General features: G+C 44.6%; 5 protein-coding genes and 1 non-coding gene across 9 annotated transcripts in view; 1 reads left to right on the top strand and 5 right to left on the bottom strand.

Moving 5' to 3' along the window:
- The window catches only part of LOC112885565 (6,7-dimethyl-8-ribityllumazine synthase, chloroplastic-like), a 7290-nt gene extending 1924 nt beyond the window's left edge, over positions 1-5366 (bottom strand). The window contains exons 1-3 of the mRNA XM_025951153.1: positions 5265-5366; positions 2381-2569; positions 160-255 (exon numbers count right to left, since the gene is read on the bottom strand). Coding sequence (XP_025806938.1) covers positions 160-255; positions 2381-2569; positions 5265-5366 — 387 coding nt within the window. The remainder of the gene's footprint in view (positions 1-159; positions 256-2380; positions 2570-5264) is intronic.
- Positions 5351-9204, bottom strand: LOC112886371. 2 transcript variants are annotated; one of them, XM_025952264.1, is made up of 2 exons: positions 7377-9204; positions 5351-5380 (listed from the first exon to the last, which is right to left on the bottom strand). In XM_025952264.1, exons 1-2 carry the CDS (start codon positions 8916-8918, stop codon positions 5372-5374), a joined length of 1551 nt encoding a protein of 516 aa, XP_025808049.1. In that variant the 5' UTR covers positions 8919-9204; the 3' UTR covers positions 5351-5371. The 2 variants fall into 2 exon arrangements, with proteins under 2 accessions (XP_025808049.1, XP_025808048.1); XM_025952263.1 differs by lacking the exon at positions 5351-5380 and adding an exon at positions 7173-7275.
- Positions 9205-21721: 12517 nt separating this feature from the next.
- LOC112887389 lies at positions 21722-23625 on the bottom strand. Of its 2 annotated transcripts, none has more exons than XM_025953547.1 (5): positions 23210-23625; positions 23076-23124; positions 22664-22778; positions 22446-22566; positions 21722-22224 (listed from the first exon to the last, which is right to left on the bottom strand). In XM_025953547.1, exons 1-5 carry the CDS (start codon positions 23308-23310, stop codon positions 22044-22046), a joined length of 567 nt encoding a protein of 188 aa, XP_025809332.1. In that variant the 5' UTR covers positions 23311-23625; the 3' UTR covers positions 21722-22043. The 2 variants fall into 2 exon arrangements, with proteins under 2 accessions (XP_025809332.1, XP_025809333.1); XM_025953548.1 differs by having other exon boundaries at positions 22446-22563.
- Positions 23626-24473: 848 nt separating this feature from the next.
- Positions 24474-31706, bottom strand: LOC112884175. 2 transcript variants are annotated; one of them, XM_025949532.1, is made up of 12 exons: positions 31501-31706; positions 28909-29197; positions 28564-28825; positions 28172-28409; positions 27915-28065; positions 27574-27798; positions 26407-26468; positions 25717-26201; positions 25445-25605; positions 25140-25337; positions 24902-25061; positions 24474-24829 (listed from the first exon to the last, which is right to left on the bottom strand). In XM_025949532.1, exons 2-12 carry the CDS (start codon positions 29095-29097, stop codon positions 24720-24722), a joined length of 2241 nt encoding a protein of 746 aa, XP_025805317.1. In that variant the 5' UTR covers positions 29098-29197; positions 31501-31706; the 3' UTR covers positions 24474-24719. The 2 variants fall into 2 exon arrangements, with proteins under 2 accessions (XP_025805317.1, XP_025805318.1); XM_025949533.1 differs by having other exon boundaries at positions 24902-25040.
- Positions 31707-42093: 10387 nt separating this feature from the next.
- LOC112885941 (DNA-directed RNA polymerase III subunit 2-like) lies at positions 42094-62590 on the bottom strand. The gene is made up of 37 exons (XM_025951656.1): positions 62117-62590; positions 61503-61785; positions 61301-61393; positions 61061-61127; positions 60888-60978; positions 60736-60788; positions 60510-60574; positions 60030-60135; positions 59134-59244; positions 58906-58965; positions 57936-57965; positions 57619-57669; positions 57445-57543; positions 55658-55717; positions 55501-55590; positions 54176-54277; positions 53973-54083; positions 53666-53782; positions 53450-53566; positions 53293-53373; positions 52202-52306; positions 52036-52116; positions 51804-51950; positions 51685-51729; positions 46656-46733; positions 46451-46586; positions 46254-46357; positions 45592-45713; positions 45335-45470; positions 45124-45254; positions 44614-44739; positions 44481-44536; positions 44083-44153; positions 43225-43309; positions 43030-43133; positions 42570-42698; positions 42094-42461 (listed from the first exon to the last, which is right to left on the bottom strand). Exons 2-37 carry the CDS (start codon positions 61745-61747, stop codon positions 42411-42413), a joined length of 3456 nt encoding a protein of 1151 aa, XP_025807441.1. The 5' UTR covers positions 61748-61785; positions 62117-62590; the 3' UTR covers positions 42094-42410.
- Positions 62591-63453: 863 nt separating this feature from the next.
- On the top strand, positions 63454-63525 carry TRNAD-GUC. Its single transcript has one exon. It is a non-coding gene; the product is annotated as a tRNA-Asp (tRNA).
- Positions 63526-70126: the final 6601 nt, after the last annotated feature.

Raw genomic sequence — 70126 nt, 5'->3', positions numbered from 1 at the left:
TAGAGGGGATTACAAGTGATTTTTACAGTATTTAGAAAATAACCCTTAGCCCATCAACACTATTTTACTACCTTGGCAACATGCTTGTTGAACATCAAAAGAAAAACGGATAAATTTCAAGTGCGTAATATGGAAATGATATGAAATTGATCAACTCACCACAGCTCCAATGCACAGAATTGCATCAAATTTTCCAGACTTCCCAAGCTTTTGTGCTGTTATAGGAACTTCAAAGCTTCCAGGAACACTAGCAACCTAAACAATGATTTGAATCTGAGTAAAAATGTGTTCTCCAAAAGTTTCTGAAACTTTTTAGAAGCATACATAACTATGCAGCTCATGATTAACACTGTATAAAATCATGGTGCAGGTGAAGCCTAAATTTTTTATATGCTATGGCTTTATATGTGCTATTTATGACAAAGATTCTATTTGGGGAGCCGCACTCCTATGCAAGTGCATATCACTCTAGATTTGAAAACATTTTTCTGTATAACAATTCAAATTAATTAGTAATACTGATCATCTACTATTAAGCATACAGCATGCTACATGACATTCATCAAATGTAGACGAATAATTCACAGAGACAAGACCATAAATGAACTAGCTATCTATCAGTTATATTGCCATAGTGGTGATTAGGATTAAGGTTGGTCCAGAGGAAACTGAAAAAGATAACTTTTGGGCCTTAAAAAACTACATTACCCTGCTATTCACGAATATTAACTGTGACAATCAAATAAACAAATGGTAGGATTTTAGAAATTAAAATGTTGACCCGATCAAGTACATTAGCCATCGAAAGTAGTTCTTTGTAAAGCTCACGTCTCCCTAATGACAAAAGCTGAAAACCATCTCTATGCCAACACTAAAGAGGGAGGGTGATTTGCATCCCAGATGTCGTGGGACATTTATACTGCTATAATTAGAACAAAGATGGTTTTGGATCCAGCGATACCCGATTGGTTAACGGTTCCTGAGGGGAAGAAAGAAGCGATGTGGGGACTGTTGAGGCAAACATTTATTTTGCCAAGACAAACTCAGAAAAAAATAAAGCATTATGCTAAGAAGATGTTGGGTGAAACTTTCCGCAGATGGAAGAGTGATCTGAATACCAATTATGTCCAGAAGGGCCGAGAGCCATTTGCAGATTATGAGGAAATCACACGGGCGCAATGGGAGAAATTTGTTCAGCAAAAGACCTCTGAGGAAGCTCTAGCCCTAAGCCAAAGGAATAGAGAACTTGCACTAAGCAACATACATAGAGTTCATCTTGGGCCGAGTGGATACCAAAGGCAGGCTGAGAAGTGGCGGCGTTAAAGAGAGGCGGCAATAGCCACCGGGCAACCCGACCCTTTTGGAGGCCTTAACGAACGTGGCTATTTCTAGCTTCAAGCAAGGAAGCCTAAGATAGTGGATGGCAAGCCTAAATTTGACCAACCCGAGAACGAATCGGTGGCACAAAAAATGTACGAACTCACCGAGCTTCAGAAGCAAGGAAAGTTCAAAGCCAAGAGGGAGAAAGATGTGCTCAGTACAACCATTGGGTCTAAAGAGCATGGAGACCGCGTCAGAGGCTTATCCTATAAGTTGACCATCAAGGATGGGTTCCAGCAAGACCAGGCTAGCTACAGGAAACATGATTGCTACAAGGAAATGAAAGAAGCGGCAGAAAAAGCACTAGAAAGTAAGTTTAGGGAATATTTCCGGGCAGTTCAAGAGGAGCAGGAGTCCGGGCTAATACTGATTAACCCGTCGCAAGAGGTGGCGCAAAAACAGATGGTGAGGATGCCCCCTCCTGTATTGGGCCAAGCTCAGAGCAGTGTCGCATCTACCACAGCACAATCATATCCGGTAGATTGCATATCCGTTACTACTCCCTACTTGTTGCTGTATCCGATCGGTAGAGTTGGGAAGACAAAGGAAGTTGCCAAGGCTCAGGTGTATCCAGATGGGGCTTTGTTTGAGGGAAAACCGATCCTGCCCCTGTATGCATGCGTACAAGTGGAGCAACTCCTGAAATCAAGCTATGAGGATAACGAGATAGATATCCCCACTGCAGATGGGAAGAATTGCCATGGAGAATGCGTCGGCAGTACCATTCTATGGCATAAACGAGATATTGTACTGCTTGTTCCACAACCTATTGCTGCTCCGGATCTTACCTCGCCAGGACCACCGCAACAACAATAGGGGGCGGCACCAGAGCATACTCCACCGACTCTACCATCTCTATCGGCCCCGCCATCATCACAACGAGCACAACAAGATGGGGCAACAGCAGAGCATACTCTACCGGCCCCACCATTACCACCACCATGAGAGTCATCACCCCCCCCCCCCCCGATATCTCCACCGGCTTAGGTTGCCCGATCACAAGAGCCATCACCACCAACCCCGCTATCACCGCCGGCTCAGGTTGCCCGATCATGAGAGCATACTCCACCACCTCTGCCAGCGGCTCCATCAAAGGCTCCGCCGACGGCTCCGCAGTTGCATGTTCCGCGAGTGATATGGGCTTACGGGAACAATCCGGAAGGGAAAGAGATTGCAGATTTATGGCATGCTGCAAACCAAAAGGACAAGTCAAAATCTAAGTCGAAGGATGATGCCAATTCTGGTGCCAGCAGAAAAATGGGCCGTTCCATGCCCCGCACTGGCACGGACTTCAAACACGATGTTGGGGTCCATGCACTTCCAGATTTACCGGATTGTCCTAAAAATTTGAGTACGGTAAACAATTTCTACTAGAGTGGGCTATCACAGATGTTCCAAGTGAAATGCAGAGGATGCATAATTGGTACATGAGGGCATGTAGACTTGGGCTCCGTACCCTATGCGCTCTGTACCATCCGTAAGTATTTGGACTTCAAGGTAATGGCATCATGGATGTCATGTTTGATTTTAAAGACATCCACAATATTTTCCATCTCGGTGAACTAGACATCGAAATGGTTAGACTCTGGTGCATGTAAGTGCCTCATCAAGACTAATATCATGTATGTTATGGCATTAATTATGATATATGCATATCTAATTAATTGACATACATTCAATTCTACAGGATGCAAACAAATAATGCCATTACCTTACAAAACAAGACGAGGTATCTTGATCCTACAGCTATTTGCGAGACAAGGCATATCGCGCCAAGTAAGTGGAAGGACAACGATGATATGCTAGCTGACTGTGAAACGCCCTAGGAGAAGAAAGAGAAACGAATGTCATATCACAAAGATGCCATGAAGAAGGTTGTGGTCTACATAGAGATTATGATGGCAAAATCGCAAGATGAGGCCAATACCATATATGCACCATACCATATTGGGTAAGTCTAATCTCAATCTTTTATTACAATATACACTTGCTCCGATCCATGGCTAAAAATCGTATATAATATTTTTTGCAGAGGTTACTGGATTGCTTTTGTGATACAGCCAACGCAAGAAAGAGTGCTCATATTGGACTCCTTAGATTGGCCGAAGAAGAGATACTCGGAATTCTTATCCATCCTCGGAATGTTAGCGAATTTCTTATCTTCCATACGTACATTGTGTCAGACCCAGGTGTCGGTGTTTTACCGCCACGCCCACCGAGGGATACCCCCGAGATGGTGAGTTTGTAGGTAGGGTGTCGCCGAGATCAGGAACTCGAAGGTGCAAGGAACACAAGGTTTAGATAGGTTCGGACCGTCGAGAGCGTAATACCCTACGTCCCGTGTGGTTTGTATTGCCTTTGATGGTGATCATGTTATCTCCTGGGTGATTCCCTTGGAGGGGGTCCTGTCCGCCCTTATATAGTCTGGGGGGACAGGTTTACATGAAAGTTCTAGTTGGATAGATGCCTTAGAGTCCTACTTGAGTACTTTTCTGGTAGTTCCCTACTGTATCCGACTAGTTTTACTACTATAAAAGCAGTTATACTAGGCTACGAGTAGTTACAACAGATGTAGGGCGTAGGCCATATCCCATCCCTTATCCTAGGAAAAGTACACCACGTGCACCATCCCGTGTACCCGGGTCTGACAAGCCTCCGAGCTCTTCGTAGTCGAGTACTGCATGCGTCCGAGTACTTCTGGAGGCGTCTTCGAATTCTCCCAAAATTCATCCTGAAGGTGTCCTCCGAGTACTTTCTTGACTGCGTCGAGGCTGTGAGGTGCTCATGCCCCGAGTAGTTGTCTAGTCTTCTTTATATTGGGTGCGATTAAACTCGCACTCCATATGGAGTAGCCTCCGAGCCTTAGGTTGACTCGTAGAATCAGGCTGAGGGTCAATTTAATCTTGAGTCTCCTATCCTTATCTTCCAGCAGATTTGAAAAATAAGTCGCTGATGACACGTGTCCCGCAGCCCCGAGCTTTGAATCCAAATCCCCAAGTTTTGGAATAAAGGATCCACGAATTAGCAATGGACCCTAAATACATTAGTCTTCGTAAGTGGGGGAACCCGCAACACCTTGCCACCTCAATTAGCGTTGGAAACTAGGAAAAAATATGTATTCAAGCAGCACTTTTAATGATACATTGTAATGATATATGTACATGTATGCTTTATTTCTATATGATTTAACTTTGTACGTGCAATTATTTATATTCATGAAACATATTCCATATTGATCACTTGACATTCGATCGCGCACTAGCTTGATAGGTCAAAATTGGAGAGAATTTTTTTAAAAAGGTAGCGAGAAATAGAGTTGAAAATTTTAAATTCAAATAAGTAAAATTTTAAGCGGGAAGGATATTTCTACATGCGGGTGACTGCCTAACCCACTCCTGGAAATAGATTTTCAGGGGAGGATCAACCCATCCTTGGATATCGATTTTCAGTGGCGGGTTAGGAGGTGACCCGCCCCTGAAAATGGGTTTTCAAGGGCAGGTAACGTACCCGTACCTGCAAACAGCTATTTTTAGCTGCGAGAAGCAGAGATGGGTACCGCACCCACCCCTACAAATACCGTTTTATCCGTTCCTAAAAATATTTTATGTAGTAGTGGTTTGGTGGCCAAAGTGAGTTGCGGGGAGCGACTTAGACCAGTCTCAGTGCACAATTTCACTGCACAGTTACCAAAACTGAGAACTTAACTGTGCCTGCTGGATTTTATGGAGATAAAACTCCTCTCTCATCTCATGAAACTCTCACATCTCTCATCGTAATTACACTGCCAAATTAGTAAAAATGCTGATATGATAATACTATTTAATTCTCATGAAACTTCTGATCAAACTTCCAGTAAAACGGGGCAAGGAGGAGCCCCCACCTACTGGTTTCGCTTCATCCTCTTGATGCTGCTGCTTACCAATCAGACCAGACATGACCTGCTTCAGTGTTTCCTCCACAACCGCAGAACCGACCATCTCCGCCATTACTATCAGGATTCCTGCGCAGAGAGGAAATTGCAGCATTCACGTCTCATTCCATTTTTGACCGCTGGAATTTCCAAATTTTTCACTACACTGATCAATAATATATAATTAGTGAACACTACTGACCGAGGGAAGTGAGGAACGGAAGTCAATCACCAAGTCTTCGATGTGTCGTCATCAAGCCCATCGATGACGAATGAGTCAGTGGATCGACAACTAAGGGAGGCGAGGCGACCAATATCCAATAATGTACCGTCACATATGGATACACTTAAGAGAAAAAGGTCGAAGAGAAGTTTGGTAGAAAGTGCCGTGAAGATGCCACATATATACACGCACAGTAGTGTTCTTTGGAACCAGGAAGAAGTGTGTGGACTTTTCTGTATGACTGTCAGTCAGCAATATTGAAAGTAATTAATGAAGAGAGAGTGTTGACTGACTCTACGATTTAGACGGGGCAAAAGAGAGTCATTTCTAGGTCATCTCATACTTTTCTCTCTTCCATCTCCGTCATCCTAAAAAATCGAGAAGATAAACAAGTTCTATATAGCGATTATATGTGTATTCTTCTTTAATTTCTCACTTCCTCCTTTCCTTAGTCATTGTAATTTTAGCATAAATCAAACTTCTCTAACATTAACCAAATTATACTAATATCTACAGTATCAAATCAATATTATTGAATCCACTATGAAAATATGTATCTCATTTATCTCTTTCTGATTCTTTTAGGAAATAACCCTCCCACCAGGCAAAAACCTCGTAATATATGGTGCTATATATCATTGTATTTTCTTTTTTGAGAAATTTTACAGTGCTTGGAAATTTTAAGAGCCGTTGAAGGGTCCAAAATCAATGGTTAAAAAGTAAGAGCAAACTGTTACGAACCTGTTACAAAGAACCTCAAAAGTTGACCAGAACCTATTATTTTGTGGGTCAAAGAACCACTCGTAATAATAATGATATGGGTATTTTGGTATTTTTATTTATGGTTAATCTCAAAAGTTGACCAGAACCTATTATTTTGTGGGTTAAGGAACCACTCATAATAATAATGATATGGGTATTTTGGTTTTTTTATTTATGGTTTCAGTCAATAATACGATCGATCATCATCTCCCCCGTATCATCTCTGTCCCTGGCGCCACCTCATAGGCAGGCCGCCGCCGCCGGGGAAGAGCCGCACGTGGATGGCCGGTCGAGGGAGGGCCGCGTGCAGGCTTCCGCCGCCGGGGAAGAGCTGCGTGAGGTGGCCGGTCGAGGGAGGGCCATGCGCTGCTCGCCGCTGTTGCCGGAGAAAGGCCGCGCGCATAGCCTGCCACCGCCTGTGAAGAGCTGCGCGGGTGGTCGGCGGGAACGGCCACGCGCAGGCTGCTGCCGCTGGGCAAGAGCCGCACGCATGCCGCCGATGGATAAGATTAAAGCAGTCAATGATGGTCTAACCGGTCATTGGATGATCAGGATGAATTGGTGTTGAGGATAAATTGACTAAACTGCTCTCGATTAGAATAAAACACCCTCAGTAAAAAATCAACGGTCCAGAAGATTTAGAGGGGGTGGTTCCTCCAAAGCACCATAACAAACCCTTCTTTTATGAAACAGGAGAGGTAGATTCTCTACTGGTTATATATTAAAAAAGCAATCAAACAAAATATGGTCCAACAGTCTTCAGGAGAAAAAAAGAAACAAAAAAGATAAAAAAGTATTAGAGACTTGATTTAATAGAAGTACATTATTATCTCATTTATCCGTTTCTTATTCTTTTAGGAAATTAACCTCCCACCAGGCAAGGGCCTCGTAATATATGGTGCTAAATATCATTGTATTTTCTTTTTTATGAAATAGGAGGGGTAGATCCCCTGCTGATTATATATTAAAAAAGCAAACAAACAAAACAGGGTCCAACAGTCTTCAGGAGACAAAAAAAAGAAACAAAAAAGATAAAAAATATTAGAGACTTGATTTAATAGAAGACATTATTATCATGGGCTAGTTCGCCTGGCACGCTACCTGCTTTTCATCCACCTTTTGAATCCATTCCACGATCGAGCTCTGAAGCTTACGAGGAGCATGCGCAGCCCACAGATCCAGGAAGTCTTTGACAAGCTGAACCCATTTCTCTAGCTTGGGGTCCCGGCGTCGCTGGATCATGAACCTCCTGTCCCCGACCCCTGTGACGTGTCTCGGTGGTATCTTCATCAGGCCCGTCTTCCCCACCTGAAGGAAAGCGGCGCCATGCTTGGACCTCCAGAACATCTGGTACACCGTCAGTTCGGCCTTCTGGCGGAGGCAGTCGATCGCCTTGGGCAGCATGAACTCGTCCAGCTGCTCGAGGCTAATGTTCGTGTGCGCACCACTCTGCTCCGCGCCGTCGATCACCTCGATCGCCGAGCTCTCCACGGAGGGGAGCAGCCCTTCGGAGGAGCCATGGGGGGCGAAGAGGAGCCCGATCTTTAGATGCGGCACGTTCTTGAGGCAACTGGTGTCGCCTTCAGCAGCTTTGCTCCTGTGCTTGTTGCACTCGGACAGTGGGATGTGGCGCTGCAGGGACACTTCGATGACTGGTTCTAGATCAGCCACATCTGACAGTTTCATTGTGCTGCTGCTGCTGCTTCCGCCATAGGAGAGCATGGGCTCATGCTGCTTGCAGCACAGCGGGTCTGGGCGAAACCACTGGGTCATGCTGCTGTGGATGCTGTTCCAGTGCTTCTTGTGGCTGGAGTCAACATACGGTACCCACCAGAAGTCCTGCGTCGGCAGCTGGGCGAGCTCCTTGCTGACAGACTCAGCTGTGGACTTGAAATGAGGAGCCACCAGCAGGTCCAAGAACTTGATGATGGTGCCAACTATGTCCGTGCTCTCGGAGAGCCGCAGTATGGAACCCAGGCACAGGTTCTTCTCCGGCGCCTCGTCGTCCTCGTACATGAAGAGGAGCTTGGCCTCCATCCCACGGTCCTCCTCCAGGCGAATCGGACGCACACAGAACAGATGGTACTGGCCTCTCCGGACGAGTCTGTATCGCAGCTCTTGGCCGGCGAGGAGGTGCCCGATGAGCGGGTCGGCGAACATGTACCGCCGCGGCGTGCCGCCGAGCTCCGCGAACCTCAGGAACTCGCCGGCGCTGTCGGCGAGCCTCTCGAACCTTCGAACAGCGGCGGAGCTACTCGAGGCATAGCTGTTGTCACGGCTCAGGAGAGCCGTGACGATTGACTTGGTAGCACGAGCCCAGCGCCTGGGGAAGGAGGAGCCCCTCGCCTCTTGCTCTCTGGCTTCGTCTTCGGCGGCACGCTGTTTGAAGCCGCGCAGCGTGTCGTCGCACTCCCGAGCTGCGCGCTTCAGCTTCTTGCGCCAGCGTACCAGCGACGCGTCCTTGATTTGCCATCTGCAAGATGTCTCAACCGCGGCCTCCAGCTTGATCTGCGCCATCTCCAGCCTCTCCATGTGATGCTCCTTCTCATCTCTTCCCTCTTCGTGCTGCTGCTTGCCAATCAGACCTGCAAAGGCCTGCTTTAGTATCTCCTCCGCAGCCGCAGAACCGACCATCTCCGCCATGGCTAAGGATCTACCGATTCCTGTGCAGGAAGAAAGCCGCAGTATGTCTATATACACACATAAAATTAAATAGTAAAAATGAAATCCTAAGTTGATGATACAAACTAAGCTACATATATATGTAATTCGAGGAAACTGCGACCACAAGCAAAGACTAAGTGAAGTGGTGGTAAGATAGTAAGCTACATATACAATCCTGAGTAAGTGAAGTGCACATATATTTCGTACGAGGTGCAACTACAATGCTCAAGAGGTCTGCTGATCGGTCCCAAAAGTAATTAAAGAGTCGAGATGTATATATGTTTGTCCCTGCCGCTTTGTAGAGCTTTCAGGGAGAGCAGCTATTTCTATTGCCATCGCTATCAGAAAACAAAAATTTTCGTCGCGTCAAATTCGTGAGGGTTAATGCATGACAGTCGGCCAGCACGGAACTTTTTTTGGTGAGAATCGTAGTTTTCGTAACGGTTTTTCACTTTCACAAAATTTTCGCTTTCTGGTAGGGCATGTCTATGCCTATATATCTGAGGACCAATGGGGGTCACTGTCAGCACCACAGGAAGGGGGTCCCTCCAGCCCTAGGCAAATCAAGAATAAGTGGGTTAAAAGGCGCTCCTGGCCCGTTAGCAGTAATGGCCAAACTGAGACGCCTCATAGAGGACCCGAGACCGTGGGAGGCTAAGCGCCTCCCTAGGATGGGCCAGTTCCTTCGAGGGGAAGGGATCGCCTGATGGCGCATTTAATGCGTCCGCCCTGTTACAACCGGGTGTGGCCCATGGGCGGCGCGCCTTCCCCATAAAACCACGTGATTACGAGGAAGCGTGCTCTCGGATGGCGCGGCGACCGGAACAGGGGGCCTCCCCGCCCCGGTCACGTCCCGTCGTCTGGCAATGGATGGTGGGGGGAGCCCCGCCACTTATGCCGCCTGTCACATTGGACAGGCATGGAGAAGAGCGCCGATGACCCCGAGCGGTGCACAAGAAAGACCCTAGGCAATGCACAGAGTCCGGGAGAGACCTCGGGGCGTCCCGGGGTCTCTCGAGGTGGATCCCGGGTCCCGACAGTCCTGGCCCACGACGCAGGATCCCGTCTGGCGAGCGGGCACCACTTGCAGCCCCGGGCGATGCGCAGAGCCCGGGAGAGACCTCAGGGTATCCCGGGATCCCTCGAGGAGGACCCCGGGCAACGACAGTCCTAGCCCACGGCGCAGGTAGGTTTAGAGATTCGAGCGCAGGCACACCCCTAGCCGAATCTCTACACATTGGGGTCGCATGGCGGCCAAGGCAGGTTTTCTGATTTTGGCCTCAAAACTGGAGGTGCGTCTGGTGCGGTCCGATGGCGGTGAGGGAGGGCACGTGGCTTCATCGCGAAGTTTGCGTCGAGACGAAGTGAAGTCGTGATGACGGCGTGGCTGTCCGATGTTTCTAAGAAAGGTAGACCATTTTGCCCCTGCGTGGGTATGTATCGTAGCTATTAGTGTAGGGATATTTCTATCTTTTGCCATGGACCATATGTACAAGGAGGGCACCTCTTGAAACCCTAATTTTATTTAGTCTAGTGTATAGGAGACTAGGAGAGAGCTTCATGAGAGGGGAAGAGAAAGAGGGTGATTGCTCTTGATTTCTAGTCCCAACCAAAAGTGGGAGGTTGAGGGAGGTTCCTAGCTAGATTCTTTTAATGTCCGATTCCTCAGTTGATTGAAAATCCCGTGCCTCTTTATCTCTCCGGAGCTTCTTTCTTTTTCTCCGTTTTCGGATGAGTTTCGGATGATTTTTCGTTTGTGATATATATTTGATCTTTTTGTAATCTTTTTCATGGATCTATTTGATCTTGTGTCCGTGCATCTGTGGTTCAAATTTGCTTTGGATCAGTCGAGATTTGAGTGAGTAATTTTGATTCAAAGATCTGGTCGTGGGCTTGTTCCTCCCCTTTCTCTTTTCTGCTTGGTTGTTTTCTGCAGTGCACGGAGGAACGGGACGCGGGGAGGCTTGCGCGGCGGTGCGTGAAGGCTGGCGCTGCAGCACGCAGCGCAGGGGCAGGCGCACCTGCCAGCGGCGGCGGCGCTAGCAGTGCGCGGCAGCCAAGCGCGCCGACAGTTAGTCAAATCGGAACATTATTTTATATTATTGGAATAATTGTTTCAGATTAAAAAAATTATTTCGCATAAAAGAAATATCTAAAAAAATCCAAGTGTGATCTTATTTAAAATTTTTTATAAAAGAATATAGTAGTGCAGTCGAATTTTAATTTGAATATACGATTTTGGAAAATATAACTGCCCCCTGTTGCGGGGCACACGGCCAGCAGGCCGGCCAGCGTGCGGCCCAGTACGTGGTGCAGCCAGCAGGAGGCTGGCAGGCAGCCATCAGACCGGCTCCAGGGCACGTGGCCCGACCAGCTGCTGGAGCAGCCCAGCCCGGCTCCAGCGCACGCGGCCCAAGCATGGCAAGCAGGCAGCCTGCACAGCAACAGCAAGAGCACCGTGGGCCTGTTTTTCTTTTCTTCTCACATTTGTTTATTTCCTGATTTCCTGCTTAAGCTAGTTAATTAGTATGAGCTTGGTCTCTAATGCTTGTTAGCCTTTGCATGCTTTAGCTTTTGTTAATTAATTTTGTTCTTGCTAATCTTTGTTAGTTCTTGCATGCTTAATTAAGACTTCTTTAGCATGTTTAGCTAGTGTTTTGAAGCTTGTTCTTGCTAATCTATATTAGTTCTTCCAGTTCTTCGCGCGCTGGTTAATAGAAGCTTTTGGTGGTAGTTTTGCTTGTGTCGATTGTTGTCTACTACTTCTGCTTCGTTTCAAGCTTTGCCTTTCGGTTGCTTCTGCTTTGCGCCGATCTCTTCGGAACCGTTCCTAGAGTGAGCTTGTCATCAGTTGACTTGCGTCATCTTAGCATGTGGTGTTGGGGTGAAAAGATGTAGGCTTTGTTCTCTCGGAGAATTTTTGAAGGCTCCCATTCAACCCCCTTCTGGTGGCCGTTTCGGTCCTACAATATCAAGGTAAGGAGTTGAAAAGTGCTTCATTTCAGAATAATGTAATCCTAATACATTGTATCATTGCACTCGTTTGAAAGCAGACATGTCCAACAAATGCAAATATATACAGCTCAATCAATGGATACTGGACAGTATCATGACATTGTTTCTTAGAAACCCAAAATACATGATAGCTCATCACTTGGTAGAACAAATGATTCTTCTCTCCATAGCGCATACCACGATAGCTCAGGAAGTTCATGATAAGGATGGGCGATGATGCTCATGGTGCGATTCTTGATGGGCCGGCCATAATGGTCGCACTTTGTTTGAGCCCTGGTACCAACTCATGCACTTGCGCGTGTCATCTGCAACAAAACTTATTAGATGATAATAAAATAATTATAGAGAGTTGATACAGAGCATATATACATGGAGACAGCCGAATGGAATTGAAGGGTAGCATGATCTTGCCAAATGGAATTGATGGAAACAATAATCTAAATAAGACATTGGATCGAAATCAGGTTTTTCAACCCTATATAAACAGAAATGAACAAACAAGAAATCCGATGAAATAAACCGCATAGAATTGGTAGATATGTACATGGAGTTGAACAGAACACACACATAAAAAAAAAAGACTTTTTATCACCGTTAGAAACTTAGAATTGAAGAATATATGATTTTGATTTTTGAAGACTTAGGTCGGAGAGATTGGATTTAGAGGAACAATATGAATTCACAAAGTTGAGATGAGTTTGTAAACTGTAGGATCATAGTAGCATAGTATAGTCAAGCGATGATGGGGTTAGTATGATTGTTGTAAACAGGCACTACTAGACAAATGTTCATATCGGAGCACTTGTTTGTTATGGGTCACTTAAGACCATAAATGATACTATTTTATGACGGCTTCTAACACTACTAGATGTGCGAGATATATAATGAATTTGTCATGGATTTATTTTCCCGGAATTATCTTTGGTAGTTGGTAATTCCATGCACGATAAGAAAAAACTATCTGTCACGGTTATTGTCTAGAGCTATGCAAGAAAGCAAAGCTTCGATTAAAGTTGCAGTCCTTTGGAAACAAACCTTTCGAATCGTATCCACCATGCTTTATCCATCTTCTCGTGTGGCTGTTTAATGCTTTGCGGCCATTCCATCAGGTCTCAAGCTCTCCTGATAAAGGGCCCCACTCGCCAGCCATGCCTTGCCGTCCTGGCCATGGATGGCCGCTCTTTGCTGCCCTCGTCTCTGATTAGTTAGTTCTTTTTCCTGTACATACATGCCTCATATCCTCATATAGCCCGTATGTGTGGATCGGAATTCATAATCCAGTGCACAGTAAGCCCAGTCCACAGGATGTTTGTTTGTTTTAGTTTTGTTCCAAATCAAATTTCTCTAATTATGACCAAATTTACAGAAAACATATTAATATCGGTGTACCAAATAAACATCGATATGAATGCGCCAACGCATGAGATCCATTGTAGAAGGTTGAACAATCATTTTTAAAGTTCCTTAAATTTTTGCTACTTTGTGGAGAAGGGGAAAAAGGAGATGGCATGAATTGGAAGGCCCAATAACACCCGCTCTGCCATCATCGGACTTTTGTTTACATGGGCCATTTTCTTTCTGTGCGGGCCGAGTCGAGCACTGTGAGGCCCATATGAATTTGTCTTTTCAAAAGAAAACTGTTGAAATTAAAAAGGGGTCATCTCACCCAATTGTTTAAACAATTGATGACCGAACCACTCCCGCGCGATGGCGCACGGCAAAGACCCACGCCCGTCCCCGCGACGTGGGCAACGAGCCACGATCTCGCGTTCGTGCGGCGTGGAGAGTTTGAGCGGGAAGAGAAGAAGTTTTGAACACTGATTGTAACCTATAAATAGCCTCCAAGATCAATGAAAGAAGGCTGCCAATTCACTGTTTATTACTTTGCAATCTCGTTTTACAACACGTTATCAGCACTGGCTCCGACCAACTGAGAAGAAGGAGGAGAAGAACACCGGTGACAGCAAGGGTAAGATGCCGAGACGCTCATCCAAGATGCTTGAACTTCGTCGTCTTCTCCATCAGCAGCTTCTGGAGGCACTACGAGCTCCAGTACACCGCACTAGCTGTCGTGGACGCCGTGGTGGAGGCTCTGTTGGTGCAGCTCGCCACGCGGACGACCTCGAAGCTCGCTGTGCTGACGTCCTCGCAGCTCGCCAGGGGCCTCCTGCTCCGCCGGAGTCCTGCTTCGCGGAGGGGCGCATCAGCCACTGTCTGTCCCATGGAAGGATGACCACGGAGAAAGACGTGCGCGGGGGCCACCGGCGCCACCGGAGGTTACCGGCTTCTGTCCCGTCCACGGATGGACCTCGTACTTCCACGATGAAGGCAGGCCATCGGCAGCAGTACCGCACGCCTATGGCATCGCCTTGCCACGCCAATCTCCCTCGCTGACGTACTCGCCGATCCGCTCCTCCTCGACGTCGTACTCGCCGGAGACGCCTCCCTACACGCCGACGCCTGCCGAATAGCGCGGCAGCCGCACGGTGCCTCAGGAGCCACTGGGCTTCGAGCCTCGGCGCACCATGGCCGCATGCCGTAGTGTCCCGCCGTACTACAACGACGTGATGAGCTCCGGCGCGGCGGCACCAGTGGACTACTCCGAGCCAGTACTCGTCCCTACCCCCACCACCTCCGGCTCCCACTCGGGCATGCCCCAACGTCTCGGCTGTGGCCAACTGCTTTCCAGGGCTATGCCGGCCGAACATGATCCCTATGGACATGTCCCGACCGGGGAGCCCTTGCGCGGCTCCGGGCCTCACCCCACTCGCTCCAGCGAGGGGGAGGCATAGGCGCGGCCGAGAGGACCAAGGAGAAGGGGTGGAGGGGGGAGATCCGGCCACGCCATGGCCGGATCTGGGAGCGGCGGCGATGGATCTGTAGGAGCGGCGGCGGAATCCAAGGCGGCAGCTGGGAGCTGAAAGGTCGGGGGTGAGCGGTTAGTGTTTCCCCAACCCTAACCGCCCACCCGCCAGGCTTTTATACCGGGAGGAGGTGCTTTGGGCCGGGTCAGGCCGCGTCCTGGCGCTCCACGCGACCACTGCTGGGCTCTGGCTGACCAAGTGCGCACCCCCCCCCTCCGTTCTGGGCCGTGGTGGGCTGAGTGGCGGCCAAAATCGGACCGACCACGTGCCCGCCCGCCCGCGCCTCCCACCTTCCACTGCTGGGCCGAAGCAATAGCGGCCCACCAGAAACTTTGAAGTTCTTGTCGATTCAGTCACATTAGCCGGCGGACTGTCCGCCCTCCAGAGCCGGACCGTCCGCCGTTGAAATCTTTAGCTCAACCAGACAACTCAAATTTTGGCTAAGTTATGGAACAGTCCGCCATACAAATGGCAGACCGTCCGCCTTTCAAGCGTAGTTAGCCATTTCCAACAAGTGTTTCCTCTCCGATCTTTCCACTTTTTCAAACACGATTTTCCTATATGCATGCAATGCAATTATTTGAGCAGAGTGGCACTATATAATCATCAAGCAAATGAAATTGACCCCTCTTGATAGTACGGCTATCTAGCCTATTAATCCGGTCAAATATCATCCGCTAATCACCTCTTGACCGATAAAATGGAAAAGCCCTATCTTATACCTTTGCCTTGAGCCATCCATCATGCATTCAAAAAGAATATCTCCATAGCACATATAGAGGCTCAAATCATCTCCGGGACTAACCTATACTCAATTCTCAAATAAAATTGTTAGTCCACAACCGTTGTCATTAATACCAAAATCCAAATTAGGGACCTAGATGCTTTCACAGGGTCATTGGTAGGTGGGCCTCTAGTCCATGGTGGGTAAGAGGGCACTGCCTTAAGTCAGTTGCATGTGTTGTGAGCCTTTTGATCCATGTGAGGCTGAACGGTGCATTCTGATTGGTTGATGTCTTTTGCCTTGGATTGAGGTCTATGTTTCCTTACTCTTGAGGTGTATTTAGGCTGTCATGTGGGTCCTTCAATCCTCGTGCTTGCTCGTGATTGGTAGGGAGTTTGTCACTTGGATTATACTTGCTCTTTTCATGCATTTTCAGTCCAAATTCACCTGCACATAAATTTGTTAGTAATAACCCCTACCACTAATGTTGATGCTTATCTTTCATGTGTTTATGCAGGAGTTGATGGCATATATTTGGCACCTTAATAGCCGTCAACACTGAGGCTGAAAAGATAGAGAAGACATTATCAACAATGCTTCCATCTGAAAGAATTCTCACACTCTTGTACCGTGAGAAGAACTTCAAAGACTATGCTTTATTGATTCAGACATTACTCTAGGCAGAGAAAAATCATGAGTTGACCATCTGGAACTCTCAGCAGTGCCCTCTGGGAACTGCACCTCTGCCTGAAGTACATACGAACATGAAGAAATCTGTTTAGAATGGAACACCCAGTCTGGAGGTTCAACTGGCAAAGGCAAGCGCAAGAGAACCAGCAAGCCATGTGACAAATTCCAAAAGGGCAAAGAGATTTATAAGCCAAAATCTGATAAAAACAACAGAAGCACTTGTTACAAGTGTGGTTGTTATAATCATGTGGCAAAGAAGTGTCAGACCCCAAAACATCTGGTGGATCTCTACATGAAGTCCGCAGGCCGTGCACAGAACAACCAAAAGTTTGAAGCACACTTCGCCTCTCACAAGCTGGAGACGGGCACTTCGGACCGAGTTCCACATGGAGCGGGACCAAACAACGCCATGACTTCGCTACCTGCTGGGGAAGAACCTCTAAAAGTTGACGACATGCTCGTGGACTACTCTACTGATGTGTATGGAGACCTCATTTAGGCTCCTTACCACTTAGTCATTTCCATTATTTGCAAGAAGTATCGCAATTCGAACATGCTGTTGCTACCTTTCATTTGCTTTGCTGGATTGTATTAAGTACTATTTTAATCAATATTATCGGTGTGTTCTATATTTTTTATGAGTTCTTATTTAAATTCGGAATTATATAGATTTCTACGGGAGTCCATCTAATGGAGGAAGAGATGTGCCTAGTGGATAGTTGTACCACTAACACTATACTTAGGAAAGTGAGATATTTCCAAACTTTTACAAAAAGAGAAGGAATGGTTCTGACCATCGCTGGACGCGATGCAATGATAGTAGGCTCTAGAAAGGACACTGTCACACTTCCAATGGGTACACAAATAAATATTGAGGAGGCTTTATTGTTTTCCAATTCAACTTGTACCCTACTAAGTTATAGAGATATCCGAAAAAATGGGATTCATATGGAAACACATGAAGAAAATAAAGAAGAATTTATTTTTTTTTCACAAAGGATATTGGACAAGGCAAAGAGACACTTGAAAAGGTGCCCTCTCTCCCATCTGGATTGTACTACATGAAACCTGTACCATATGTTGCATACAAAGTGATTTTTTTAGAGTGTTGACACATTCCAAACTTGGCATGATCACTTTGGCCATCCTAGAGTCGGGATGATGAGAAAAATCATTGGCAATTCAATTGGTCACAGTGTGAGTGATAAGAAATTCCCACAATCCTCAGATTTCATGTGCACTTTATGGAAGTGGAAAATTTATTTTGAGACCCTCACCTCTCAAAATACAAGCTGAACCACTAAAGTTCCTTGAACGCATTCAGGGAGATATATGTGGACCTATTCAACCTTTATCTGGACCGTTCAGATATTTCATGGTCTTAATCGACGCATCCACAAGGTGGTCACATGTGTGCCTCTTGTCGACGTGAAACCATGCATTCGCAAAGTTGATTGCACAAGTTATCAGACTTAGAGCAAGCCAACCTGAACATCGGATCAAGTCGATCAGAATGGACAATGCGGCTGAATTCTCTTCCCAAGCTTTCAACGATTATTGTATGGCATTAGGAATTAAGGTTCAACACTCAGTGCTGTAAGTTCACACACAGAACGGTTTAGCAGAATCTCTCATCAAGAGAATAAAACTCATTGCTAGACCATTATTGTAAAATTGTAATCTACCAACAACTTCTTGGGGTCATGCAGTCTTACACGCTGCAGACTTGATACAATTGTGCCCAATTGCATACCATTCAGCCTCCCCACTGCAGTTGGTTCATGGTGATCCTCCAAGTAATTCCCATCTGCGAAAATTCGATTGCGTTGTATACGTACCGATATCACCACCAAAGCATAGCTCTATGGCCCCCCACAAGAAAATGGGGGATCTACATGGGGTATTTGTCTCCGTCAATCATTAAATACCTAGAGCCTCTCATAGAGGACTTACTCACTGCCCGGTACGCAGATTGTATCTTCAATGAAGATCATTTCCCAGCATTAGGGGGAGAATTCAAGTACCATACTGAATACCAGGAAATCAATTGGGATGCCATTGACACCCTAAAGGAGGATCCATGTACCAAAGAGACTGACTGGAAGTTCAGAGAATCATTGAGTTGCAAAACATTGCAAACAATCTGCCAGACGCATTTACCAACACCAAAGGTGTCACAAAATCATCGTTCCTTGCAAGGAATGTGCCGGAAAGAATAGAGGTACCAAATAAAACTATTCATCTACCATCTCAACAAGAGAAGGATAGAAGTACGGCTAATTCTGAAGTTGCGGCTTCTCGTAAGCGCACTAGGAAACAAAGGAACGAACCCTCTGAACCGGTAAATGCAACTCAACCTCAAGTTGAGAGACACCCGGTGGACATACCAAATCCACCTTCCACATCAACAGTGCACTCAAATCCTAATGATGGGATATCAGAACATCCCGACAATGTTGTATTGGGAAATACTGAACAGTCGGAAGGGGTGAAAGAAATTTCCACCAACTATGTTGATTATGGAGAATTATATGATAGAAAGACTACAATTATCGACGTATATTTCGCGACATCGATTGCCAACAACCTTCAAAAAGATCCAGATCCTAAATCCATGGCAGAGTGCAAGAAGCGCTCGGACTGGAACAAATGGAAGAAGGCAACTGAGGCGGAATTGGCCTTGCTCACTAAAAGAGAGGTATTCTCATCAGTAATACCTACACCTCCAAAAACCTTTCCTATGGGTTTCAAATGGGTTTTCGTCAGGAAGTGGAATGAGAACAATGAGGTACTGAGATACAAGGCGAGATTTGTAGCATAAGGGTTCACGCAGAGACGTGGCATTGATTTCAATAAAACTTACTCTCCAGTAATGAGTGGAATTACTTTCTGATATTTAATATCTCTGGCAATACATAAGCCTCTATCCATGCAGTTGATGGATGTTGTGACTGCATATCTTTATGGGATGCTAGATTCGGATATATACATGAAGGTCCTCGATGGAATCCCTATACCGAATGCGAGCGCAAATCGCAACATGTATTGTGTAGAGCTTAAAAGATCGTTATACGGTCTTAAACAGTCGGGAAGAATGTGGTACAACCGGCTGAGTGAGTACCTTATTTAGAAAGGTTATTCCAACAATGATGATTGCCCGCGCGTCTTCATCAAAAGATATCCTACGGGATTTTGCATTATATCTGTGTATGTAGATGATTTAAATATCATTGGCAACACTCAAGATATTGATGAAGCCTGCGATCATCTAAAGACGGAATTCGAGATGAAGGATTTAGGTAAAACCAAATTTTTCTTAGGTTTGGAAATCGAGCACCTTCAATCTGGGATGTTAGTGCATCAATCAGTCTATGTCCAAAAAATATTGGAAAATTTCAATATGGACAAATCATACCCAACTAAAACCCCCATGGTTGTTAAGTCATTGGACTTAGAGAAAGATGCTTTCCAACCATGGGAGGGAGAAAAGATACTGGGTCCTGAATATCCTTATCTCAGTCTTATTGGAGCATTAATGTATCATGAAAATAGCACCAGACCAGACATTGCTTTTGTAGTGAATCTATTAGCAAGGCATAGTGCTGCTCCAACAAAGCGCCACTGGACTGGGGGAAAATAGATCATCAGATACTTAAATAGCACAAAGGATGTTGGGTTGTTCTTTCAGAAAACCCAAGATCCTAATTTAGTTGGATATACCGATGCTGGCTCCATGTCCGATCCCCAGAATGCCAGATCACAGACAGGGTTCATCTTCCTTCACGGAGGAACGGCCATTTCATGGAAATCGTCTAAGCAAACACTTGTGGCGACATCCACTAATCATTTTGAGATCATTGCACTATATGAAGCTTCACGCGAATGTGTTTGGCTACGCAGGATGATTAACTACATAGAGTAATCATGTGGCATTGGTCCCATGAAAACACCTACCATTATCTATAAGGATAATGCTGCTTGTGTTACACAGATGCGGACCGGTTATATCAAGAGCAACGTGACTAAACACATCACTCCCAAGTTATTTTTCCCACACGAGCTACAACAGAGCAGAGAAATAAACATCTTATAGATAAAGTCTTGCGACAACTTAGCCGATCTTTTCACCAAATCTCTACCAGCCTCCTCATTTGAAAAATATGTTCGAGGGATCGGTATGAGGTGGCTTCGAGGTTTGCAGGATTCAGGGGGAGTATCTCTTGAAAATTGACCGTGTTAACATCACATTGAACTCTTTTCTTTCATGAGTTTTTCCCTTAAGGGTTTTCTCATATAAAATTTTTAATGAGATAATGTTAGCATAAGCGTATGTCTTATCTCTTATTTTCCCCATCAGGGTTTTTCTGGAGATATCAAAAGGGCATAAAATACTCCTTAAACTCCATACGTTTATGATAGAGTATTTGTTTTCAAAAAAAATTTCCCCACGGGGTTTTTATATGCTAAACGCAGATTCATCTGATGTCAAGACTTGGATTCGATCAAGGTGGAGTGTTGGAATTAAAAAGGGGTGAAATCACCCGATCGTTCAAACAATCGAAGACCAAACCGCTCCCGCGATGGCTCGCGGCAAAGACCCACGTGGGCAACGAGCCACGTGCGGCGTGGAGAGTTTGAACATTGATTGTAATCTATAAATAGCCCCCAAGATCAATGAAAGAAGGCTGCCAAGTCACTGTTTATTACTTTGCAATCTCGTTTTACAACAGAAACAACACAGCACAGTTTCTTCCAACAATCATGAGTGCTCAAAAATAAACTTCAAACACAGAAATATGCAACTTTCGTGTATTCTTTTTCATTTGATCTGTTTGTCCAGTTGTCCTCTTCTAAGGTCATCATTCCTTTATTCTTCTTGCTCTTCATCCTCCTAGCTCTTCACATTTCGTCACCCTTTGTCGACGTGGCAGGATTCTTCTGGAAGGAATCTAAAGTCGGTGCAGTGGTGAATCCTAACATGTTGAGGATGTGATACGTTGCACCGTGCCAATCGTTAGAGTGACCTGTTCCAGCGCATGTTCCATGTTTACCAGACGGAAACATCCTTTGTTGAGGATGTGGATGTTCCATGTTGAGGATCTGATACGCTGCACCGTGCCAATCCTAAAAGGGAGTTTGCAACAGTACCAAGCGGAAACCATGTTTACCAATTACCATGCGAGGATTACTGAAAATCCCCTTCCGGCCTCTCCCACGACACCAACAAACTTATTACTGGAAACTGCCTTGGTAATCATGTGTTTTGTGATGATCAGGAACAGAGGTTCTGGGACCAGGATCATTCTTTGCAGTGGCCCATGACGACTCAATCTGTGCTTGGCTGAAGTATTCACTCTTCAACTGCAGGAATACCTCAAACTGAAAGAAAATTCTCCTGTCTTAGGATGTTGTATATATCTAAGTGCATACACTAGGGGCCTACGGGGAGTAACAATCTTTGCTCAAAGTATGAAATTAATGTGCTTGTACTAAAAGAGGAGCCATACAGATAAAAAAACAGAAGCAATCAGTTTTTCTGGAGTTTCCACCTAAAATGTACATCACAGTTACACACCCACTGACATACAGACGCTATCATGTTACCAGAATATTTACAGGCACTAAGTATTCGGATCAACTTCATAGCAGCACTTAACCTTAAGCTGCATCACACCCTGCAAATCTACATCACCCACAACAAGAGAGAAGGGCACACAAACCGAATCACATTCTGAGCTAAGCTTCACTGTTGCTTTTGCTGCTGCTTACTTCGTCCTGGAACGCAGACGAGCTTCCTAGACCTAGCAATGTTCAGGATTGGTAAGCTGCACCGTGTCCATCTTCAATTAGAAAGACCCATACGAGGGCATGTTTTCTTGGCTTGGTGGAAGGCTGCCATGAGCAGAGGCCGATGCCTGCGAGGCAGTATTGCTGGGGTGCGAGGGCGCTTGCACCTGCCTCTCCATGCTCGCCTGATCTGACCCTGGAGCACCTGTATCAGACAAAACCAGCAAGAGGCTTAGCTGCTCTGACCTCCAAGAATACGGGAAGTCACAATCAATACCATGTGCATTTTCGTCTCTTTTTCAATATTCTTCATTATTTTCACAATATTAACCCCCTTCGGATCCCCACCCTCAAACTGACAAACTTATACCTGGAGCTGCTCTGGTTTGTTGAGATTGAGAGAGGTGTCCAAGAAGATAAACATACCAGTGATTGTAAGTTGCCGTGGCGTTAAATGTCATATTGATGTGAGCTGAAGTTGATTCATCTAAGGGGCCATTGCCTGGCCAGAAGGGCATCTCAATTCCTGCATCATTTAAACCTGCTGCTGCAATACAAGAGGGAAATGAAGCATAGGGATGATCAGCTGGTATACAATTCTGAGCCAAGTGTTTGCCCAAGATAATTGCACAAAATAGGCACACCGCAGTTGTTAGTGTCAGCTTGATGCCGGAGACATGCATCTTCGGGCGAGACATATTGACACATGTCACTTGGCCCAGTTGTCCCTAAAGAAAAGTTATAACCTCCAAGGGGGTCCTGACAGACAAAGGTCGAGAGTAATACCATAGTGTAGGATTGTCACAAGGCTCATATTCATAGTGTAGGATTGTCACAAGGCTCATATTCCTGATGAGTAGTCGTCACCGGACCATGTCAAATCAAACGACCAAAAGGATCCCCATCAAATGGAGAATACTACCACCTACAGTATATTCCAATAATTTTAGTCTAGGGGGTTTCAGAGTTCAAATCCCAATTAAGCTAAGCTACTCCCCAAGTGGTCCAGGTAGTCTGTTTTTAATGGGGTCTGGCGACGGCGGCCTCGAGGCTGACCTTGACAGCGGCGGCGAGCTCCTGCAGGTGCCTGCACCCCCTGATCTCCCTGCAGGTTCCCAATTCTATTTTTCAGCTCAATGAAGAAGATCGAGGGGAGATGAAAGGACGGAGCTAGCAAGCGAGACGCTCACAGGTCGAAGGACCGGCAGCGCTTCTTCAGCGCCGGCGCCTGCGACGACGGCGTGCCGCCGCTGGAGCCGCCCTCCTCCAGCTCCCGCTTCTTCGGCGGCATGGCTATTTCAAGCTGCAGGTCGATCTCGATCGACACCAGCTAGGCAGAACACTGGCGGTAGGCTCTGGAGTCTGGACGCTTGCTTGCCCGCGATTACTTGGCGCCTATCGGAGGAGGAAGAAGAGGTCGGGAAGTCAATGGAAGAAGTCGGGAACCTAGAGGTGGTATTTTTTAGTCTTTTTTAGTTCCTTTTCTTGTAAACTGCTACTCTTTTTTTAATTTAAGCCTTTTCTGTGCTAGTTCACGTTCCAAATTTCATTACGGAGAAAACATGTCAAAGATATTGAAGAAAGTCAAATATCTTCAGGCCCATAATTTGACAGTGGAAACTTAGTTCTAACATAGAACTATGTATTAAAAAAGTCACTACTAAGTTGAAAAACACTGTGTTAGATGATCTGAACAAAAAGAGTCTCAATTATTGGAAAAGATACTTGATCAATATTATCTTTCTGCTTGTAGAAGGTCCGGAATATTTTCACTCCAACGCAAAAGGAGGTCAAAATTGAATTCTCTGGCATCCTCACTGAGAACAACTCATCTAACTCGGTTGAGAAATGCACTGATCTTCAGAAGAAAATGGGATTAGGGGATTGGGTTGATAAGATGACTATTGGTGACGAGTGACGACCACTTTGAGAACTCTAATTCCATTCTACAGCTGGAGCCTGACACAGCACAGCTTCCAACTTCTTTCGATCAAAGATACAGTTCAGTCCAACAAAATTGTAGAGCTGAATCACTACGATCAGAGGGCCTATACACCTTTGATTCTGCTACTAGCTGTTCCAACCATGAAATGGCCACATCAACTATGGGCCACCGGGCCAAAATACCACCCGGTACTAAATGGTGTCACCATTTAGTAGTGGCCGGTGTCTTGACCCGGTATCCTTCACGGGATACTTAAAAAAGAATGCCTCTCCCAGCCACCATTTAGTAGCGGCCGGTGTCTTGACCCGGTATCCTTCACGGGATACTTAAAAAAGAATGCCTCTCCCAGCCAGTCACATGTGATGCATAGGTAGGATGGTACAAAAGCTACGCGCGAAGCCGGAGGTCGTGGATTCGAATCCTCATGACCGCGCACGCACATTTACACGTGAAATTCGCGTGACTTGTGGATGGCGCGTGACCCGTAGTCTGTCTAGCAGTGTAGTGGCTTGACAATCAATTATGCTATCAGTTCAACATACGAGAGCATCTACTTCAACATCATCATAGAGTATAACAATCAGATGGATCTTTGATCCGGAGTTAGCTCTTTTACCACCTCTGTTCAAACTTCTTAGAAGGCTGTTATAAAAAAAAATCTTCTTAGAAGGCTCATATTGCTGGTACAAGCCTTGGTCTTGACGCGGGGCAGCGCAGACCCCTCCTTGAGGTCCAGTACAGCCTCAACACAGATGCTAGCTTACATTACTGGATCCTTGGGACGTGCTAAAATTCTCTCTTGAATGATTTGACCTAAATCCTTGACTAGTTGAAAAAGTCTCTCCCAAATATGAACCGTGTTGACCTGCCAAAAAAAATCATCAATGACCAAAGATCCCAAGTTATGGTACAGATGATTCGCAGAACAGGATGTTACCATAGTTCAGTATCTGCTGGTTTGGAAGAACAGGACTCATCAGGGAAGTGCCCTGAGCAGGGAACGTGTGGAGTACAGGATAGTTGTTCACCATCTTGTAGTTAGACTGAATGCCATCTATATTCTGATAGGCCATTAGCTTCAGGAAGTCCACCAAATTCTTGTTATGAGAAACACACAAATTATTAAAACATCAATGAGAAATACTCCCATTTCAAAGCAAGGGAGGAGACTGCACCTTATCTATTTGGTCAAGCTGATGAATGGGCTTGTAACAATCACCAAACTTCACCCCAACAAGCTGATATATCTCATCAAAGTAGAGACCTGCATCGCTTTCCTTAGCTTCATAAAGATAAAGACTGTCGCCAAATTTGCATGTCATGGCATGCTCTATGATGGATTTCCATGTTGACTGTGGCATCTTGTTGAAAATCTAGAGGTAAAGCCAAAGATCTTGTATTAGTCCACCATCATGAAAATACATGTCTAGAGGAATATCAAGTGGTATTTGTTACCAGAAGAGATTTGTTGAGCCTTTACCTTTACAAGCTTCTGCTCATCCTTCATATAAGCCTGTAAGAACTTCTTCACGGAATCGATTCCATTATCTGACAAGGCCTGGTGGTAAGCACCAGTTTTGCCTATCCCTTTCAAACGCCATACTTCATCGTCCAGCACCGGAGGGTAGTGCTTTTCAAATCCTACAAGAAAAAAGGTTGGATGAACATGATTGGTGTCAACTCTGAGCTCCAAACCAAGATTGTAAATTCTGAAAATATTGAAAAATCTGAATGTTTGGCAAAAAGGGATACCTTCTACCCTGCGTTCCTTCACACGAAAAGGCTTAGTGACTCCTTCAAGAACTCTCTCACCAGAAGGTTGCACAAGCCTCAACCCCAGCCTGAACGTCATGGTGCTAGTGAAGCTGGAGTTATCAGTGAAAATTGCATTTTCAAGCAGAGCCTCCCCACCATTGAGCTTCAGTGTCAGATTGCCTGTGAGAAGTTGCGCCCTCTTCTCTCGGCCGAATACTATATGCTTGTTAAACTCTTCTGGGCTCCAGCATTCCTCACTTTTAGCATTGAAATTGCCATGGAGGGCCACAACCTCAACCCTAACAGAAGAAAGAGGACCGAACCTGACGATGTTCGTCCGGTTGTTTTCAAGTCTTTCAATTATTGCCACCTTAATTGCAGTTCCATCGTCTGCTTCTAATCTTGTCATTGTGTAAACTGGTTTTAGACCATTCAGGAATACGAGGTGGTACCTCGGGCGCTGATTCCAGTCTACTAGTAATCTACAAATGAATAAGTATAGTTGGATTGAGTGCGTTAGTTAAATATGCGCTTTAATATGTATCAACAAACACATGAAAAGTATATTGATGCTCTTCAGTATCTACATTAGGAGCAGTAATGCAGTATGGCGTTTCTGATCGTCAGATATCATTCAGACTTTTTGAACGGATTATATTCATAAAAAGAGGAAACTAAATGTCTGACCTTGGAGGTGCTGCGGGTGCACTTAACTGTCTGAACCTTTCTTTCTCTGCCTCCTCTGAAACCTGAAATATGCAGAGGTCAGATTTCAGAACAGGGGAAGAGTTCTAGTGTCTAGAACAGAAACAAGATTACCACTCAGGTAACGCTACAGTGCAGGAGCCGGAGGCGGCTGGAGCTGCACCAAACAGGCTCTTAGTTACACCAATTCTACCAGGAAATTACACCAGAGGATCTATCACTTTAACTCTAATATAACTTAAATATAAACCCAATATAAGCTGATAGTAACTGGAAATTCAAGCACCAGAGACCTTAAATACACCTAAATTTTGCTTCCTTCCCTTTTCCTGTGCATGCTACCTAGGAAAAAGAAATGGGAGAGAGTAAAGGGAAAAATTCAGGAGTTGACATGAAGGCCTAACTCCCGGGTGTCATATACTCATATAGCAATCCCGGAAAGAAATATTACTGGAAATGGGTCTATTAATACAAATTTCTATAAGTAATGGACATATAATTACAGAAAGTTGTGAACCAAGGTTAAAATAGATTGACCAGATGCCATTTTTTATCCAGATGGTTTTTTGAAATGGAGCAATTGGATTAAAATCACTTGCAGTTGGCTCAAATCGGAATTTTTGTCCAGCCAAAATCATGGTAAGCCAACATCATGGCTTGCCAAAATCAGGGCAAGAAGTTTAGGTATTCACTTGTTTTAGTACCAAAATATGGCAACAAATACTTTTTCCATTAAAAAGGTAACTTACCATGGTTTTGGCCATAAATATTGAAGTGCTATTTTTTAGACATGAACAAATTGATAGCCAAACTTTATAGGCATGCATTCATTTTGGTTAGGTAAAAATTGGAAGCCAACCAAACTGACTATAATTCCTACAAAACTCGATATCAAAGTCCAATCACCTTTTTAGATAATAACGGAAAAAAGTTCTAGCTTCATACATCTCCTTCCGAAGATGCATGGACCACAACTTTTTTTTTGAAAGGAAGGCAGGAGCACTGCCATGCATAGACCGCAACTATTACAAAGAGGTGGCTACCTCTACAAGGTGAGGCATTATGTCCCGTCATCTACAAAATAAATGCCATACTTGATTCATTTCATCACTGCTGTGGTGCAATGAAATAATAGTCAAACACACTTACTTTTTTGATAATCCTAATTATCTTTACTTTTTTGACAATCCTCATTCTCCCCCTCGTGCTGCATAGCATCTCGATAATTTGTCGTGTTGTTGGCCTTAACGCCCGATCAAGTTTCACGCAGAGTAGACCAATATCAATGCACTTTCTTATTTGTTGGCAATCAAATTCTCGGGATGTACATGTACCATGCACTTCTTCGAGCTTATTTTTCCAGTTCGTAAGTACCTTGAAGCCAGATCACAAACCTAGAATGTTAGTACTAGTATGCAGAGGGAAAAATTAATAGCATTTCCTTGCAAAAGGGGGCATCCTCCCTGAAAGTTGAAACATATTTTACTTACAAGCTCAATGAATTCCTGGGATGATGTTTCAACATTATCAGGGTAGTGCTTGTCTCCAGTAATTATCTCTATAATTATTACGCCCAAACTGAATATATCTAACTCCTTTGTGATTATGCCTCTGTTTAAGTATTCCGGTGACATGTAACCCCTTTATTGCAACATGAGTGGGTCAACTCCGAAGCCTTGTGAGAAATATAATTAAAAAAGGCACTTGGTTATGACAAAAGATTGAATCTGAGAGGCATCTGACTTACAATGTTCCCCAATGATTTTTTGTGATGGTTCGAGTTTGTAGCTCACCGAAAAGCCTCGCCAAACCAAAGTCAGCGATTTTTGGCACCATATTATCGTCGAGCAATATGTTTGCTGGTTTAAGGTCCCTATGAATAATAGGGGTACCAGCTTGCCACTCCTCATGAAGATAATGTAAACCATAGCAAATACCCTTAATAATTTTGTAGCGTGTGTCCCAATCAAGTCCAGAAGATGCATCTGTAATTATAATACACATCTGAAGTTATATCTGAAATGAAGTATAGTTGTTCTCTGGATAGTATGTAAATAGGAACTATAAATTTTAAATCGATGTTCAAACTTCAAATAAAGGGAAAAAAAAAGATTCACCCATGATGTTGGATTGCCGTACCTGAAAGATGCATGCGAAGGCTTCCTTTAGGCAGGTACTCCAAGCAAAGTAACCTTTCTGGCTTCTCAGCATAAACGTATTTCCCATTGTGCTGTACAAGTTCCTTCTCTGTTTCAGAACAGTATCCTACAAGTTGCACTATGTTTGGATGTCTAAGCCTCATCAGATGACGGGCTTCATTCTCATATTGCTTATCCTGAATTCCTGTCAGTGTCCACGTAAGCTTCTTCACAGCAATCATATCCCCATTTCGTAGTACTCCCTATTTAAACTCTGTTATTGATACTGACAGGGTTTTTGAATAAAGTCTGGTTATGGATCGGAAAAGATATTATTTAATCTTACCTTGTACACCTTACCAAAACCACCTTGGCCAAGTAGCCGCTCATCAGAAAAATCATTTGTTATCTCTTTCAAATCTTTTAGTGATAGATTGTGGGGTTCTGGACTTTGATCTTGTAATATCCCCTTCAGTTTGTTGCGTCTGCTTGAGTTAGACTCATCGTCCATATTATTTAATCTTTTGTGAGGCATTGTATATGTTTGTCGCTTTGTCTTCCGCGGATTGAATTGTGCCTTCAACGAGTCTTCTTGTCATAACTTGTGAACTGAAGATTTCATCAAAACTGGATAACTGTACAGCAGAACAAAACGAGAATTGTGAACATCTACACATTGTCCTTCTGCCTAGTACTTCCAAAGAAAGAAAAACATGTATAAATCGGGCAAGAAGAAGTCAAATTCTTAGATGTTTGCATTTAAGGTCAGAAATAATTTACGCCCAAACCTTTCTTCTGGCATTGCGAGAGGAATTGTTACGACCTTTTTCTTGGGTTTGATACTTGATACTTGATAGCACTCTAACTAAGAGCAACAGGAAAGCAAGAGTGCTCCAAGAAACGGAGCAACCTACGCTCAGTTCGCAAGAAACGGAGCAACCTAGGTGTCCGCCCACCACCCCTGCTGTCAATCAACGCCAGTGTAGGACCCTTTCGAGAAGACGACCATAGTGGATTTGCATGAATCAGAACTATGTTAATCTTTTCTCTTCGAAAATATACCTTTAGTGCTTACTGTGAGCCAAAAATTTTTTACTCATATTTTCGTAATCACTGGCTACTGCTGTTCAGACACATTTCTGAAGTGGACCCCATACCACAAAGAATCGCTGCTTGTGCCCAGGGTTTCAATAAAATGGCCGACGGTGTCCAGTTATTTTTATCTACTAATCTTTATCTCGTCGGTCAGTCGGTGTTTCTTGGTGGGCAAATATTCGACGGTGACTCCCACGTTTACACTCAGCAAATGCTCCAGCTAAACTTAATCACCATCGGCCATTAGACCAAACGAATTACTGATTGTGCGTCCCCGTCGCCCACTCACCCAAAATTCTTGGTAATTTTTGTAAATCTGGTGCCAAACTGAAAATCTGTGCCGATATGCCTGGTTCTTCTCCTACGGCTGGCCTCTATGGAGATGAAGATGCAAGATCACAAATTGTTGGAAATTTTCCATTAGGGAAGTGATCTTCACAGTTAAGCAATCAAAACAGTAAGGAAACATTTTGAAACCACACAAAATGCAATTAGGAAGGTTAATGACAGGATTAATGGGCTGCTAGCCCATTAAACCCCGTTCCAAAATCAGAGGCTTGGCCCTGCCCCCATAGTGCTATAAATCTAAGGTCGTGGCTAGCAATTGAATCACGTTCTTGAAACCCTAGCCACTTCAACTCTGGTCAATCAGGAGCACTGGAGGAGTGCAGAAGACCAAGTGCTCGAGGGCAGTGTCGTTGGCGTCCCGAGGGCCATCGCTACCCTACTACACCTACACCAACACATACGACTACTTCCTCTACGGCTAAGGTATCGATGTCTGCTGCTACTGCTAACGCTGGAATAACGATCTACCAATCTTTTCCGCATTAGATTGATCTGTCATGAACTAGGTTATGTAAGATCCTATGTTTACGTGCTGCTAATGTTGATTAGGCAAAACTAACACAAATAACATCAGAGATATGATATCCGTTGACAAGGTTAAGCCGAAATATACATTCAGGACATGCATAGTGATACTCCTCCCCAGTACCACGACACCCGCCGCTTTGAGATCTCGATAACGTGCCGCCTCTCCTTACGAACCTGTCGTCATAGTTCCAACATCAACTCTTCTCTCATGTTTATGAGGAGAACCGTGTTACATAGTTTAACACGAACTCTAATCTAAGACCGCTAATAGAAACTCAAGTCTAATTGTAATTGGACTCATACATAATATTGAACACAAACTCTAATAGATCAACATTCGGCGTAGTTGATAGGGTAGGTTAGTGGCTGGCTTTGTTTGTAGTTGCAGTATGAGTCTCCGGGTGGTTGCCTTCATGGTGAATATATCCATGCCGGCTTTTGCTTGTCATGGTGGTCTCGGGTGAGGTTGACGTGCGCTGCGTCATCTCCGGCGACAACCATAACAGATATGTGTAAGTGAACGATGGGGATATCCCCTGTGTGATGTGGATGTTTGATTGCTCGTCCGGTGACGGCGGACTCCGTTAAGTTTCTGGGCCTCCATCGATGACGAGTTCCATGGTGGTGGCGCAGGGTTCCATTTTCTGGGCGGTTGAGTTCGGTTGAAGTTGAAGGTGGCTCATTTCTGAGAGATAATTCCATCTTCCTACACCAGATAGTCCTCTGCTTCTACCGTAGATCTTAACACTTATATTGGCCGAGATTCACCATGAACCCGAAACATAGAACTGTTATATCGATATCTCGGCGGATCCGAGGGGAAAAACAGATACACTTAGTGGAAAAACTAGCTGAGAAGGTTGAAGGTGTCATTGTCGCAATCCAGAGATCCAACGCAAGATGCAGCAGGCTGCTAGAGTAGAACACTAGGAGAATGAAGACTTCAAAGGCAAGTCCGAATACTAACCTGGTTTTCCTCCGATCGAGACGCTGCTTCTGAGAAAAGGCTCCTGATGGGATCAACCTCCTGAACCTGATGGAGGCCGGCTACCCACCTTCCTGGACCCTTGAGAGTGTTGAGACGCACCAAAAAGGAGCGAGACGCGGTTTCGTAGCTTAGTGGGGTGTGGGTCCGCTTGACGCAGGAAACGGAGGTCTGGTCGGCAGCTGAAAGAGCCCACTGTATGGGTGGTGTTCGTCGCTTTTTCTGAACTTTTCAAGAGGTAGCGAGAACAATAATCTAACTTACTTTCCATAAAGATGAGTGCGTGTGCGTGTTTGTGAGTCTGTGCTGCGTCCCTCTATGTCTGTACTGTGTTTCTAAAAAATTAGCAGATATATTCCCATCAATATTTTCCAAATCCCAATATATCAAGTTAAATTTATCCTTATTATTTCCGAACCATAAATAGTGCAATTATAGATTGAGTTAATGAATGAGGGTTTTGCTATGGTACTCTAAAATAGTAATGGACCGTTCATCTAGTTAGACTAGCAAATATGCAAGTATGTACAGGCGAAAGCTGCATATATATTTTAGAATCCAGTAAAAGCGTGATGCTATTTTTTTAATATTGCATTTATCAGTACGCATATTTAACTATTCATTACTTAAATTGTGACATTGGAGGATGATTTATGATGGGACTATATACATTTATTTCTTTTCAGTATGCCATCACGCTTTGAACCAAAAGCTACAGAAAAAAGACAATTCCAAATGTGATTGTTGGTTAAAAAAAACTTATAAGCTTACTTGAGTCTAGACTCGAAATACCAAATTATGCTGCAAATCATCCATATAGCCTACAAAAAATGGAACACTTTTGCTTTAGGAAAGTGTTTCAAAAATTTAGTGGACCTATAGCGTAGGAGTAATTTTTTCTGTCCATGAGCAACAGAATTAGAGAAATCCTTAGAAATAAAATAGTGGCAAATCAGCGTGAGTCCATAAATGGTCAAAATTATAACTGTTTATAACTTTTGGTTATAGCAACAAAACCAGTGAGTCCAAGTACATGTTGCTGAAGATGTGAGTACACTTTTGTACATATCATGGAATCATATAAAAGATTACTTGCATAAGCCTAGAGCCCAAAGCGACCAAAATGGTGCTACCTGACTCATTCAATATTTCATTTTTTTTAACTTTCAGTTGCTTCCAATATTGAATCCAGAAATTACCACAGTACCTTCATATAATAGACTAAAATTAATGTATGCACTAATCCGTGATAGAGAAAGTGATTGGATGGGAAAAAAAACAACAGATACTACAATGGATTTAGCCTTACCTTTGAAAAGTAAGTGTATATCAAGAAGTGATAGCAAGGGTGGTATTTTAGCCTTAAATATTAGTTGGATCCTGAATATATTTCAACCATAGCAACACACAATTGGGACTTATTGTTCGGTGCATTTTCTTATGATCCAAAACTATTTTTAGTTAACGAATTAAAATTTTAGTTTAATATTATATTAGAATATTACATAGGCAAATCAAGACATGCATTCCTTCCACTCATAATGATCATGCCAGGCAAATAGAAAGATCATCAAAAATAGAACTATAAATAGTACATCAGTCAAAATAAAAAACATATGGAAAGATATTTGATGCTATGATCGCAAGAGTGCGAGAATTGTTAAAAATAGAGTTAAAACGTGAAAGATACCACTCTAAATGTTATAGAGTCTTAAATATAAATATAAAGTATGTTTCAGTGGGTTATGGGATGTTCCTAGAAATAAAAGGACTGCATGCTAATTCACATAAAGACTAGGGATTTCTTTAAAACATTTGCACGACGTGGCTGGCAATGCAAAAGAGGACTGCGGGTTTATTCACATAAATCACAGGGGTGTTTATGGAAAACGTCCGCGACATGGCTGTTGACCGGTTTTCCATGGGTTTTTTGCTCGGGTCGCTGATTTTCCTAGGTTTTGTTTGGTTCGTGTGCGTGGGGCGTGGTTATTAGGGTGTGTTTGGTTGTGTTTTACATCTGGTTTTGCTTTTGCAAAAACTAGAAGTCAATTAAAGGGCTTAAACGCTTTAGGTGTTTTTCCCAAAAGCAGCTTTCACCGTAGTACAAATGCAAAAGTACCTCCCCCTGCTTTCAGTGGCTTTTGGGGTAAAAATTACCCACCTGCCACTGATTATGAAAAAAACGGTTCGTTCTATCACACATCCCATCCCTATCCGCTCTAGGCGTTCCCATCCAGCCCCACACTCCCCACCTCCGCCCCCCACCCCACCCCGCCGCCAGCCCGGCGCCGCCCCAGCGCCCCGCCCTGACGCCGCGCCGCCTGCCGCCCCGACCGTCCCGACGTGAGTATTTCACATAAATCTATGATTAAGAGTTTTCAGTATTCTTATGGCCAATCTTATCGGTTGTCTGGTTATGAAATTAAGAGTTTAGATATGATATCATATTTGAACAATCATTTGAGCAAGTATATTTTATCTGTATCAATTCCAACTTAATCATGCTGCATGCAAATTGATTGGAAATTTTTTGAAGAGTTTCATATTTGAAGAGTTTGGAACCAACAAAGTTTATTAATGTGGTAGTACAAACTTTATAGATTCAAATTTTAAAGTTTTTGGAACTACAAAGTTTATTAATATTGTAGTATAAAGTTTATAGGTTTAGATTTGAAAGTTTTTTATCTACAAAGTTTATTAATGTGGTAGTACAAAGTTTATATTTTTTTTAGATTTAAAAGTTTTGCAACTACAAAGTTTTTTTTGATCTAAATGTATAATGTTTTTTTCTGGAATACGAGCAAGCACCTTAATTTAATTTAAGTATAATGTTATATACATAGAAACTACAATGTTTGGAATGGGTCGGTATGAAAGCATGCAGCACGGGACCAAATCAAATTTGTATTCGCTGGTACATATTACGAGTGCGCGTGCGCTGTTACATGCTGATGACGCTCGTTTGTTACAATAACCCCGCAGCGAACGATCGCCAACCAACGGCCCCGTTTATCAAAATGGTTGTATAAGACTATCAAGCAATGCTCCTAACCTCCTACATTTCCAAAAGAAAAGGAGAGCAACAACCACCCGAAAAGCTACATGGATTGTTGGAAGTTGACTATTGTGGCTGAGCATGCTGAGTGTTCAGCCTACTGTTTCCCTTCAAAAATATAATTTCGGAGGACCCCTAGACTGAAAGAAATTTCAGACGAATTTTTCAACTTTTGAGAAACTGATTGAAAATTTAAAATTTGAACGGCTTTTATCCGAATGAAACCGAAATTGATGGTGGATGCAACTATTAGATTATAAGATGGAACTTATGAATTTTACACGGATCGAGTGATGTAGAATTCTGGATACATGGAAAGTTAAATCACCCATATAAACTTAGGGTCTAATTGAAGCATTAGGATTTAATAAATATTTATGGGCCTTTTGAGTATCCATGGATGTACAGTTCAATTGTACCTCCCAAGGAACTTAAAACTTATATTAATCGCTAGCAAATATGCACGTGCGTTTCTACGAGCAAAATTATACAGATATATTTGATGGTTAAGACTCATGTTCCTTAGTCTAGTTTTAGTCTTTGTCTTGGTAGACAAGTTAGTGCCTTAGTGGTCAAGTCTATGACTTGGTAGTCAATTTAGATTTGTACTCTAGCTTAGCTTATCTTGGTAGACAAGTTAGTGCCTTAGTGGTTAAGTATATGACTTGGTAGTCAAGTTAGTTTTGTACTCTAGCTTAGCTTTGTACTCTATATAAAGGGAGGAATACCAAGTGCTCAAGCACTGCTAATTACCCACAGAAATTCCAGCCTCTACGTTGTGTTTGTGTGTGTCCCTTCTAACATTTGGTATCAGAGCTAGCTTACGATCCCGAGGATGTCCACCTCGTCCACCCGCCGGAGGGCTGCCGAGGCAGCAGCAGCCGAAGCCGAGCGCCAGGCGCGCGAGGAGCGCATCGCTGCAGCCGAGGCGGCGGCGGCGCAGGCGGCCGAGACGGCCAAGGCGGCGGTCGCTGCGGCAGAGGCCGCAACAGCGGCGGCCGCAGCCCTGCGCGACGAGGAAGACGACCACAACCGGCGGAACATGAGCCGCGGCCCTAACAGGCAGCGCCAGCTCTCGCCGTCACCCCTGCGCCGTGGCCGACGCCATCGCCACCGCCGGGACTCGCCGGTTGTCCAGCGCGTCATCAAGGAGTCGGGGGGAAGCACGCCATGGCCGATGTTGTCCAAGACGAACTACAACGAGTGGAGCTTGCTGATGAAGGTAAAGTTGCAGGCCCGACAGCTCTGGGAGGCTGTCGCGTACGCCGACGCCGAGTACCATGAGGACCGGCTGGCCCTCGACGCCATCCTTGCCTCGGTGCCGTCGGAGATGGTGATCTCCTTGGCGGACAAGCCGACCGCCAAGGCCGCGTGGGACTCCATCGCCGCGTCACGCATCGGCATCGACCGCGCGCGGAAGGCCACGGTGCAGAAGCTGCGCCAAGACTGGGACCGCCTTGCGTTTCGGCCTGGGGAGGACGTCGATGACTTCGCTCTCCGCCTCTCGACGCTGATGCAGCAGCTGGCACGCCACGGCGACACCGACATTGACGAGGAGAAGGCCGTGGAGAAGTTTCTCCGCGTCGTCCCCAAGAAGTACTCCCAAATCGCGTTGTCAATGGAGACGCTACTAGACCTCTCCACGCTGTCCATCGAGGATGTGACAGGGAGGCTCAGAGCGGTGGATGACCGCGAGGAGAACGCCGGCGACCCGGTTTCCATCGGCGGCAAGCTGCTGTACACTGAGGAGCAGTGGCTTGCCCGCCAGAAGGAGAAGAAGAAGCGGGAGGCATCGTCTTCGAAGGGGAATCGCCGGCAGCCGCGCAAGAAGGAGAAGACCGGCGGCGCGACCGATGACAAGTCGGGCGGCGGCGACACGGGAAAAGGAGGTACTGGCGGCGGCGGGGGACGTAAGGCGACCCGGGCCGACACCTGCCTGAACTGCGGACGCCGTGGTCATTGGGCCCGCGACTGCCGCCAGCCCAAGCGCGATGGAGCGGCCCACATGGCCCAGGCCGAGGAAGCTGAGGAGGAGCCCGCCTTGTTTATGGCTCACGTCGGCCCGGTGGTCCGACTCACAGGTGGGGAGGGTGGAACCCTAATCCCCACTCGCTCCGCCTCTGCGTCCGACACTGCGCCACCGCCGGCGACTGCTCTGCTCCAACTCGACGAACCGCGAGTTCAAGCTTTCCTCGGCGACGACTCCGACGGCGACAAGCTTGAGGGATGGTACCTCGACAGCGGCGCCACGCACCACATGACCGGGCGCGCCGGGTACTTCGCCGACCTGGACCGCGACGTCCGGGGCCTCGTCAAGTTCGGCGACGAGTCAGCCGTGGAGATCCGCGGCGTCGGCACCGTCATATTCGTGGCCAAGACGGGGGAGCACAAGGTGCTTCATGGCGTCTACTACATCCCGGCGCTTCGCAACTCCATCATTAGCCTTGGCCAACTCGATGAGGACGGCGCCAAGGTGCAGATCGCCGGCGGGGTGCTCCAAGTCTGGGACCGGAGTGGGCGCCTCGTGGCCAAGGTCGAGCGCGGGCGCAACCGCCTGTACGTGTTGCACGTCGAGGTGGTTCAGCCCCTCTGCCTCACTGCTCGCCGCGACGACGAGGCCTGGCGCTGGCATGAGCGGTTCGGGCACCTCCATTTCGATGCACTGCGGCGGCTCGAACGCGAGGAGATGGTGCGCGGGATGCCCAAGATCGACCACGTCGAGCAGCTGTGCGACACCTGCGTGCTGACAAAGCACAAGCGGCGCCCTTTCCCGCAGCAGGCCAAGTATCGCGCGCAGGAGGCGCTCGAGCTCGTCCACGGTGACCTCTGCGGCCCTGTCACACCAGCGACACCGGGAGGACGGCGCTTCTTCCTGCTCCTGGTGGATGACGCCTCCCGGTTCATGTGGATCGGCCTTCTCACAACGAAGACGAACGCAGCGGACGCCATCAAGCACGTTCAGGCCGCCGCGGAGAAGGAGTGCGGCAACAAGCTGCGGGTTTTGCGCACCGACAACGGCGGCGAGTTCACCTCGGCTGAGTTCGCCGCCTACTGCGCGGACGAGGGCATCCAGCGGCACTACTCCGCGCCGTACACGCCGCAGCAGAACGGCGTGGTCGAGCGCCGCAACCAGACGGTGGTGGCAACTGCGCGCGCGCTCCTCAAGCAGCGGGGCATGCCGGCGGAGTACTGGGGCGAGGCGGTGGTGACCGCTGTCCACCTGCTCAACAGGTCGCCGACCAAGAGTTTGGAGGGGAAGACCCCGTACGAGGCATGGCACGGGCGTACACCGGCAGTCGGTCATCTTCGCACCTTCGGCTGCTTGGCGTACGTGAAGGAGCTGAACCACGTCGGCAAGCTGGACGACCGGAGCACGCCGGGCGTGTTCATCGGCTACGCGGAAGGCACCAAGGCGTACCGCATCCTGGACCCAAAGACACGGCGCGTGCGCGTCGCGCGCGACGTCGTGTTCGACGAGGGGCGCGGCTGGGACTGGTCGAAGGCGACCACCAGCGGCACGGTGACAACCCAAGGGGAGTTCACTGTTGAGTACATGCAGGTCGGCCCACCTCCGCCGGACAACCCACCATCGCCGACGCCGCCTCTCCGAACGCCATCACCGCCGGCAGCCGCACCAGCTCAGGATCAGCTGGGCACACTGCACACTCCACCAAGTCAAGGCCAGCAGGGCTCGCCTTGCACACCGGTGGGGGTCCCTGCCCCGGCAGCTGCGCCGGCACCGGTCTTCATCACGCCGCTGGTAAACGATGATGACCGCATCGACGCAGCGCACAACAACACGCCTCTACGCTACCGCCCCATCGCCGACCTCCTCGGCGACGACCAGGGGGAGCCTGGGTATGTGCAACGGAACGTCGACGCCGAGCTTCATCTCACGCACACAGGAGAGCCCTGCTCCTATGCTGAGGCAGAGGGTGACAAGGCTTGGCGTGCTGCGATGCGGGAGGAGATGGACTCCATCGAGCACAACGGCACTTGGGAGCTCACCGACTTACCAAGTGGCCACCGCCCCATCACTTTGAAGTGGGTGTTCAAGCTCAAGAAGAATGAGGCCGGGGAGGTGATCAAGCACAAAGCAAGGCTCGTCGCAAGGGGTTTCATCCAGCAGGAGGGCATCGACTTCGACGACACCTACGCACCGGTGGCGCGCATCGAGTCCATTCGCGTGCTGCTCGCGCTGGCTGCTCAGAAGGGGTGGTGCGTCCACCACATGGATGTGAAGTCGGCGTTCCTCAACGGCGACTTGAAGGAGGAGGTGTACGTGCGGCAGCCCCCCGGCCATGTCATCGCCGGCAAGGAGAACAAGGTGCTGCGCCTTTGGAAAGCGCTGTACGGACTCCGGCAAGCACCGCGCGCCTGGAACGCCAAACTCGACGACACGCTCAAGGAGATGGGTTTCCACCAGAGCGCGTACGAGGCGGCGGTGTACACACGAGGCAAGGACGACTCCATCCTGCTGGTCGGCGTCTACGTCGACGACTTGGTCATCACCGGCGTGGACGAGAGCGAGGTAAACGCCTTCAAGGCTCAGATGATGGACACATTCCAGATGAGTGACCTTGGGCTGCTCAGCTTCTATCTCGGTATTGAGGTCCGGCAGCACGACGCCGGCATCACACTTCGCCAAGCCCACTACGCCAAGCGCATCGTCGAGTTGGGTGGCATGGAGGGCTGCAACCCCGCCCACACTCCGATGGAGGAGCGGTTGAAGCTGAGCCGCTACAGCGAGGCAGAGGAGGTCGACGCAACGCACTACCGGCGCATCGTCGGTAGCCTGCGCTACTTGGTGCACACCCGGCCGGACTTGGCGTTCGCCGTCGGGTACGTGAGCCGGTTCATGGAGCGGCCAACGGTGGAGCACCAGCAGGCCATCAAGAGGATCCTGCGCTACGTTTCAGGCACGATCGACTACGGGCTACACTACGGAAGGCACTCCGATGCGGCACACTTCGTCGGATACTGCGACAGCGACCTCGCCGGCGACATTGACACAAGCAAGAGCACGAGCGGTGCTCTGTTCTTCCTTGGCGACTGTCCAGTTAGTTGGCAGTCAGTCAAGCAACGGGTGGTGGCACTCTCTAGCTGCGAAGCTGAGTACATCGCCGCCACCACGGCCGCAACTCAAGCATTGTGGCTGGCTCGGCTGCTGGGGGAGCTTCTTGGAAGGAGGACCGAAGCAGTGGAGCTCCGGGTGGACAGCAAGTCTGCCCTTGCACTTGCAAAGAACCCCGTCTTCCATGAACGCAGCAAGCACATTCGGATCAAATATCATTTCATTCGGAGCTGCATTGAAGATGGGAGTGTGAAGGCCAGCTACATCAACGCGGCGGATCAACTCGCGGACATCCTAACCAAGTCACTTGGGCGAGTGAAGTTCCAGGAACTAAGAACTCGAATCGGGCTGGCCGAGATCGAGACAAAGAAGGGCACATGAGGCTTAGGGGGAGAATTGATGGTTAAGACTCATGTTCCTTAGTCTAGTTTTAGTCTTTGTCTTGGTAGACAAGTTAGTGCCTTAGTGGTCAAGTCTATGACTTGGTAGTCAATTTAGATTTGTACTCTAGCTTAGCTTATCTTGGTAGACAAGTTAGTGCCTTAGTGGTTAAGTATATGACTTGGTAGTCAAGTTAGTTTTGTACTCTAGCTTAGCTTTGTACTCTATATAAAGGGAGGAATACCAAGTGCTCAAGCACTGCTAATTACCCACAGAAATTCCAGCCTCTACGTTGTGTTTGTGTGTGTCCCTTCTAACAATATTACTGATCATGCATATAAGCCATTGCACTACTTCCACAAGCAGCTGGGATGAGAACTCAACCTTGATTGATAGTAATAGAGCATAATAAAGTATATATGCTTTCAATATTTGTATATTTAGTATCTTCATCACCAACACGTACGTACGACAAGATAAAACATGTATGTGTTATTACATGCATGTCAGGCAACATTATTATTCATACCATATATATATATATATATATATAGCTAGCAGTAGTAGGGGTAACCGACTGAAATCGCTGTGCAACGCAAGCAGCATTCGCACGCGTGATCGATCATGGCGAGTAGCTCACGCAATCGACGCGGCCGAGTGGGTTCAGGGTGTTTTCAAGGTAGCACACGCAGGTGTTCCGGGCGACGACGACGCCGGGGAGGCCGCTGCTGGGAGGGTACAGGCTCAAGCTCAGGAAGACGCCCATCGCCTCGTACTTCGGGACTGCGAACAGGTACGCGAGCACGTTGCTGAAGCCGGAAGGGCACGCGGCTTGGGACGGCGCCGGCGCCGGTGCCGGCGCCGGTGGCCGTGCTTGGGCCTGGTTAGCAGAAGCCGCGAGCACGAGCGCCGCGGCGGCGAGGAACAGGGCGGCTGGAAGGGAAGCTGGGGACTTGGACGACGCCATTGCTGGCTCCTGTGGATGCTCAAGCCTGCTACTCGTCGAGTTACCGATCGATCTTGCCGAGTGTTTATAGGCCGGCCGATCGTCAATCAACTCAACATGCGTACGAAATCCAACCGGCGAGTTTTCGCACTGGCCGTGGTGCGGACAGGAGGTACCGTGGAAATTAATCCGACGACGCGCGGCGCGGCGGCCGTCGTCTTGGCGTCCTTGCCGGCCGGCACACCCCAAGCTTGTAGAGCTAGCTTTCCACCTATGGAACGTGCCCCAATGGACATTCGAGCGAGGACAGCAGGGTTACGCATGTCCGTGGAAGAAAAGAATATACAGACGGCCGCAAGAGTAGACGTGCGTTGCAAATCATATTCATGTACACCCAGTAGGGTAGCCGACTGTCGCCATTCATGTTTCGAATTCTGGGCCATGTGTAACTTGACAACCAAATGGATGGAAGTGTCATGAAAGGCGTCTATAAAAGATAAACTCGATGTCAAATAACTAAGGAAGACAAATTGTTGGGTGTCATATAGGGAAGTGATATTTTTCCCTAGTGTCATGTAAAGAATTTTCTCACCTTATTATCCCACAGTACTATTGGTACTACTTAGCTTACTCCATGTCAGAAGCTTCTTTTATTTTCCGGTAACAGCATGCTTGCTTGTTTTTGTATGTATGAAACTAATAAGATACTGGTAGTAAGCAACTCAAAAGAGGTCAAGAGTCTCTACTTAAAATCCTAGTAGCTGCTTGAGCATATGTCCAGTGATCGAAACCATTCTTCTGGAATCATTCATTGGCAATCCAAACAATATATATAGCAGGTGATCGATACTCTAATAAAAGCAAGCAAGCTGCATCATTGAAGGATGAGTAAAGCTAGATGCAAATTAGAAACCCAGTGCCCTAAGAAAGGTTAGACTGACTGTTGGCGACTAGCAGGAGACCCTTGCACATGGTATTGACGGCTCAGAATGCATGCTCAATCACATCTAGTCCATCAGCCTGAAAAAGATGGTGGACGAGATACCTGCAAGCCTCCATGACATTAACATCATCTGTCTTGTCTTGTATATATTAACAAGTTGCAATACGAAGGCACAGGCAAATAATCTCCATTACTGTACAGTGTTCATGTGGTGATGCTAATTGCTATATTCTCCGGCCTCACGTTTCTCGCTTTACAATATGGGGATTATGACACGTCACGTATACTCTATGAATATACCAGACAGGAGCAATCCCTAGAGCCTTGCATGCTCCTGATAATAAAGGCACAAGGATGCATTATGCAGCCTGCCTTGTTGCTGCGAAATCTTACATGCACGCTGCAGCAATCCACTCCGCCAAGAGAATGGACATCAACCAAGCCTTTAACTACCCAGCTTTACAATCAGCAATCATCGGTTCACAATCTTGAGTTAACCTTCGGTTAGCTTTAATCGTGGAACGACATTCATTGCTTGCAATTCCTGGAACCAAACAACAGAACCACATGAGATTAACTGTAAATGGCCTATGAACCATTTACAATAGCTCATACTATTAGTACAAAGAACCCCAAGAAAGTTGCACGCTACCTGGAACAAAAGCTTGCAGGCATATGGCAGCCTCATCTTGGCCATGTTTTCTCCGTTCTTGCACATTGAACAGTACGAAGTCTTCAGTTTATAGTTGTAGTACCCCAACAAGCCACATTTTCTGCAAACCTGCCAACATTCAAATCCATAAATAAGGTAAGCCCAAAGACATACAAGTACTTCATGTTGGCGCTGGTCAACTAAACTTAATATCTACCACGTCACAAACAATGTCAACAGGGCTAACTCTTTTGAAATACTCAAGCTGTCGACCATTGAAAGAAAATAATACCAGCCTTTAAGACCTGTTTACCCACTCAACAATGAGCATCTATTGAGTAGCAAGGACAGGAAGGTTTCATAATCGTACTGATCCTAACGCAACAGCATGAGAAGTTATGCTCTTGGCACAGTTCCAGCCTCTGCCAAAAAGAAAGGCGCAAACTACTCCAAAAATCACCTGGACTTGATATGGATCACTAGATAGTAGTAGACGTTCAAAGATCAGCATGCTAGCACCATACGCAATCAAACAATCACGCTCCATTTCACCAAGACGCAGACCTATAAAAAAGGAATATTAAACAAGCGCAACGAGATAATCAACAAGAAAGAGTACTGGGCCATGTCATAAAATTGCAGAGTATTGCAAAACCTCCATCGCGACTCCGCCCTTCAGTAGGCTGCCTGGTCAACAACACTCGTGGTCCACTAGCTCGAGCATGCATCTTATCAAGAACCTGGAGAATCCACAAGCGGTTTACATATTCACCAACTAATTCAACGAGAATCCCAAGCAAGACGAAAAATGTTGCAATAGGCACCCAGTAGCTTGAGCGATCCAGAAAACAAAAAATAAGAATGCATATTCAAATTCTTAAAATCATCTCTCAAGTGTTTAAACAATGTTTAGGCACTTCTAAGTGCTGATGCCTTAAAAACCAAAATTAATTACATCACGCAGAAATGACATCAATAGGGTAGGTCATGAGCTAAGCTAAGCCAGCCCATATACATTGCAGTTTTTATAAACTAAATTATGAAGTACCTTTTCTCTACACAGCTTCTCTTTACTGAACTGCAAACCATCTTAGTATATATCCATAAATCATGATATTGTTACAACAAATGACACATGGAAGGTTGAGCTCTCCTTCCTTTCATATCCACCTTTGACATATCTATCAAGACCAACTCATTCCACATTACTCCCTAAGGTCTCAAAAATTGTTGTTTTGGACGTCACCAGTGAACAGTCTCCAAAACACAACTCTGACCACCAATTTCTAATGTATTTACAAACCTAGTAAACTATATTGTTATGGGAGTATTTTTCAGTGGGAATGTAAATGACCATTTCATATGTTTGGCCCTATTACTCAAGGACATATCTATAGCCAAAGTTTAAAGAGTTAGACAAGACAAGTCCCAGAACAACACTAAGGGTGACATATGGCAGAATTAGAAAACATAGCCTCATTTTTAAGGAACAATACAGATAAACTATCCCTACCATGTGCTTCAGTTTCTGATAGTAGATTGGACCCATGAAGATGTATGCCTCCAGAGGATGACCTAGAATACCTGAAATGGAGGCCAAAAAATCAGCTCTGAAGAACCATGGTAGGTCCAAGAAGCAAAGATGCACAGGATACATAAAAAAATCATCTAGTGTTTAAGAAATAGGAAACATAATATTGTACCACAGAAACTAGCATGATTAGAATAATGGAAAACAGCTATGAAGCTGTAGGTTTACACCATATGTCTAGGATATATCTAGGTTTCCTAAGTCTCTATGACCCAAATCATCTAACTTGAATTTGCATACTAGCCCTATCAACATGGGCCACAACATGAAATTAAGTGTGCTTACAGAAAGTAATATTATAATTTGATATTAGAATGCACCTGAGTATAAGAAATCTTTTCCGTTATAGCTGAAGCCATGCTTGATTAGAGTATTGCTGGTATGAAAGAAAAAAACAATGTCAAAATTAAAACCATTACACACACCTGAGTTGTTAGTGAGACAGAAGTATACCTTATGTCTTCAACTTTATCAGCATTACCACTTGGTTCACCAAATGCACTGCCATAATGGAATCGACCACAAGACAAACCAGCCTTTCCACCAATAAGTTCAATCATTTTACCTATAGTCATTCGACTGATGAAGCAAAAAGAAAAGGGAAAAAAATGAGTCAAATGGGATGGTATAATCTTAAGACGCCAGCAGTTCACTAGACATATCGCGTCGATACCTCCAACTCTTAATACTTAGTAGAATACCCAAAGTGTAACAAAAAAAAAGAAATGATACAAATTTATTTTCTAAAACAGATATTTTCAAGCAAAGAATCAACAACAGAGCTGAATCAGACATGACAAAACAATCCATAATAAAAATGGTTACAGAAAATACAAATATTGTATTCAAAGGCTCATCAATGTTCCTTGGAGAAGGAACTTTTTCATAGATAAATTATACCAGGTTAGGAAAATCGATGAAGAGATAAAACAAGTACATAATATAACAAAGGTAATATCAAACCTAGGGAATCCATGTGGATTCATAATTAAATCAGGGCATATTCCCCTCTCAGAGAAGGGGAAGTCCTCCTGCTGAACAATGGTACCACAAACACCTTTCTGCCCATGTCTGCTACTAAATTTATCACCAACCTGGCTCACAAACAGAACAGACAAATTTAAACCCATCTGTCTACAGTTAAAATTAAGTGAATGCAGCAAATAAGCCATACCTCTGGCCTCCTTGTATGGCGGATAATGCACTTAATAGACAGTTTCTCATTTCTATCTGAACAAAGCATTACACGATCTACAACAGTAGTCTCGCCATCAACACCTTTGTAAATGGCCGGTGAGTCCTTGTAGTCCCTAGGTGGTAGATATAGACCATAAAGCACATATAAAAAGGTCAGAACTTCAGAGGTATAAAATAGAAGATGCAAATATAGAACAAAACAAAAGAGAAAACACAATACAGGCGAGTGCTCACGTGTCTTTTAACAGTGCACCAGCACCTCTTCTATCTACATTTTTGGGACTTTGCTTGTTCACATAGACATCATGATTGCGAATTATTTGGCCAGGTGCAGCAATACCGTCCTCATCAAGTGCCTGTGAATAAGTTACGTTGGACAGTGGAAAGAGAGACACACAGAGACAGATGAAGAACCAAACAAGCACATGCAACAAGAAATCCTAAAGTTGGAAGTCAAGGTGTATGCCTATTTAAATTTATACTCAAGGTTATAACAGAACAAGATATTCTTGGATGACAGTACATATAATGTCATAGGAGAACACAACTGAGGCCAAATTTAGGTGGCCTCCAGGACAAAGTCAAGAACATAAAGCACAGGTTCTACGAACTTGAGCACATCACTACAATTAATAGCTTCCCTTTCAATTTCCTCCTCCAGAAGTCAATCAATTTGAATTTTTTTTATGAACCTTATGACCACTATTGATCAAACAGCTCGAGAACAATTGCTTGGACCTTCAACATACAGAAGTTTCTTAATTCTTTCCCCCACATTTCATGGTTGGATTCTGCTTTCTGATCACTCAACTAAAATAAAACCATCCTACTGATGAAAACATAAGGATTTTTAAAATAGTTGCATAATAATGATAATGTCCGGTCCTATTATTTACCCGCATATTCTGCCTTAACAAAACACCATCTTTATCTCTTTGCGGTTTAGCAATCCTGTCAGAGACACCATCTCCATAGTTCTCCTCCATAACTGTATACCTGCAAGATGAGAACAAATTAGTCACAATAAAAACCAGTACAGTGGCATTTAGGGCATGATCCCAAGCACTTCCTTAAAGTAAATGAAAGAGAGGTGTCAATTGAATGCAACGACCAAAACCTCGATCAAGGGATGATTTATTCATTACAATTGCATCTTCAATATCATATCCACTATAACCCATGACAGCAACAGTGGCATTCTGCCCAGCACCAAGCTTGTCGTATCCCACCTGAAAAGGAATTCAAGTAAAATATCTTGTAGATTTAAGTCTAAGACGGTCTACGGGTCAGAGACGAACCAACTCAATTGTTTTTGTTGTTAGCAGTGGACGTTGTGCGTACACCAGTAAGTAGAGTAGTGAATCTGCCCTGAACAACTGCAGCACATTATAGAGCAGGGATGGCAACGGGTCGGGTTCGGGTCGGGTAGAGCAAATACCCGCCCGCGAGCGTACCCGCGGCCACAGCTCATACCCGCCCGCGAGCGTACCCGCGGGTAAAATCTCGTACCCATGCCCGAACCCGTCGGGTTTCGGGCGGGTTTCGGGTACCCGTCGGGTTTTTCAAAAACAGCGATATACAGTTAAATACAACAGCATAACCACTGACCAACTAACAAAACTCTAATGCAACAGCATTCCAACAGCAATAATAAGTAGAACCGCATTGAATAACATGAAAATATGAATATGAAAGTCAATTGATCAAGTAAAACCACAAATTTCAGTTGATACAACAAGAAATTACAATCATACACGCATTATTGAGTACAATTCCAACCACAAATTACAGTTCATACAACCAGCAGCATAGCAGCAGGCAGCAGCTAGCACATATAAAGAACCACCAGCAGTTAGGCCTACCAACAATCCAGTAGGCAGCAGCAAGCAGCAAGTAGGCCTAGCAATATGAGAAAACACCTCATATGAGAAAACAACATGAAAATATGATGGTAGAATCACTTGACAGCATGAGGAAACACCTCACCTAATCACTTGACATGAAAAAGCAGCATGGATTGTGTTGCAATCTTCCTATATTTCAATCAATGATGGTAGAATCAGGATCATCCTAATAACAATGATAATGTTAAGAGTTGGTTCAATAAACAAACAAAAATAATATAAATGCTAATGAGTTTAACTTTAATATTACCATTTCCTCCTCTTCATCCTCCAAACAAGTCATTAGTGCATTCATGAAACCAGATTGATCACCTAACATATCAGCACGAGACCAAGCTTGCATGCACATCAACCCTTCAACTGTTTTAGGAGCAAGTCTACTTCGATGCGGGCTAATTACCCTTCCACCAGTACTAAACACAGATTCTGATGCCACTGTCGTAACAGGAATTGCCATTATATCTCGAGCAATTCTTCTAAGAGTTGGATACTTAATTCCTGCATACTGCCACCAGCTAATGATGTCAAGTTCTTGAGTTCTAGGCAATGTTGGCTCCTCCAAATACAAATCCAACTCAGTGCGCAAATAAGTTGAGGATTCTTCGGGTTTTTCTGACAAGAACTTATCAAATATACCAAACATAAGATCATCTCCTTCATTTAGGGCAACGTTTCTATTAGCTGCACCTAGAGCATCAGTTGTTGCCATACCCTCCATAAAATCTTGGTATTCCAATACCAATTCATACAATAAACTTTTAACTCTAGACACTTCAATATCTGTAGCTTCTTCCCCATAAATAGTTCTATAAAATGCTTTCATGAATATCAATTTATACCTAGGATCTAAAACAGTGGCTATCTCCATAAGGCCATGCACATCTGTCCAATACTTTGTAAATTTATCTTTCATCAAGGCTGACATCTCTTCTACCTTTGGGATACCACTAGTTTTCCATTTCTCAATAGCTAAATAGATACCACATATTTTGGGGAAAAAAAGATTTGCTGTCACATAATTGGAACCTGACAATAACTCTGTTGCATCAAAAAACATTTTCAGCCTACCACATAGCTCCCTAGCAAATATCCAATCATCCTCCGTTGGCTTAAAAGGAGCACAGAGTTTTTCTTTACTTGCTAGGCGATCAAAAACTGATTGATACTCTAATGCAGTGCTAAGCATAATATAAGTAGAATTCCATCTAGTTTTACAATCTAGAGCTATCCTTCTATCATATTTAACATTCATTTGGGCTGCTGTGCGCTCAAAACGCTCATGTCTTTTGGGAGTGGCACACCAAAATCCAACACTATCACGCACCCTTTCAATGCCCTCATCCATCACAGCCATTCCATCTTTGACAATAAGATTTATAATATGTGCCGCACAACGCATATGTAACAGTTTACCATGTAACATGAGAGAGGAAAGAGGTAGCTTATCTTGCATAGTATTCATCAAAGTATCGTTGCTGCTGCAGTTATCAAGAGTAACTGTCGAGATCTTCTTTTGAATTTGCCAATCTTGTAGGACTTCATAAAGTACATCACTTATGACTTCACCGGTATGTGGAGCGGGCACATATATAAACCTACAAACAGCAATACAGCATGCATCAACATAGGATAGTATGATTTTCAGCTAATAGGATAGTATAAAAATAGAAAATACATCATTTACCTCAAAAGAAAAGATTTCAACTTCCAATCATTATCAATAAAATGCACTGTAACTGACATATATCCCTTCTTTTGATGATTTGCTGTCCACATATCAGTTGTTACAGCAATTCGAGATTGACATTGTTGGAAGAAATTCAGCATAGAACGCCTTTGCACCTCGTACATATCCAATATGTCTTTTTTAATAGTGTTCCTAGACATTACTTTAAAAAGAGGTTGCATTGCTGCACAAAACCTCCTAAAACCAGCATGATCAACCATAGAAAGTGGATACTCATGAAGACATATCATTAGTGCGAGTTCTTTCCTAGCAACTTGCTTATCAAAGACATACTTGTCCAGTAATACTGCCCCATTCTTATCTTTACCCAACTTCAAGGTTGATTGCTTTAAACCTTTCCTAACTTGTCTCGATTGACAACTTGCAATGTGATTACGCAAGTGAGTCGTGCCTGCTCTACCATCCCCAGCTAATGTTTTTTTACACCATTTGCACTCAGCTCTAGTTCTGCCATTAACAGTTACTTGTTCAAAATCTAGCCAAACATCAGATTTGAGCTTCCTTTTCTTCACAAAAGGAACATCATCTTCATCATCTATAACCACACGATCTATACCTTGTTCTGGTTGTGCTGCCGCAGGTTGAGCTTCAGCACTTGACGATGGCGTACCACTCGGAGTAGTAGTAGGGATAACACTTAATGTTGGGGTTGTAGCGCTGCTGGCGCCAATGCTTGAGGATGGAGTACCGCCAGCAGCACGAGGAGGACGAGGAGCTCGCGAGCCAGATCCACTTGTTGATGCCATAGATGAGGATGACCGAAGATGTTGAGCAGATGTGTTTAAAGTGCCAGCCTTCTCTGGAAAAGGAAGCTGTAGCATCTCTTCTTATACTCAAATTTTAGCGTTGGAGATACTGCAAAACTAATTTCAGATCACAGCCATAACAAGCAGCACTACACTACAACACTTACTAGCAATTATTGTTTTCAAAAGATAACCCCATTCCCTTAATACCTGTAATGTTGTCCCAATTCCCATCTTATCTAAATATGAACATCTGAAATCATGAATTAGGCTTAACAAGCAGCAGTGCTGCAGCATGGCTAATACAACTTAGCAGTGCTATAGTGGTTAGCAACAAATTAGTCAAATAAACATTCGATTTCCACAACGCACATTCACTGGTAGAGCACAACATGTACTGATTTCTGAAGAAAACGATCAAAAATTACCTCAGTCTAATTGAAGACGGCGTCAGAAGCGCGAGGTGGAGGCAGAAGGCGTCACAGCCTCAGCTTCGGCGTGGCAGGATGCTCCTAGGGTCGCTGCAGAAGGCGTCACGGGCTCAGCTCCGGCGTTGACGTGCAGTAGCGCGTCAAGGAAGACGTGGTGGCTCCGATCAACGCGGTTCGCGGTGGCCTCAGGCGTGTGGTGGCGGCCGCGGACGTGAGCGTGAGGAGGCCGGCCGTGGGCGTGACGACGGAAGGCAAGACCGCGAGGAGGGGGCGCGTCTGGCGGTGGCCCTTGGGCGCGTAGTGCCGGCCGCGTCGTGCTGCAAGGAGGCCGGATGCGGTCGCGAGGACGGGCGGCGTGGCTGGCAGCGGGCGCGAGGACGGGTGGCGCAGCTGGCCGCGGCCGTTGGGCGCGAGGACATGCGGCACGGGAGGCGGCGGCCCGGGCGGCGGGCGGCGGCCGGGGCAGGAGGCGGCGGCCTGGGCGGCGGGCGGCGGCTGGGGCGGCGGGCGGCGGCCGGGGCAGGAGGCGGCGGTGGCCTGGGCGGCGGGCGGTGGCCTGGGAGGCGGCGGTGGCCTGGGCGGCGGGCGGTGGCCTGGGCGGCGGGCGGGCAGGAGGCGGGCGGTGGCCTGGGCGGCGGGCGGCGGCCGGGGCAGGAGGCGGCGGCCTGGGCGGCGTGCGGCGGCCGGGGCAGGAGGCGGCGGCCGGGGCTGGGTGCCTGGGTGGCTGGTGGCGGCTGGTGAGATGGTCTGGTAGTGGTAGTGGGGTGGGTCGTGGGACAGTGAGAGCTAGGGTTTTTAGTTTAGTGGGCTGGGCCAAATTTAGATATGGGCCGAATTCGGTTACCCGACGGGTTACCCGCGGGCGGGAATTAAGACCCGCGCCCGACCCAATTTTTTCACGGGTCGGGTTCGGGTAAGACCCACGGGTCAAAATACGTACCCAGACCCGTGCCCGTCGGGTCGGGTACCCGCGGGTAACCCGAACCCGCGGGTTAAATTGCCATCCCTATTATAGAGAAACATTACCTTCATCTCAAAAAGGAAAGAAGTTAAAATCAATAAAGGATCAGAATATTACAAAGGAAATTAATTATAGCGTGAATTGCACAAAACACCACATTCTGAAACCATAGTCACATTGCACCTAGGAGTAGGGCTCCTGCTTGCACAAGCCAAGGCCTTGGAGGGGACTATACAAACAGGGGGTTGGGAATTGAAGGCCATAGGAGGGGTCATCGCCATGACCAATCAACTCAAGCCAACACAAAGATCTAATCCAAGGCTTGTATGGGGCAAGTTTGGAGTGCTCAAGAGGATAATACTTGGATAATTCTATAGCACTAGGGTTGTGAGAGTGACAATCACATTCTTTCGGAATTGCATTTAAATAATGTGTGCTTCCCCAAAATATTATCCTCTTGCCGTGGTTGCTTCAACATTGTGATCTAGGGTTTACTATATATTTAACAGATCAAAAGAGAAACAAAGTGGTTCCTTGCCTGATTATATGCAATATTTCCCATAGCTTGCTTACCCATCGCACACTGAAAAAGAGAAAAATCATTAGAAAGTAACCCAATAACCAGTGGAATATATCATCAATAATTTGTATCCTTGCCTGATAAGTATTACGTGGAGATTGGTTATGGTGTGGATAAGGAATAAGTCCGGATACAACTCCTAAGATAGACAATGGCTCTATTTCAATATGTGTGATGCTGCTTCTCTCAACATCATCTTGATCCACATGTTCATACAATGCAATCTGTTCAAATCAAATTAAAACACATTATCACAATATAAATAAAACAATAAATCACATGAGAAAAGGAAAACAAGTTACGATATACCAACGCATTATTCTCTTCATTGACATCAAGATATTCGATCAATCCATCACGCAGAAAATCATCAAAAGAACGAATACCATCCTAGAAGGCAATTTCATTTTTAAGGCAGATAATAATAATAAACAAATGAAATGGGTCAAGAAATTATGAAACGCATAATGCTAACCCTCAGTTCTTTCATATGACACTCTTTGACCCTTGATATCCCCTTATCAGCAATTATAAGTGGGCGACATACACGACCACCATCAGAGGCAATGTGAATGCAATGCTGGAAATATAGTTACAAGGTTAGTACCTCCAGCATATCTTGTAAAACAATAACAGCGCAAGGAAATATCTCAGAAAAATTGCAAAACAAAAACAAACGCAGATCACAATGGTCCGTAAATGAAACCATACTTTTCTGGACCTGGAGCAAAACACACTCAAGGTGTATCCTTTGTATCACATAGTTTCTTAAGGTACATTCATAGTACTGACTCATGAGACCTAAATAATGAGAACAAGAGAATATGACCACTACAAGCTTATGCAAGCAAACTGCCTATGTTCTTTCAACATAGGTAAATGAGGGTTGTGGTATGCATGGCTAGCCAAAATAAAAACATGGCCACTCTTATGGATATGAGAGCATATGATCTTAGTGGCCCTCTGCTCCTGTGTGAGTGTTTTTTTCTTTTTCTTTTTCTTTTTGCTGGTGAATGCATAGAGTGGTTATCGATGTACTTTGATTCACAAATGTTATTTCTTCTTAATATAACGACGGGCAGCTCTCTTGCCAGTTCGAGATTAAAAACAATAACAAGGACGTCAAATTTCAGATCTAAATTGAACTTCCCTTCCTAGAAAGTTCAACTTAGCCCTCTATGTCCTTTCACTGTCATGAATTCAAATGGGGAGTAACCACCAACACAAGCTGACTTACTTCAAATCCCACAGTAAGTGGCACTATAACAAAAAAACTACTTGGCATTTGCAATTGTACCTCAAGGGTCTAAACTATTCTTTGGCCTCAAATCATTACCATTGATTGTTGAAGTTAAGCTTTCAATAGCAGTTCAATCCATGGTGGATAAGTTAACAGTAATAACTTTAACTAGGGAACTTTTGTTAACTCCACTACCACCGGAAAGTTGAGCTTAGAGTTGTCAAGAGTTAGACATCCTTTTATTAATTATTATCATGGACACAGTCATCATTGCAGGATGCTAACAATCATTATAAGCTAGTAGTAATCAACAGATGAAATGATACCTGCTTCTCATTTACAAAAATGCTTATGAACTCTCCAATTTTGCCTGATCGACGCAACTCTCTCATAGCATTAGCAAATGTCTGAAAGAAACATGGAAGACTTGAAAAGAATAATGGAAGACAAGTAAGTTAAATGTCAGTTTAAGTTATATCAGACCTGAGGCTTCCTATGTTTCCCCAGTATTAATCCATTGAACATCACCAAAAATGAACCTGGTGCATGTATTTCTTCTCCAGACAGAAGCGTTAAATCTTCCACACCAAGACTCTTACACTATAGTAAAGAATGAATACAAAATAGCAGGTAAATATTGCAAATAATTAACAGGCACAAAGTGTTCTAGTCAAAAGGTAAACAGGAAAAGAAACAAACCAGATTCATCAGCGGGCCTTCCTCTTGATCTGTTGTCACGTGAGTCAACAGAGCTAAATTTTTTGTTAATCCACAAGCTTCTCCTTCAGGAGTATCACATGGGCAAAGCATGCCCCACTGTCACCAATAAAACTGATACACTGTTCAGCAGTATATCTTTTTTTCTCGAACACGCAGGAGAGCTGTGTATCTTTATATTATAGAGAGAATTGTTGAGCAGTATATCAGAAAAAAAAAATGTTCTTAGTTTTCACACACATTTGGTTTTATATATGATGTAAAAACACTGCTACCAAATCTACCTCACCTGACTAGGTTGCAAAGCACGTGGCCCACTTGTTTTCCTAGTCTTCTCAAACTGCGGTGTTATCCGTGTCATGTAACCTAACGATGCCATGTACGATAGCCTAGAAAGAACCTTGCAAAAGAAGAGAAGCACCTCAGAAAAGGTGGGGGGGGGGGGGGGGGGGGGGGGCGGGGGGACAAAAATTAGGTATCATGAGTTGGTACCTGTGATACACCTTTCCTATGCATCCGAAACCTTTTGATATCCCAATTTCCTGTAGAAATAGCCCTCTCCAAACCAGAGGTTATGGCTTCATGCTTTATCAACTGCAAAAGGGGAAAAATTTAAATAACTAAGATAGCGATCTCAAAGTGATTACCAATAATTAAAGATGTTACATCATATTGAGGAGATGTTACGGTGATTGGGAGGTACCAGAGGTAGCTTCCCTCTAAAATATATGGATCCTTGGTCTTATAATGGCGCAGTTTAAGATCATGGATTTTGTAAATAAGGGCAGTTTTGTAATTGTTCTTTGAGGTAACTGTCCTCCTATCATGCAAGAAATGGTCATCCCAGATTCCATCTAACCTCCAGTTATACCACTCAAAACACCGACGGACGATTGCCTCCTGCACCACCTCCCTTCTCCGAAAACCCTCCTCCTAACTCTTACTTCCTGCCCCTAATACTCTCAAAACAAAGTTCCCTGTTTGCATACTAAGGCCATAGTAGTGGTGAGTCAAGAGAAACTAGATGGTTCCAAGTACTGAGTCTAGGCAGCCAGAATAAATAGAGAGAAAATTCTCACTCACTTACTCAAGAAAGGACAAACTTTGATTACCAATCTGCTAGTACTAAATACCCTCCTCTCTAATTTGATGGGAGAACAATTTTCTGTTCTCGAGCACGCCGGAGAACTGCGCATTATTATATTAAGGAGAATAAAAGGAGTCTAAGAGACTCAAACATGCCCAGTAAGGCCAAGTTTAGTTACATGGGGAGTCGCCAAAGAGATAGAGAAAAAACAAGATCAACAACCAAACAACATCTATGGCCAAATACTAGGCCCTTGTCCCCTGCCATACACCGTAACTTTCTACCCTTCAATTTAATCTTCAAAATGGCACTTAGTCCATTTTACAGTAAGGGTTCACGCTTAAGTACCTTTTCGTAGGTGTCTTCTATTTTTTTGACCATTGGGTTTGAACAGACCAACAGCTATTATAACTCCCAAGCAAGGTTTCTCTCTACAGTATCATATGCAGAGCAAGATGGATAAATGTGCGGCCAAAAAATGTAGCCAACCTCAACTACTAACTGAATGAAGACTGTATTTCAACAACAGCCAAGTTTTTGTATTTAAACGATCAAGAAGACCGCACACCTAGGTAACATAAGTGAACAGCAGCTTTTATAGAAAACTGAATATAATATAGAAAGGGCCATCAAAGAAAATAGTACGACAAGATGCACTCACAACGGCAACATCAGCTATATCAGGTGAAAATGAATGAAGATCAAGGACTATAAATTTCATGTTCATTACCTGGCTAAAATCTGAACGACTAGAACGAGTCTTGGCGCTATTTTTGTTCATGAGCTCTACAGCTTGGGAATTCATTGTTTTGAACAAATCCTTCAAAACATAAACAGAATAAGAGGCATAAACATATTACTTAATGAAATAATAAGAGGAAAAATACCTCAAAAAGCAGGGATATTAGTTGACCAGACAACTCCAGCCTCTTATTCCCTACATAATCCTGAAATATATTCAATAAAAGATGTCAACAGGGTGGTAAACATGTGATCCAAATAAATTTGTAAGTAGAAAAGATTTCATCTTTTCTCTTTTGCAAGCAATAATCTAAGAGAATTTCTGGCTTTTAAAAAATCTTGTTCAAGACGAGAAGTTTCATATAAACAGTAATCCCACTACTTTCAATATATTTCTATTCCATGAAGCCATCTAATCGCTTGAACTAAATATACTATAAATAGACCCCATGACATTACATTACCAAAAGTAAGGAATACAGTTACTTGTTTCATTCTAGTACTAACAAGGAATTCTAATTGACTACAACGAAATGGAACATACAAATATTTGATAGCAAATTATCTAAGACATCAAAGATAAGGAGAAAAAGGGGTGGTTTTGGATAAACTGGAATAGGATCAAGTCAGAGGCTCAAACAGAAAGACATGAAGTGTATTGTCCTAGTCACCATGATAAGATCTGTGCAACCTGATAGGTCTAATTATAGACTCCGCGCAGCTTGGCAGATACTACATGCAGTCAACTACATTTCAATACAGATGGAACATGTTTGATTCTCCAAATTAAAAGAAGCATGTTAGGTTTCTAGAATATCAGTAGATTGTTATCCTTGCCCTCAGGTTGTGGATAATTGAGACAGAACATGTAAGTATTGGCTGTACAGCCAAAAAAATATTATGTTGGTTTTTATCCAAAACCTAAATTAAGATCACTCTGTTTTCATGAAAATTTGCCCAAACCACCACACACACATAACGAGCAAATGTAAGAAAATAAATAATGAGAAATGGACCACACATTCAATATAAATGGTACATTAAATGATTATATGATAGTAGAAACTTATAATTCAGAGTGTCTTGTATTCCATTTAGCCACTTCAACTAAAATGCCATATGATGACTAATTATGGGCAAGCTTATCTATGCAACAAATAGCAAGGTACAATTGTGCAAACCACTTTGGCATAGGGCAGCACATCAACATAGTACAAATGGCTGAAAGCCACACATCATATAATTAAAAATAGGGCAGTGTAGAATGCCAAGCTTCTCGTAGTAAACGTTACTAATTGGAAAGCTTCTCGGCACCATGATGTTATCCTGCATTTACCTAGGATAAAACCAGAGCTCCACTCAAGCGTTCATGAATGGCTAAATTCACTGTAACTATGATTTTGTAAATTCTTTTAGTCTCTAGGTTTCATCTCCTGTAAATAATTCTCTTTTACTTTTTTTTATTTAACATATGCTGGGCAGCTTTTGCCTTGCAGTTTCAGTTCAAAAAAAAAGAGAGTGGGCCAGATGCCTGAGAAAATGTTATCAAGCCACGTATGTGGCCAAAACACTAGCCAATTTTGAAGCTCCAAAAAACATGACATCACAGCTCCCATTTAAGAGCTCGTAGAAAATCATAGATGATGATGTAACTATTGATGTTAAGTTAAATCCACACTGAATTAGCAGACAGTGCAATAGCAAGGCTGGACAGCTGGGAGCTCGCTAGCCAGGGTTCCAGCCCTGGTTCCACACGCCTTCAAGTTACAAATGCAGGGACTTTGGTCCTCCATCCAAAAAAACAGTGAATTTGAATGGAATCGAATTTCTTAAACAGCATTGGTAAAGGCACAGAAGATGATGACTTTTAGCAAATTAATATTTTTTATGGAATAGCTCCCAAAAGTAATACATAGTCCAGATTTGAACTTGCCTTATCATCAAAGGTGTCAGCATTCAAGATTGCATCCATCATGCGCCTTAACATTACGCCAGTGTATATACATTTTTGTCGGAAGTTCCCATTCTTAACCTATAGGACAGATTTAGATGGATATGATAAAAGTAGATTGCAAGCAAAAGTTAGGGAAAACAACAGTTCTCTCACCGGCACATGTGCAATAAATACATCACGTAGAATTGATTTTGACCGACCCTCCTGAAAGTGAAAAAAAAAAAAGAGGCACTTCAGACACCCGACGGTTGTCTTCAAGAATGTGACCTGTGCCGGTTCTGAAATATTTTGGAACATGTGCCGGCTGTAGTAACTTAATGTGTAATGAGACAGTAACTTCACAGCTTGTCATTGATTCCTACTCTGATCAGTTTTTAGAATGTATATATATGAAAGTTTGTAGCTGGCATATATTTGATAGACATAAGTCCCTAAATGAAAAGAAAGGTGATTGAGCAGCGATTAACTACCTTCTGATTTCCTGCACCAGGATACGTGACCTGCGAAAAAATCTCAGGATCAGACTAGAAAAGATGCCACACTTGATACGTAGATGCAACTAGAACAGAAAATGCAGAGTTAGATTGCATCATGTCAGTGAAAAAGGAAGCAGGCATGACCGACAGATCCCAATAATTGTTCAGGGTTAATTTTTGCAAATCAGTAATTTCGAAATTTTAAATTCTACTACCTCAAATGCTGTGAACATTGGAGCACTTAAATTCTGGGCATATGGTATAATTTTCTTTGCACAACTTTTACCTAAAACTTCTCATGGCATCCTTTAATACAAGATAATATCAAATTCACCAGTTCAAAGGTTCACCTCTCCGGTTCAGTGTTTTACTGGTTTTGATATCTCATATTACTTTTAACCACTGTTGCTAATGCTTCCACAAGCACTTCAACCTTTAGTTGCAGCCTACCATCTCATCCGCCTAGTTTTGGATTTGAAAGCTTCATAAAAGATGCACTGAAAAGCAGCAAACTTAATGAAAAGGAACATTCCTGCAGCTGTGATGGAAACAAAAATAGTCGATGTCATAGATCCTAGTAATCCCAAAGTGGAAATGAAGCCTAAGAAAGCACACTCCTGGATTATTTTGTATGATAAGATATAATCGGTGTGACTTCCATAGAACATAAAGCTCCTCCAGAATACAGAATAGTGGAACATAGGGTCAGAGGCTGTCATTGCAAATATAGTAAAAGAATTTACAACAAAATGCTTCTGCAAAGCTTAGAATGCACATTATGCAATATAGGGTCAGAAGCTGTCAGAATACATGACTCGGTAACAAAGGGATCTACTCCTGCAAAGCTTAGAATGCACATTATGCAACATTCTGTCATTGTGATCCATTTGGCATAACTAAAACGCAGTGAACGTTTTAATTGAGTGATGATATTAAATTATGCTTTTTTAATTTGAAATTTGACCTTCTCATCCATGTACTGCAGGGCTTGCTGTTGTGTATATATTCTCTCTGAGGCACATTCCTGAGAAAGCAGAAAACATTTAAATAGCCTAAAATATAAAAGATACAATGTAAAGTGAAGAATAACATGGAAAAGGGGTGCAAAAGAATATTTGAAACTTAGAACAAATTCAAGATCCAAATATACAGTCATTGGGATGGTGTCAATTTTATCATCAAGCAAAAGTACCTGAATAGATGGGAATAAGAGGTCTCCGTATCTTGGATCTCTTCCAACCATTTGTACAACCTCTTGATCACTTTCCATTCCCATAGCTTTCATGACCACTATTATTGGAATCTGTAAATTTTAAAGCTCAGAAGTCAGAAACAAAGTCATGAATTGTCAACATACTCCTTCCAACTTCCATGTCATAGTATAGGACCCCATGACCTTGTAAGCGTTCAATAAGAGGGGGCAGGTGTGGAACTAAGGAAAAGGAAGGAAATTTAGATCACGGTGCTCCTATTAAACAAGAAAAGTACAAGTTAATTTTGCATTACGAACATGAGCAAGATGCGAAAATAAAATCCACTTGAGACTAACAAGTGAATCCTGTTATCACTTGGAAGTGACACATTGATGTCACTTTCCAACTTAAATTTCTCTCTTTAGGTATAAGCACGGAGTTCTGTTACAAAATTCAAAAGTAAGGCCCTCAGCCACTGTTAAGAAGATAGGTTTCTCTAGTTTGATCATAGATGATATTTAGGTTCAATTCTGCCAGTGTAAAGCAAGTAGGCAAACATAGAAGATGCCAGGCTTGTTCAATGAATCAGGAGCTTTTACATCTCAAAAACTTCTTATCTAGCTTTCTCCCGCTTGGGTACTTCCAAAAGAAACAATGACATACAAAACATCCTGAATCTACAAATGAACTACACCACCAATCACTCCCGGTACCACAAAATTAATTTATTAAACAAAGTATAAAAATGGAATAATATATGGGTGCAGAAAACCTCATTAAATAAACATTTGCTTTTGAAGTGTTCCCTGTCTCAAGATTAAAATAAATAGTAGGGTCCCAAATGTAATGAAATAGAATGAGTATTTAACAAGCTAACAGGATTTGCAATGCATACCGGTTTCGTGAATTGATTCAGCTGTAGATAGATCTTCTCCTTATCCATAGTAATCACCGTCTTGCTTTTAATTTCATGTGTGCTACTGGTAACAGATGCAATCACCCTGATTGACAGAAAATACAGGTGAATCGCATAAGATATCAAACAGTACACCACTTTACTAAAGGGACCAAATGAGGCTAGCCATGAAATGTCAGGTGTAAGGCGACACAAAAATAAGTTATTTCTGCAAATGAGTGGGCAATGGAACTCAAAGCCAGGTATTAACCATGATGGTTGGAATTAGAGTTTCCTGGCAACTTCAAAACTAACCGGAATCAAACTACAGTTAAGAGTTGGAAAGTCGCTTTGTCTCAGCGTCTTTCAGAGCAACTTATGACAATTGTTAAACTTAAATACTCATTTGCTGGAGAAGAATACAAAGTTTAAAATATTTGAGGGAAGTTAATGAATAAATAGTTCTGTAATGAGTATGACCTTCCTTTACTATCGGTGTCGATGATAATACGATTCTTCGATAGCTGTTCTTGTATCAAAATGACCTGAAAAAGAACAAATATCGCAAGATTATCAATGCACAGAACTAGCACTACAAACCTGTGTGACAAAACCAAAAGCACTTGCAGTTAGCGCTGTAACTGATGCCTCAACTAGGTCGAGCAAGACAAGGTGCGAGAAAAAGATGCATCATATTTTCAGTTACCTTCTCAGTTCCTTTGACAATGAAGTAGCCACCAGGATCAAGAGGGCACTCACCTAGGAAAACAGTGGTGAAACCATCAGAACAACCAGTAAGCTAACACAATAGTACCGTCTAACGAAGATGTTTCTGTATGATGAAGAATATAGACTAACCGAGTCTTGCTAGTTCAGCTTCATCCCTTCCATGCAGAACACATGTGTAACTTCTAAGCATAATGGGCATGTAGCCAATGAGAACGTTTTTCTGAGGAGTAAGTAAATAAGGTGAGTAGTTTTTCTTTTCTATCAAGCGTGCACAAGGCATTTGAATCATAGTAATGGGATACCTTATGCTGCGGTTCATGCTGCTTCTCGACGGTATATTCAATATCAACTCTTATAGGAGCAGAATAACTGGAGGAAGAAATGAAAAAAAAAATCTTCAGGAAGCTTGGTTGACTGTCTGTTTGACCGAATGAGATTATGTATCTAAAGTTACAAACAGGTTGTTGATCTAATCTCCAGCAAATAGCATAGTTGGTATGCTGAGTAGAAAGTGGATTGAAACGAGGGAGGGGGAGGCTTACGTGCGGTCAGTAAGGCGGCAAAAGTGGGGCATGATATTTTCAATTTTGTACTCAACTTGAACTGAGGGTGTGCCAACATAGACATTGGCGTACCTAGATGCATCCAAGGAAATTATTCATCAATTTATTTAAAAAGTGTTGTGGCAAAGGGAACGGGAACCTGAACCCATTGCGCTTCTGTATGATAGATTGCATTGCGTACCTAAGGTAAATGGTTGGGTCATTGCGCGCCTCAATTCGATTGTTTGCCTCGACGATGTTCTTGATTCCCCTGGTGATGAAGTAGTTGAAGGAGTCGATGTGCTCCTTGACGAGCCCACGGACCTTGAGGAATGCTGGGAGGAGCGCAAACTTGTCAACGGGGGTGGCGACCGGGGCGGACAGAGAGCGATAGGACGGTGGCGGCAGCTCCTTTTTGGCCGCGTCGTCTGCGGGGAGCACCATCATGGCCAATGGCGGGCCCAGGATTTTGAACTAGGGTAGGCCTAGCAAAAGAATTCAAAGCGCAATTCGGTATAATTTAATAGCACTTTTTGATAGCAGTACGGTGTATAATAACAAAATTTACAATAATAATGAAAAAGGCTCCATAATAAGTCTAATTCAACAAATTAGTTTGGAACTCAAATACATTACAATATAAAGAGTTGCAACGACAATAAAATCTTATATGAATAGAAGATTACAATACTAATCTAGTCTAAGGCTTTTGCTTTACGCTTCCTCGTGGCCATAAAAGTGTCCAATTGTCAAATTAATCACTGAACATATGAATTTAGAAGTGAGCTTAAGAATTTAAGATGGAGCAGTACACACCAGAGAGCAAAACTTGCCGAATTACCGAATTGAGGCCTTGGAGGTGTGGGCCGCGGGGTTCCCCTGCCTCCTGCCGTGCACCTCCTGCAACTGGTGGCTGTTCGGCGTCGGGGACTCGGCCAGCCGGGCGGTCGGCTGAGGGGTCAGCGCGCCTGCTGCAGTGGCCGCTGGCCGGTGGGAGGCGACGAGCGGCGCCGCAGCGAGCCAGCGCTCGACGGCACGCGGCAGCCTGGGCCGCAGCCGCACAGGGCGGCGGGTGGAGCCGCCGGCCGCGCAAACCGCACTGCGCAGGCGCGCTTCGTGCAGGGCGGCGGCTGCTGGGGTGGGGACCGGGGGGAGCCGAGGAGGGGAAGGGCGGCCGCCGGCGCAGCCCCACGGTGCGGGTGAGTGGCGCACCGGCGTCGGACGTCGGGGACTCCGGGGTCGGGCAGAGGCGGCCCGTGTGAGGAGGCCCAGTCGGGCGGGCAGGTTTAGGAGGGGGTTTAGGGACGAGGCCGACGGCGAGGGATGGGGAGCGCCGCGGGGCCCGGAGCTCTTTCTCTTTGCTATATATAATATGAATAAAATAAAATAGCAAAACAATTAAGCAGGGAAAATGAGGAAAGAGGTCGGTTTGCGTTTGGACCTTGGGCCGCTAGATCTCAGCCCATTCAATGAAAGGTTATCGGCCTTTGCTTTCCTATTAGGCCCATGTGATGTCTAAGGCTCTTGTCAAAAAAATGGTGTCTATGGTTTTTTTATGAATTTCAGTTAAACTCAGAATAGTATTAATGCATAACTAGAGTATATTACGGTGAGTTCATCGTGCATTTGTGCCAATAAACTACTAAAATAACTCTTATCATACATTCATACTACCATCCAATCCACACTCACCTCAACGTGGACCCAAGTGGCTCGTTTGTAGAAAAAAAAAAACTCTTCCACAGCTACCATCATCACCAATTGTCTGCTTTTGTGTGCTGGGATTAATTTGATCGTTTGACCCTTAGAAGTTGCCTTTTCTACTTTCATCCAATCTACGAAGAGTGTGTCTTTGTTCATGTTCAATTCGCTTTTAGGCCATGCACGCAGCTGAAAGAGACTCCAGCCGGTCTACAAACTACTTCCTCCTTCTCAAATTACAGTTCGTTTTGGCTTTTCTAGATAAAATAGTATACATTCACATCCTTTCGTTAAGATACCATGGAGTATATCTGCACAACATTAATACCGTTATTAGCCTCACCACGGTACCCGAGTTAATTTTTGTTGAGATTTAAAAAGGCTGAGCTAGGTAGCCGCAAGGGCAACTGATTTAAGAATTAAAAATGTTTTTCAAAGTGGGACACAGCAAAGTCGTTGTAGTATAGTGGTGAGTATTCCCGCCTGTCACGCGGGTGACCCGGGTTCGATCCCCGGCAACGGCGTGTTTTTTTTTCTTGTGTTCTTTTTTGCAACAGCAATCATCATCTTTTCTTTGGCCTTTTCCTTCCTCCACTCTGCATCCATCCTAGCGCTTCCTGCCTGCCCAGGATTCGATTCGTTGTTCCTTCCTGACCAGTAGCAAAAAGGGAGCGGCGGCGACCACGACGACGATGACTCCGACGCGCAAGGAGGAAGGGGCTCACGACGACGAAGACGACCTCGGGGTCTTTGATCGATCTGGTTATTGTACGTCAAGCAACGCGTTAACCTCTCTCTTTCTAGCTCTGACGAACCACTGCACGTACGCGCAAATGATATCAAAATATAAAACTTGCTCAAATCCCCGTCGTATATGGGAGGCAAGGAAGCAAGTAAACTGAATCAAATCATCAATTTAAACGGAGGGAGGAAATAGAAGTCAGAAGATGCATGCACAATACCAGGAAGAAGCATACTTTCTTCACTGTATTTTCAGGCGCGCTGTTATCCTAGCTAACAGCTTTTTTAAAAACAGATCCTAGCAACTTCTCTGAACACGAAGAGAGAGTTCATTGTTAGGGCATTGCTTGGACCTTTCTCAGGCATTGCTAACAGCTACGGAGTAGCGTTTTTTTTCTGAAGAAAAAAATGCGAAAGTCGTTGGAGCCTCATTCCCTCCCACACGCTGCACACCCTACTAGGCTCAGGATGTTGTCTCTGCAGTCGGTATATATAAAGGCCATGGACGAGGATATAATCCGACCCTATGCTCTCTCTCTCTCTCTCTCTCTGAGTTTTTAGTGTGCCAAGCAATTCTTAGTCCTGTCCAAATATTTTCTTACGTTTATTTGGCACACGCATTTCCCTTTACTAGCGTTCCAATCCAAATGGTTCACCCTGTCCTATAGATGGAACAAGGCGCAGTAGCTAGTGCCATTTTGGAGCAATCTTAGTAATTCAGATATTCAATTTGTGATGTATCCTCTTTTTTCACTTTGGCACAAGTTAATTAGTTTTCTTCTATCACTTCAGCATCCACACAAATCTAGTAGTGGACACAGAATGTGATTTAGAGTAATGAAAAAAAAAAGAAACAAGGCGACCAATATGTTAAGATTTACAACGAAGAGAGGAGGAAGAGATGACCACCTTAAACATATGAACAGAAAAGGTAAACATACGGATCTGTTGGGATTATATATATTGGGTAAGAAAAAAATTAGTATATAAATATTCCAATATATTTACATTCTTGGGTCAGATACAGTATGCATGTTAGCATAGTGGCTTGATCATTTGTGCATGAATATCAGATGACAAAAAGAACTGTCAATATGACAGCCATGTATAGCTGTACTTGTAGAATTTTCTTGAATTCAATGGCTCTTTATCTCTCAGGACGCTATGAGTAAGCTCTATATATAAAGGCTACTCCAATAATACAAGTAGTAGCTCTTATTTAACTTGGTCTTCAGACCTAGCTAGTTAGCTTTTGTTCCCCACAAATTTATAGAGTTATGAATATAGTGAACTAAAACATGAATTTAATAGTGTAATTTTTTACTCAAATATATAGTTATGAATTGACAAATTACTGGTGAAGTTATGTTAGGTTTAACTTTTTTCAAATAAAATATGTCTCACATTTTCTGATGGACGACACTGGTAGCTCGCAGTTTCGCTTCTTAAAGAACATGTTGGGTTAATGAATTAGAAAATGACATCCTGGATGGCTAGACCGCTAGGTAAGAAATACACACTACTATATAAACGATTTTAAGGTACGCCCACCCCTGTTGACAGTGGCGGAGCTAGCAGTCAATCGAGGGGGATTGCTATATTATGCCATGCCTGGTGCCTAGAATTAACACATGCTCTAAATAAAAATTATACAAACTAAGAAATATATGATTTATTAGGAAAGTAGCTCTTGAGGTTTAGACTTTAGAAGCAAGAAAGAAAAATTAAAAAGCAAATTTGAACTACAATAGGTAAGCAGACAAAGCTGATGAAGTGATAATTGACTGACTGGTACTAATATGGACTGCACTAGTGTGAAGTAGTACCAAACAAAGCAAATGAACTACTTGGTGGAAGTAAAATGCATGGAAGAATATACATGCATGCAGATGTGCAAAAGTAGTACGTCGGTAAATACAGCCAACCATCTTTAGTCTGTCTCCAACGGTGCCCTCTAAAGCGTTCTGTACTCTATATATAGAGAAGATTCCGTTCTCTATTGCTCCAACAGCGTTCTCTAAATGGTCCTCTAAAATAGATAACGCTACAGGTTTCCTCTATATATAGAGATTCTCTCTCCTCTTCTCTATTTTTTCTTTACGTTTTAAATACTGAATTAAATAAAAATAAAATATGTTTATAGCATTTGAGGTATGATAAATACGTACGTACAAAAATTTGGAATAAAATACATTTCTAATATAGGGTTTAATGTATAGAGAACGAGATTTAGAGAACGTTGTTGGAGAGAAATGAGACATAGAGGAGAGAATCTTGTAGAGAATTCTGTAAATGAAGGATATAGAGAAGGATATAGAGAATGACGGTTGGAGATAGCCTAATGCATGAGCGTCGTGCTGATGTATGTTTCAATTATAAATTGCTGGTCCATAGATTTTTTTAAAAAAATTTATCCAGATCAGGGGGACGGAGCATACTATATCCCTATAAAAGAGGCTCCGCCACTGCCTGGCGGCACGCACTGTAGCAAGCGACCACCTTATCACTGCCTATAAAAATAACCATTATTTTTAAGAGAGGGCAGCCCACTATGCCGATCTTCAAAAATTCAAATTTTAAACGCAGTAAGCGGGCTTAAAAAAATTCAGGTGAGTCCCGCGACGCACCCGCCCTCTCCTCCTTATGGTATCTCATCCCTCTCCCGTGCCCCATCCGGTCCTTATCTTCAGCTACTACTACTACAACTACAACTTAGCCTTTTCTCCCAAGCAAGTTGGGGTAGGCTAGAGATGAAACCCACAGAAAGCAAGAATAAGAAACACAAAAAGGGCACAAGTCAAAGAAAGAGTTAGGGGTTAAACAAAAAGTAACAAAGGTCACGGTTCAGGTACGTTAATTGCTAATCTCCAAGCGCTCCTATCCATAACTAATTTCTTAGCGATATTCCACTCCTTAGGTCTCTCTTAACCGTCTCGTCCCAAGTTAGTCTAGGTCTACCTCTACCTCTCTTTACATTATCATCCCGCTTTAAAACTCCACTACGCACCGGCGTCTCGAAAGGCCTCCGTTGTACATGCCCAAACCATCTCAACCGATATTGAATCAACTTCTCCTCGATAGGTGACACCCCGACCCTATCTCGAATCTCTTCGTTTCGGACTCTATCCCTTCTTGTATGCCCGCAGAACCAACGTAACATACGCATCTCTGCTATACTCAGTTGCTGGACATATCATTTTTTTAGGCCAACATTCAGCACCGTATAGCATCGCCGGGCGAATCGCCGTCCTATAGAACTTACCTTTTAGCCTCTGTGGCACCTTCTTGTCACAGAGGATGCCAGAAGTCTGCCGCCACTTCAACCAACTGGCTGAAATTCTATACCTAACATCTTCATCAATGTCTCCATCTTTCTAAAGCATTGATCCTAAATACCGAAAAGTATCCTTCTTGACCACCACTTGACCTTCGAGGCTAACGTCCCCATCCTCATGCCTAGTCGGGCTAAAGTCGCACATCATATACTCGGTCTTGGTCCTACTCAGTCTGAACCCCCTCAACTCTAACGTATGTCTCCACAACTCTAATTTCATATTAACCCCTGTCCTACTCTCGTCAACTAGCACCACATCATCAGCAAAGAGCATACACCAAGAGATATCACCCTGTATGTCCCTTGTGACCTCATCCATCACCAAAGCAAATAGATAAGGGCTCAATGCTGACCCCTGATGTAGTCCTATTTTAATTGGAAAGTCACTGGTATCGCCATCATATGTTCGAACACAAGTCATCGCATCCTTGTACATATCCTTGATGAGGGTAATATATTTAGTTGGGACTTTCTGTTTTTCCAAGGCCCACCACATGACGTCTCTCGGTACTTTGTCATACGCCTTCTCTAGGTCAATAAAGACCATATGTAAGTCCTTCTTCTCCTCTCTATATCTCCCCATCAACTGTCATACTAAGAAAATCGCCTCCATGGTCGACCTTCCAGGCATGAACGTAAACTGGTTTTGGGTCACCTTTGTTAATCTTCTTAGACGATGCTCGATAACCCTCTCCCAAAGCTTCATCGTATGGCTCATCAGCTTAATCCCCCGGTAGTTAGTACAACTTTGAACATCTCCCTTGTTCTTGAAGATCGGTACTAATATACTTCTCCTCCATTCCTCCGGCATCTTGTTTGATCGGAAAATTAGGTTAAAAAGCTTAGTTAACCATACTACCACCCTCTCGCCCAGGCAGCTCCACACCTCAACGGGGATGCCATCAGGACCCATCGCTTTACCTCCCTTCATCCTCTTCAAAGGCTCCCCGATATCTGCCTCCTGAATCCTCCTCACAAAGCGTCTGTTGGTATCATCAAATGAGTCGTCCAACTCGAAGGTAGGACCCTCATTTTTCCCATTAAACAACTTGTCGAAGTATTCTCGCCATCTGTCCTTGATCTCCTCATCCTTCACCAGAAGTCGATCTATCCCATCCTTGATGCATTTGATTTGGTTTATGTCCCTTGTCTTCCTCTCGCGGGTCCTAGCGATCCTATAAATATTCTTCTCTCCTTCCTTCGTACCTAACTGTTGATAAAGGTCATCAAAAGCCTGACCTTTCGCTACACTTACAGCTCGCTTTGCAGACCTCTTTGCTAATCTATAGCCCTCGATGTTGGTTGCGCTCTTGTCGAAGTGAAGGCGTTTGAAACACTCCTTCTTCTCCTTAATAGCCCTTTGCACCTTGTCATTCCACCACCAAGTCTCCTTCACTTCCTGCTTGCCTCCTCTACTCACACCAAACACTTCTGAGGCCACCTTCCGGACACATGTCGCCATCTTTAGCCACATATCATCTATATCTGCTCCTTCTTCCCAAGGCCCCTCGCCTAGCATCCTCTCCTTAAACGTTTGTGCCTCTTCCCCTTTAAGCTTCCACCACTTCGTTCTCGCAATCTTGGCACGTTGTTCCGGTGGGCACGTACTCGAAAATGAAAATCCGCCACCACAAGCTTGTGTTGGAGGACAACACACTCCCTAGGTATCACCTTACAATCTAAGCAGGCATGTCTATCCTCTCTCCTAGCAAGGATAAAGTCGATTTGGCTCGAGTATTGTCCACTATGGAAGGTCACTAGATGGAACTTCCTCTTTCTAAAGAGGGTATTCGCTAACAGCAGGTCGTAGGCCTACGCAAAATTCAAAACATCCTCCCCCCCTCGTTCCTACTACATACCCGAAACCCCCATGTACTCGCTCATATCCTACATTAGTCGCACCCACATGGCCATTGAGGTCTCCTCCTATGAAGAGCTTCTCACTGATAGGCACGGTACTAACCATGCTATCAAGGTCTTCCCAAAACTGACTCTTGGAGCTCTCACTAAGACCTACCTGAGGGGCATAGGCACTGATCACATTCAGAACCAAATCTCCAATGACCAACCGCACTAGGATAATCCGGTCGTCTTGCCTCCTAACATCTACAACTCCATCCTTGAGGCTCTTATCGATCAAGATGCCTACACCATTCATACCTGAAGTTGTTCCCGTGTACCAAAGCTTGAAGCCAGAACCCTCCACCTCCTTCGCCTTTTGGCCCTTCCATTTAGTCTCCTGCACGCATAGAATATTTACACGCCTCTTAATTGCTACATCAACTAGTTCTCTTAACTTACCTGTTAGAGACCCTACGTTCCAACTACCTAGACGAATCCTAGTTGGCTCGGCTAGCTTCCTTACCCTTCGCACCCGTCAAGAGAAATGCGAAGACTCTTGCTCATTTTTCACCACACCTGGGCGCAGATGTAGCGTGCCACAGAGGCTGCGACGACCCGACCCTTGCTCACTTATCATCGTACCTGGATCATGACACGATGCGCCCCTGAGGGGTTGACGACCCGGCCCTTTCCCATTTAACACCACACCCGGGTTCCGATGTAGCGCGTCGCTAAGAGGGTTACGCCCCAACAAATTTCTTATGGGGTTTCATTTCCATTTGAGTGGCTGATTTTTTTTACGTTGGTTCGCCAAACCTAACACAACCCTCCACAGTTTCTCATCTTCAGCTCCCTCTCAAACTCCGTGTCTCTCCTCTCCCCTCTTTCTCTTGAGACGTCGGCCACGTGTAGGAGGCACGCGTAGGAGGCAGGCGCAGGAGGCAAGGGGCCGGAGCCACACGCGGAGCTACAACGGCGGCAGCGGCCCGTCGCCGCGCCCAGGAGGCCGTGGCGCGACCGGGGCCCCGGCTGACGGGGCTTCTCCAGCGGCGGTGGGGTGTGGCGCAGTAGCCACGCGTAGGAGGCAGGGGGCCCGGCCGGCGTGGAGCTTCGGCGGCGGCGGCGGGCCGTCGCGTTGCTCCGGCAGCCGTGCCCAGGAGGCAGTGGCGCGCCCGGGGGGGGGGGGGTCCGGCAGGCGGAGCTGCTCC

Source organism: Panicum hallii, chromosome 3, assembly GCF_002211085.1.
Source record: "Panicum hallii strain FIL2 chromosome 3, PHallii_v3.1, whole genome shotgun sequence".
In the NCBI taxonomy this organism is placed as follows: Eukaryota; Viridiplantae; Streptophyta; class Magnoliopsida; order Poales; family Poaceae; genus Panicum; species Panicum hallii.
Note: the sequence above shows the minus strand (reverse complement) of the source record. Positions and strands in the feature narration are given on the sequence as shown.

What these genes read in the sequence shown, in the direction of transcription:
- LOC112886371 (XM_025952263.1), bottom strand. Translation starts at nt 8,918, where the DNA reads ATGGCGGAGATGGTCGGTTCTGCGGCTGCGGAGGAGATACTAAAGCAG. An exon ending in AAAAGGTGGATGAAAAGCAG is followed by an intron (nt 7,276 to 7,376) that starts GTAGCGTGCCAG and finishes TGTCTCCTGAAG; the next exon opens with ACTGTTGGACCCTGTTTTGT.
- LOC112887389 (XM_025953547.1), bottom strand. Translation starts at nt 23,310, where the DNA reads ATGCCGCCGAAGAAGCGGGAGCTGGAGGAGGGCGGCTCCAGCGGCGGC. An exon ending in AGCTCGCCGCCGCTGTCAAG is followed by an intron (nt 22,779 to 23,075) that starts GTCAGCCTCGAG and finishes TTTGTCTGTCAG; the next exon opens with GACCCCCTTGGAGGTTATAA. An exon ending in AGCTGACACTAACAACTGCG is followed by an intron (nt 22,567 to 22,663) that starts GTGTGCCTATTT and finishes CTTGTATTGCAG; the next exon opens with CAGCAGGTTTAAATGATGCA.
- LOC112884175 (XM_025949532.1), bottom strand. Translation starts at nt 29,097, where the DNA reads ATGCCTCACAAAAGATTAAATAATATGGACGATGAGTCTAACTCAAGC. An exon ending in CCTTCGCATGCATCTTTCAG is followed by an intron (nt 28,410 to 28,563) that starts GTACGGCAATCC and finishes TTATAATTACAG; the next exon opens with ATGCATCTTCTGGACTTGAT. An exon ending in CCAGCAGATACTGAACTATG is followed by an intron (nt 24,830 to 24,901) that starts GTAACATCCTGT and finishes TTTTTTTGGCAG; the next exon opens with GTCAACACGGTTCATATTTG.
- LOC112885941 (XM_025951656.1), bottom strand. Translation starts at nt 61,747, where the DNA reads ATGATGGTGCTCCCCGCAGACGACGCGGCCAAAAAGGAGCTGCCGCCA. An exon ending in AAGGCCCGCTGATGAATCTG is followed by an intron (nt 53,567 to 53,665) that starts GTTTGTTTCTTT and finishes TCTTTACTATAG; the next exon opens with TGTAAGAGTCTTGGTGTGGA. An exon ending in ATGAAGAGAATAATGCGTTG is followed by an intron (nt 51,951 to 52,035) that starts GTATATCGTAAC and finishes TGATTTGAACAG; the next exon opens with ATTGCATTGTATGAACATGT.